The sequence below is a fragment of the Bidens hawaiensis genome, unplaced genomic scaffold (assembly GCF_021521415.1).
Source record: "Bidens hawaiensis isolate Kalapana, Puna unplaced genomic scaffold, B.hawaiensis_p1.1 tig00024254_1, whole genome shotgun sequence".
Taxonomy (NCBI): domain Eukaryota; kingdom Viridiplantae; phylum Streptophyta; class Magnoliopsida; order Asterales; family Asteraceae; genus Bidens; species Bidens hawaiensis.
Window position 1 is genome coordinate 127,381 of NW_027493821.1, and position 63,844 is coordinate 191,224.

A 63,844-nucleotide genomic window follows, 5' to 3' on the forward strand; every position below is an offset into this window, starting at 1 on the left:
TATTTTGAGTATTATTATTTATTGTAAAACTCATAAAAATGTATTTTTAATAATATCACAAAGAAAATAATTTTAAGTTATACCTGTATAGCAATATGATAAGCAAAATTATTGTTTACATCATCATTATGTTTTATTTAGCCAATAATAAAGACCCTTTATTCTTCCTATACTCTATTTAAGTAAGAGAAAATAAAATGAAATAATTTTTTTCATTTATTTTAAATATAAAAATATGATATTTAACCCTCAAACGATGAGAGGGGGCTAAATTAAATGGAAAATAGAAAAATAAGAGAAACAAAGAGAAGAGAATATGAGAGAAATGGAAGGAAAGGAAAATAAGTATTTAGTTTTCTCTTTTTTTTAAGTAAACTCGAAAACTGAGTGCTATATCTACATGATATGCCCATCAATCAACTTGATTCATCCTGAGTTGGATGAGAAAAAAGAATGCTTTGGATGCATGGTCTATTGATGATATAACTCCATAATTCAATATCTATGATTGTGAGAGCATTCTTAACATATACCTCATCCTCATCTTTATAATTACACTAAAAAACACTATATTGTTCAATTAAATAATACAGTAATTTTTTATATTTTTATCATTACAGTTTTCTCTCTCCTATACTAATAACCAATTCAACAAATATTAAAAAATAAACAGAGACAAACTTTGTTTTCCCAAATTTACAAAAAAATCATCACTTTTTATTTCTCCATCCTATAATTTATACTCACAATCACTTAAAATTATACCCTGTAATTTTTAAACTTCTCTCACATAATTTTGAGGAATAGCATGAGAATGCTCTAAAAAAATGCATCATCCATCTCTTCCACGTTAGGAAAATGCATACCACTCTTTATGGCTTAATGGTAGATATGTTATCAAAGTCTACATCTTTGATGATTGTTGTTAGAAAAACAAAATTTAAAGGAGACGGTTTGGAATTAAAGATCAATAAATCAACTATTTGATTATAAAAACAAAGTTTGAATCACACGTGCGCGGTGCAACAAGTTAATCACAAAAATTAGACTTAAACATTAACCAAAAATTCTGTAAAAGATGAAAAGTATTGTAAGCAAAGTTGAAAGTGGAAAAATTGTTGGAGTTAAAAATGAAAAATTTTGTGACAAACTTAGAAAAGACGAAAACTATATGGTTAAAGTAAAAGATGAAAACTGAAAAGTACATGTAAGGTTCAAACTTCAAAGTAAAAAATATACAAAGTACCGTTAGTGTTTAATTAAAGACATATTGGTCATAAACTTTCTTACTAAATGATGAATAAGTTGTTCTTCGTTAGAGAGGATACACACATAAAAGCATTAAGTACAAGTAACTATGTAAGATACTATATACATAGCATGTCATACAAGCAATGATGCACAACAAAGTTCCTAATTGTTTGTGTGTGTAGGGTTTGGATCAAATATAAATAAAACTAACGTGTTAATTGTGAGAATCAAGTAGAGTAATTATATTCCATTATATACTGTAATATAATTACTCTATTTGATTCTCACAATTAACATACTAATTTCATTTGTACGTTAACTCTTCCCTTTTATATATAAATGGTTGGGTTTTATGGTTATTAAGTTTAGTTGGAAATGTTTTTATATGTTTAATTGCATGTGCTTTGTTGTTTTATAGTTGTTAATTAGTTTATTATAGGTTTGTATAGTTATATTTGTTAAATTTAAAACTTTTAAGTACATATTTTTCAGTGATTGGTTAATTTTAATGGGACGGTTTCAAAATTTTAGTAGGATTGATATCAAAATATAGTTTTTTTTTTATTTTTAAAATGAGTCTTAGAAGTATATATTTTTTTGAACGACTAAATATTACATTTTAAAACAATTAAATCTCTGAAGTCCAATTTTACATCTTAATAACCTTACCATTTAAAATAACCTTACCATTTAAAATGCAAACAACATATTATACTTTTTTTAACTGCTTTAGAAATATACCTAAAATGTATTACTTAATTAATTTTAAATTAAATTTATTATGAAGATAATAATTTAATGCTAAAATGACAGGCATGTGAAGGGGAGAATCGACAGTGGTAAGCAAAATGGTAGAGATTTCAAGAATGTGACACATCCCATTATCTGTCTCTCTCATATTTAATCTCCTATCTCGATCCATTTCTCACCACCTAATTGTTTTCGACTTGACAACATATTCGTACGAATAAACATTCCACGGACAAAGAAATTTTGTCTTCTTTAGTTTGATAATCAGTCACTCTGATCGAAATGACTCACCAATTTATCGTTTTGTAAAGTTTTTAATAAGTAAAGAGTACATAACTGATTAGATATACGTATTGTAAACTGTTCAAAATCAACTTATTAACAATTTAACACTATGAATCGAACAAAGCTTACAAAAAATCAAACCTGAGTCATAACTTTATATTCCAGGCTTAATTAGACTAGTGAATCTTATCGAGCCGTTTATTATATAAATATAACTAGCTTTAGAAACCCGTGTTGTACGAGATAAATTAATGTATGAATTCTAATGAATAATTTGATACAAATAAGAGAAAATAATTAAGTCTCTTTATATTATATAAAAAAATGTATTACAAATATAGTCGTTTTATATCGTCAAATATATTTAAATTTTAAATTGAGAATGAGTTGTTTAACCATCGGTATACAATAATGTAGCAATGCCACTAGAAGCAAAATTTAAAACAATGAGACATTTCAATGTAAAAGATATAGCTACGCTCAATACCCGGTAATAGAAAAAAAACACAAGATTTTCCTTTTTGAACAGCTTTCATGTTATCCCAAACACATTGTTGTTCAACTATTACAATAGTTTTTTAATATATATATAAAAATAGTCAATTTGTCTATGATTTATAAGACTGAATATTTGTAAAAAAAAATTATTATAGTTTTCTTCAGTATGAAGATGTCTTAAAAAATTGAATGTTAATGTACTCTTTAAACAAAAACTCTTTTATATATACATTTCAATTTCAAAGAAAATATATATATGACACGTAATTATTTTATTAATATTTTTTAATATTAAGTATGTTTTGAATATAATTTATGGCATTAATACTTTAATCAATGGAGATTGACCAATTAATATGATATGCTGAATTAATAATCAATGTTATATTTAGAACTAATTTTTTTTTTCATCAATAGAAGAAAAGTGATTATGAAGGGAATTTGATAGTGAGAATTAACCTAATAATGCCATGTAAGGGTGTGCAAACGACAAAACCCGACCCGACCCGAGAGAAGCCCGACCCGACCCGAGGACCGACGTGTATGAATTATAAAGACCAATTGCTGGACCGGTTAGGGATAATCGGGTTCGGTTCTACCGGTGGTCGGTTCATCGGTTCTATAGAATAGAACCGAGACCGAAAAATTTCCATTTATGTAGTTCTAATTGCAGAAAAACATATGGTTTGGACCAAGGAAAATGATGCAGATGAGGTTGAAATGTATCGTTTGAAAGATTAACAGCGTAACACACAACCAAACGGGTAAATTTTCATATTTTCCTCATGATCGATTAGCATTCTTATTACGATTTTGAAGTATATGTTCAGTCAGGCCCATGAATCTTTTGATTTTATTGATTTGTATAATTTGATTGTTCAATTTCGGCGTTTAATTGATCGAGATGGGCTTAATTTACCTTTGGATTAAGTATGCCTTCCAAGTGTTTGATGAAACGTCTTACAAACTAGCAACAAATATATATACATACCAGTATTGGTTTGATAGAGTATAGAATCACATGAATCAAAGTATTTGTAGATCGGAAATAGCAGTTTGAAAGGTTGAGTTGGTTTTTTATTTACATTCAAACAAAAACAGAGCAACGCATATGTGTATTTTAGTAGGGCTAATGTGTATATTGTTGTGCATATATCGGTTATGCGGGTTTTTATCGGTCTTCAGGGGCAGATACCCGAACCCGACCCGAAACCGATTTTAATAGATATTAAGGACCGAAATCATTTATATAAAATTAGGGTTCGGTCCGGTTTCAGGTTTTTTTGGGTCGGCTCTTCAGGTTTTTTCGGTCCAACCCTAATTCTGCACGCCCCTAATGCCATGTGTCCAGAATTATTTTCTTTTATTAGTATAAATAGATAGATAATTTTTATTTGATGTAGTGTATATGTATATACACATTATAATCATAATAAAAAGATAAATAAGGTATTATATGTATAAACTATAAATACATATAAAAATAATACGTATATATTTATAAGTAAAATCATTAGTAATAGATGAGCCAAGATCTATTTTTAACACTTTCTTACAAGTTGAGCTCGGGGACTGATTTTCCCCAAGAGCTCACATCGACAGACAAGCCTAGAGTAGTGTCACAGCCTATTACGTTTTTAAGACCTTTTCTTTTATATTCTATTATTAAAGTGCTAGCACGTCTATTTATTCACGATACTCTGCTATCAGTTGAACCAATAGAATGAAAGGAAAAAAAACAAGGTTTTTTTTGTGTATATCAAGACTTGTAGTTTGATTCTTTGGAAATGTATTATTATGATATAAATGGACCAAATAATACTTTTAAGTTACAGAGCTTATAAAATATTGAGCTTGACTCGATTCATTAATATGTTGTTATGAGTTTTAGTAATATAAAAGTTAAACTTGATCATATAATTAATTACAATAAAGTTATTAAAATACCAAATTAGTCAAGTTATTTAATATTTATCTTAACAAAAAATAATCTCGTGAAGTTTCTAGCAATCTAATCATTTAGGTAAAGCTAATTTTTGGTATAAAAATAAATATATATACTCGGTCAATATCAAATAATGTAAAACTAATATAACAACTTTATGATATTATATTAATTTTTTACTTTTTCAATCATGAAATGAATAAACTTGTAACGTGGCCACTCGAATACGAGTCAAAATGTACACTGGAAAACAAAACACTCACCAGTCAGATAAAAGGTAGGCATCTTGTCTTGTTGTTGATGTCCTACAACAATTGCATGAGATAGATAAGTGAACCCACACCTCTATGAGAGAGACTTATGGTGCAACATTGCCGGTGTCACTATAAATTGCACCCACCAGATAATAATAATAATATTATCAACACTTAGCAGAAACAAATTAACACAAGAACCTGTTCTGGATCTCGTCTATTTGAATTGAAGCTTGGTGTTTCTAATTCATAAGGTAAACATCAATGACTTTGTTTTCTCTCTCTAGATTCATGTTTTTAGTACTTGTTTAAATTGATATAGTAGTTGTATATAGTTTCCACACGTGGTAATCGACGCGATTTGAGGCTTAATTGTGATTTGTTCGTGTTAGAAATGAGATCGGTACCGTTTCTGTAAAGCTGATACCGTACCAAACCGAAAACTAATGAAACCATATAGTGAATAACATACCGATTTTTTGTTGTTTGGTACATGTCGGTACCAGCAACATTGAGAATACCGAATGGTGCAAATACCGAAAACATGAAAATCGAGTACATGTACTGGTGACTGTACCGATTGTGTTCGGTCAATACCGGATACTGACAACATGAAAATCAATTACTTGTACTAGTACCAATTGTGTTTAGTCGGTACTAGTACAGTATGCCAATACCGAAAACATGAAAATCAAGTACCTTACTGTTACCAACAGTGTTCAGTCTTTACGGTAAAGTATACGGTACACGAATACTGAAAACATAAAAAATCAAGTACGTGTAGTGTTACCGATAGTGTTCGTTCGGTACCGGTAAATTACACAGTATATGAAAACCGAAAACATGAAAATCAAGTACCATAATATATCAGTATCGGTAGTCGGTACCATTATTAGGTAAAATATGGTAATTAATTAATGTGAATAGTAATTAAGAATTTCGGTTAAATAATATTCCCTCCGTCCCAATTTAAATGTCCTAATTTGACTTTTCAAGTGTTTCTTTTGCAACTTTGAGCGTAAATATTTTTGTTAATGTCGTATAATACTTGATGAAAATTATATCAATGTAAAATTAATTTAAAACCCAATCCATTCATATATTTTACATCAAGGATTATGTAACACAAACAAAAATATTATCGGTCAAAGTTAAACAAGAAAGACCGAAAAGGTCAAACTAGGTTGGGACGAGGGAGTACTGATAATTCGATTATGTTGATCCTTCCTTATATATCGGAGTCAATATTTGAATATATAATATCATCCTGATATATCGGTGTATCAGTTTCAACGTATTTTGCGTCTGCTATCAATGCATGTTTCCTTGTGTACTAGTGTTTTTGTACGGCTTAATTTACGTAATTACACACAATTGATTTAATTTAAAACTCGTTTTGGTGTAATTGTGAAGGTTTTGAGATAATATGAGGAATTCGGAGTCAGAACAAGCGTTTTACATTGAGAGTGATGAAGATGAAGATAATAATGATTCGATTGTGGGAGAAGATGATGGTAATGATTCAGAGTTTTCTAATTATTCGGATGATAATAATACTCAGCAGCAGAGTAAACCTAATTCATTAAACCCTTCATGGCCTCAAAGTTACAGGTATGGTTGGTCAACAATTGATTGATGAATTAGAATGTATCACTTTTAGGTTTAAGAATTGTTAATTTTTACATTAGGGGTGTAAACGAGCCGAGCCACTCCTTTTGACTTGTTTTTCAGCTGGTTATTATTTAATTATTAATTTAATATATTTATATACCTTTTTTAATTTATATCTATATATTTTGGGAAAAAACCTTAAAAGAATTACGAGTCTAAGCTAGGCTCAAGCTAAAGAGGTAAAATGCTCGTTAAAGCTCGGTAACCTCACTTTTAGGGTTTTTATTCATAACATAAACTAAAGTATCTAGTGATAGATTGGCAACAGGATTAGTGGTGTAAACGATCCGAGCTTGAGCATGAGCTCAACTAGACTCGAGCTTGGCTCGTTTTGACTCACGAGAACTCAAGCTCGGCGGGTGAGTTGTTTTTTCATGCTCTGACGCGGCTCGTTTATTATTTGTTACTTAATTTATATACTTTTTTTAACTGTATTTATATATATTGAGAAAAGCCTTAAACGAGTCTAAGTTCGGCTCGAGCTCGGATGTGTAGTGTGAAATTAATACATAATAGAAGTCCAAAAGAGGTAAACTTGAAAATACACAAGGCTCGTTAAAGCTCTACGAGCCTAGACGATCTTCCTGTACAAGGCTCGAGCTAAACGAGCTTTATTTGAGGCTCGGTCTTGGATTGAGCTAGAAAAAGCTTGTCTCGTTTCTAGCTTTTTATGAATCCGATATCGAGTAGCTCATGAGCAGTTCAGCTTGTTTGCACTCCGAAACAAGATGCTAATAAAATGTAGTTAAAGTGCTAATTGTACAGTTTTGATATGAAATTAAGTAGTTAAAGATTTTCATGTTTGATGTTTCAGGCAATCGATTGATATGTACAGTAGTGTACCGTCACCAACTTTGAACTTTTTGGGGACTCCTACGCTATCTCGATTAGGCAGTTCGTTCCTTTTATCATCGATAACGAAAAGACACACACCCGAGATACTACCAAGTTTGAGCAAACCTTTTTTGCCACAGAAGTCACAAGAAAGACTTAGTTCTCATTCCCTTCCTCCACGCGGATCATCCGCCAAGAGGTTGTCACAATATCAGAAATCTTCTAAGTCTGTACACGAGCTTCCTCTTTCGAGGCAGAGCTCGTTTGGTCAGTCCGTGATTAATGGTATGCAATATGAACATATGTTATTGTTTGCTGTTTTAGATATATTAAAAATTTTAAACCAATTAATATAAGAGTACCAATGTTTACACAACTTTGCATATAAAGTATGAGTTCTTGTAGCTCTAAAAACTCTAAAGATATTTGTGGAGTCAACTTTAATTTTCATGTGCTGTTACTTTTTCTGGTGTTGCATGCTTCAAGATTAGAGCTTGGAGTATGTGCATGCTTAAAAGTATGTCAGTTGTGTTTTAAGAGCCCAATTTCTGATTTTGCTACAATTTGTTTCCTTTACCATTTGACTAAAATTGGTATGATGGTCCCTTTAGTTTTGGTCCCCAGTAGAGCATTTAACCAAGGCAAGCTTGGCCATAATTTGGTCTACTCTCTCTCTCCTACCATACTTGTTGGCCTACACATTTAAATTCTCACAGCAAATAGGTCAAATGGTCAATGCAGCCATTACTCTGTTAGATTTGAATTTAGGGATGTAAACCAGTGGAGCCGAGCCCGGTCTTGTCTAGCCTCGACCTCGGCTCGTTTATCTTACGAGAACTCGAGCCCGAGCTCATCTCATTTCGAGATCTATTTTTAAAGCTCAAACTCAGACCGTGGGTAGTTTTTCAAGCTTGAGCTGGGCTCACTTATTTTTTTATTAAATAGATTATATACGTTTACGGTAATCTTTTACCTATATTTTAAATTTTTTATATATAACATAGTAAAATTACTTTTGTTATATTATCATATTTTTTTAGAAAATAATAGTTATTATAAATATATATATTTGATATATTATATAAAAATCATATAAATAATACGCTTATATTTACCTTATTTTGGTCACACACCATTATGGTACTTTCTTTTCATATATATATATATATATATATATATATATATATATATATATATATTATCATTTTTTACTACGTGCTACTATGAATTATACTATAGTTGAACTTCGATTTCCTTTTATATTGGCGCATACATATGTAGTCAACAGCAGAGGGTCTCTCTGAAAGCCACCTCTCTATCCCGTTGGATAGAGGTACGGTGTGCCTACATCCCACCCTCCCCATACCCTACTTATAGCTTTGCTATTGGTGGTACTTCACTGGGTATGATTGATTGATAAATAATACGCTTGTTTAGGCTCGGTAAGCGAAGCTTGGGCTCGTTTATTAAACAATATTATATTCAAGCTCAGGCTCGTTTATTGAACAATGTTATATTGAAGCTCGAGCTCGTATAAGCTTGGCTTGGTTTGAGCTTTTAGTGATCCGTTTTGGTTAAAAAAGAGTTTATAGTTACAGATGTATCTTTCATTTTAGTAAAGAATATGATTTCTTAAACTTAACTATCTTTACTCATAAATGTTTACTCATGTGGCATTGCGTGTAGTGTTTATAATCTTTCACGTGATAATTTTGTGCAGGCATAAATGTTCTTTGTGGAGTTGGAATTCTTTCCACTCCATATGCAGTCAAAGAAGGAGGATGGATTGGATTAATATTATTGTTTGTCTTTGGTGCTCTTTCATTCTACACGGGTATCCTCCTTCGAAACTGTTTGGATAGTCAACCGGGCCTCGAGACTTATCCAGATATTGGCCAGGCTGCCTTTGGCACCAGAGGCCGATTAATCATTTCTGTAAGTTCTGTTAATTGACTACTTGAGAAGAACATATACATACATATGAATGTAATGTTTGTATGTTTATCACCGCCATACATTTTGACTAGTTGCTTGTTTCTGTTTTGATGCAGATAATTTTGTATGTGGAGTTATATGTAAGTATAATCGTCTTACACTACTTTTGTATCTTTTAAACATTATGAATTAGTCATATTTCATTTATGTGATCTAAAAGTTTTATATGTTAAGTTAATTTTATTTGCTGCAGGCATGTTGCATTGAGTATGTAATCTTGGAGAGTGATAATCTATCGTCTCTATTTCCAAACGCACATATAAACTTTGGAGGATCTGTACTTTCTGCACATTATTTATTTGCTATACTCATCACTATTGTCGTGCTTCCTACAGTTTGGCTTCGTGACATGAGTGTTCTCAGTTACATATCTGGTAAGTAATATAAACTAATTAATAATCAAATATCTTTAAAGTGTTTAATTTGTTTTAATGATTTAACCTTTGTATACAGTCGGCGGAGTTATTGCGTCGCTTCTAGTAGCCATGTGCTTGTTTTGGGTCGGTTTGGTTGATAAAGTTGGCTTTCAAGTTGAAACCACAAAGGCATTCAACCTCTCGGGTTTCCCTGTGGCTTTAGGGCTTTATGGCTACTGTTATTCAGGGCATGCTATTTTTCCTAATATTTATACTTCAATGGCAGATAGGAAGCAATTTCCTATGGTCCTTTTTGCCAGGTAAAGTAGTAAAGTACCCTTGTTGACCATAAAAAAGTCAACATACGCGTGTCTAGAGTCGTCGTTGAATATGTTATTTGTTTTGTATGCAGTTTTGGAATATGTGCTGTTCTTTATGCTACCGTTGCGGTAATGGGATACTTGATGTTTGGTGAATTAACAGAATCACAGTTTACTCTTAACCTGCCAACTGATTTAATTGCCTCCAAAGTTGCTGTCTGGACAACAGTAAGTTAACTGCATATTACGCATCTCTTAGTTAAAACTTCAGTGTACTCATATCCGTCTTTTACTCTTTTTGCAGGTAGTCAACCCGTTTACCAAATATGCTTTAACCATATCTCCGGTGGCTATGAGTCTCGAGGAATTGATACCATCAAAGCGTATGAATCGCGCATATTCCATCCTCATTAGAACGGGCTTGGTGATCTCTATTTTGGTTGTAGCACTCACCATTCCCTTCTTTGGTAAGTCTCTCCTCCCTGCGCGCACGAACTGATGCATTTTATTTTCTTGTTTAAACCAAAGATTTTGATTTCTTTTTTTATAGGTCTTGTGATGTCGCTCGTGGGATCGTTATTGACCATGCTAGTGGTATACTCTCCTTCACAGTTCACAGTACTAGGGGTGCTAAACTGGTCATGTTTGGTTAAACACGACATGAACCCAAAAACCGTGTCAGATGCATAATATGACCTTTACAAACTTGGAAATATCATATATACCCATGCACAACTATCATCATCATCATCATCGTACTCAGTATATCCCACCAATAGCAATGCTATGGTAGGGTCTGAGGAGGGTAAGATGTAGACAGTCTTACCTCTATCCCATAGGGATAGAGATGCTGCTTCCGGTGAGACCCCCGGCTCGATAGTAGTTTTGCATCAAGCCTTGGACATAAGACACATAGCACTCAATCATTGGGACACCGGCTGATTGGTGCATGTGCCCTTGTCTTTCGGCTATCAACGCCACCACATGATGCCTGATTAACCTTCCGCCACTTTTAACGTTATTTTTATGAGATTAGTAAAATAACGTCAAAATTAGTGCAATTTTACTTTTGCCCACCGAGGGTTCACACATATATACATTATATGCGCGCACCGCAAGCAGGGCGTATACACAACTATAAAGATAATATATACTTTTACAAAGTAGTTAAAATATCAAATATACCCAATTCATTAGAAATAGTTTAACAAATGATCGTTTTACCCATTCTTTTTTTTTACCCATTTTTAGCTTTAAATTATTAGCTATTCAACTGTTCGCTTGCTTATCGTCGATGTCAATCAAAATCCAAATAAAGTAGGGTATAATGGAAAGGGGTAGAACGATCATTTAGTAAAAGTTGGGTATATATGATATTTTTAGTTTTGGTTGGGAATATATAAAAAATTTCAAGTTTGAAAGGGTAATATGAAACTAATCCTGATTGTAAAGGTATAAAAATATCCACCAGTTTAAATTTTGATATAAAATACCGGCCTATTTATGTCATAAATTAAAATAAACTTTAAAAATATTAGAAAGCAAACGGGACCCAACCTGACCCGTTTAGCTAAACGTGTTTGTGGGTTCAACCTACCTCTCTTTATTTTACAGAATGCGGTGATTGACTAATGACTATATATTATTGTTTCAGACGTTGATACTTCCTTGTGTTTGCTTTTTGAGCATCCTAAAGGGAAAGATAACCCGGTTTCAGGTATAAAATAACACTAGTGATTAATAAGCACAGCGTGATATTTTAATTTATATGTTAATTAGTACTTTGCTTAATTTGTTGGTAGGGATCACTCTGTGCATTGATCATCGTGGTTGGAATCATGTCGTCGATTATTGGGACATATACATCCGTAATGGAGATTATTCAACAGTTGTTTTGATCATGTTAATGTTAATTTTACTTTGTACCTTTATTTGTTTATTGAAGCTTCATTGTTGCTCTCCGCCTATTATTAGAACAACTATTTTATATATACTTTGTAATAGTTGTTGGTATGGTAATGGTATCAAGTATCAACCTTATTTTAGATGTGATGAGAAGTCAGATATATTTTAGTAAAATACGTCCAATTTATCACATTAACAACTATGTTAATATGTTATACAAAAATGATATTAAGTTATTTTTTTTGTCCTTTAACTAAATAACTTACAGAAAATATCATTTAAGTTTCCAAAAGCTTGCACATTTCATCTTAGTCTTCAAATGCATGGTTGCAGGGTCATTCAGAAGGTGATTATTTTCCCACAAAAATATTTTCTTTAATAAAGACCATATCTTGATAACATTTTTGGAGGCCGGTTTGGTTGTTAACCCGTGATTTATTCGTAAAAGATCATTAAATTGAGTTCTTTTTGGGATTTTTTAAATAATTTGTCCATAACATTTTATCTAATCAGGCATTGGAGGGGGTTGATGTTGACCAACAGAACCAAACTGTTGACAGTCAAATGTCCACAATACCCATCAATAGTTTGGAATTTTTTATTTTTATTTTTATTTTTTTGCTTAATTAGCATATACTAATTACTACAACACTGTAAACCGTACACAATGGCGGAACTTTAACGTTTATATTGAGGGGTCCGAAAACATATGTTAAATTTAAGCTTTTGGATTAGAAGCGAGCCAACCATGTAAAACTAACATTGTTTAACCCTAATGGGCTAAAACTAAATGCGAAACAAGAAATTTTTAGTTGGATGGTCATTATATATGCTTTGATTTTCATATATAATTTTTTTTCTAAATTAAAAATAAAAATAAAATAAATAAATTTGTAAATATATAATAAGTTTGAAATTGTTTACGTCGCTAATAATATTAAATATAATATATAATACATCAAATTTGAATTAATATAAATAAAAATTGAAATGACATAAATTAAACAGTAAAACATGTCTAGACTTAATTAACATAGAAAAAAATACATCTTTTTTCTTAAAATCTTCCTCCCCACACTTATTCAAAATTTTCTTAATATTTACGGCTCTACTAATACTTATACCCTTCTAAAAAAGAAAATAGGGGGGCCAAGACCCCTCCCCGCCCTATATAAGGTCCGCCCTTGACCGTACAAGCGATCTGCTATTATCAGCAAGCTTTCAAGACAAATAGAAATGACGAGTTCGTAAAATCTTGCTTCTAATGTTGTTGAGAAATCTTCGACTTATGAAAATGAGCCATTACAAGCGAGAAAATTGTTTCGTTTTGTTTCCCATGTTGATCTATGGTAATTTCTTTAGATCGTTTTGTAAACTTGTTTCTCATTAAAAAACAAACAACGATGAAAGACCCTTTTGGGAATTATGCCGTGCCGATGGTTCTAGACACGCGTGATGACCCGAGCCGCGAATCCTCTTGCACATAAAGGTTCACTTGGCTGCTTGTAAATATATTGTTTCGCGTGTGGAGAAACTCGTCACTTCTGGAGGTGAGAAACAAGTTCTAAACACAATATCCACAATATCAAATCAAGATTTTTTCATTTTAGTTCTCTCATGAAATCTCAAATCAATAATACACATTACCTCGCACGGTTTTCATCATCATTATTATTATTATTATTATTATATATATATAACAGTCATATACTGAGTACGATGATGATATATAACAGTCATATAATAGTCAAATAATAAATACCCAAACTTCTTAATTATTAATCATTTCAACTACTTGTTGCTTCTTTTCATTATCAACTTCATCCACTTGTTGCTTCTTTTCATTTTCTTTTGCAGCCTCCTCTGCTTCTTCTTTTAACCTTTGCATGGCCTCAATTTCCTTCTTTTTTACATCAAAAAACTCAATGAGGCCGCCGAGAGCAATGTCAGGGTCATCGTCTTTGAGAAGTTGTTCGGCTACTTCAGCAGGGGTGACCTCCACATTGCATATCAAATTCTCAATTTCTTCAAAATGATTGTGTTCGGTTATACTAAGGTAGTTGGAGGCTAACAGTCGAAAGCTGCTCGGGGTGCAATATGACATGTGGATGTGAACGTCCATACGCCCCGGACGAATAAGGGCGGGATCAAGTTTGTCCTTTCGGTTTGTTGTGAATATTATGATTCGCTCATCGCCACAACTTGACCATAGGCCGTCTATGAAGTTCAGAAAACCAGACAACGTTACCTTAACAAAATAATTGTATTGTTAGTGTATAACACATTAACACATTTGTTAAACGTGTTAATTTTTCGTTAACTACCCATGTAGTACACACGTCTAAAAATATAAAACATAGATAGTTTAAAGTTCAAACACTTAGGAGAGATGAATTGAATGACACAGAAACTTCGTTATCATTTCAATTTGTTTAATGCCTAAATTAAAAGTTTCTTGATTGTTTATGTTAACTTTCATTTTTATATCCTTTATGTTAATTATACCATTGTCAAGCAAAAAGTTACATGATTGATTGATTATTTAATTTATTTATATTAATATAAACTATGCAAATACGAAAGATAAAATACATGTACTTTATTTTTGTTTTCCTTGTAGAGAATACTTAACAAATTTATAATGATTTGTATAAATTTAATAATTTTTAAAAAAAATTATGAAGAAATATTTTTAGGCTTATTGTTGTAGGCTGCAAAAGGGACTTCATAAACTAATGTGACATGACTTTAAAGCCCGACATACCGCGCGAGAGCGGTAAGGAAAGGGCTTCAGCATGCATGTTACCAGGCGACAGACATATTTTCAACACATGATAGGTCCCAAATGCTAAAGGAGTGGAACTTTAAAGTGGTAAAGGGACGTTAAACCAAAACACAGTGTTAAAAGGGTGAAATTTTAACGTGCTGTGACTTTTTAATTTAGGTTTTAAAGCCCGTATACAACAACCAGCTATAGTAATTTTAAAATAATTTATCAAGTAATGTTTGCAATATTCAATTCAATCATAATTAAGTGATATATATTTTTAAATCAAACATTTTAAAAAACTTTTATGATAAAAAGGAAAAAAAAACATGTTAAGTTTTTATGTGAAAAATATTGTTAAGGACTTTTATAAAAAAAAAACAGAAAAAATATGTTTGTTTTTTATGTACAAAAAGTTATTAAGGGGATTTTACAAGAAAATAAAAATAGAAACATGTTGATTTTTTATGATATTTTCCATAGAAATTGTTTGATTCTTAAATAGGTGTTTTTATACGTACGTTGAAATCATCATACGAGCTATATGACCGATGAAAAATAGTTAAACAAATCGTATGACGTTGTCAGTTGTGAGCATCGTCAAATCAGTCAGTTATGTGTTAGTCTAACACATAATATGACATGTGTACACGTTATTATCAATATGGTATGTTAATTGCCCCGTGTGACATGTCAGTGGTGTTTTCTCTAGTTCAGTGTCAATTAAAATAGTTGTATGCTAACCTTGGATTCTTCATCGTAACCACCTCGTTGTGGATTTTTACGAACTGCAGCTTTCTCTGCTTCCGCATTCACCCGATCATGCAACTCCTTCGAACAGTCAATGTCCTCCACCACCAGTATCGAACGGTTTGCCGTCGCCACCAACAACCTACGCAACTCCGAGTTTGACTTAATGTCAGTCAACTCCAAGTCATATATGTCAAAGTTCAAATAATTCGCCATGGCCGCAATCAAACTTGACTTCCCAGTCCCAGGAGGACCATACAACAAGTACCCTCTCTTCCACGCCTTTCCAACTTTCCGATAATACTCTCTCCTCTCCAAAAACCTATCCAAATCCTTCATCACCGTCTCCTTAATCCCATCATCCAACGCCACCGTCTCAAACGTCGCAGGATGATCAAGACTCACCGAGGTCCACGTCGATGGATACCTAGTGTAATTCGTCTTTTTCTCAACCGTGAACAACTTCAATGTCTTCACGACTTGCTTCTTCGAATTTGCATAGTTAACAATAAACGGAAGATACTCATTCAACGCGCGATCTTTGTGTTTCCAATGAAACGTGAGCTCCAACGATCGAAGATCAGATCGTGTCGACTGACCATTCTCATCGTGAATGAAATATTCTCTAGTTGGCCTCCTCTTGGAAACCAAAGACCAAGTGAATTTAACTCCTTCATATACATCTACATACTCCTCGTCTATTTCCATTGCAACATTAATATGTTGTTCACTAGGGTTTTTCGTGACCTTCAAACGATGGATGTGCGAGGATATTCGATCGGCTAGGTAAATTTGTGTCGCGGTGTAGATTTCGTTGTCGGTAAACCCTTCGAATTCATATATAACCATGGTCAAGTGTGTGGAGAACTTGTTGAGGAAGTTACGAAAGTTGAGATAAACATAGTCTCGGAGTTCAAGGGGTAAGAGATCACGGGAGACGCTGCGGACTACCATTGCGGTCGCTGCGATGGAACCGACGGTGGAGATCAGTGTTTTGGCTGAGCCAAATCGGGATTTAGTTGACGGAGGCATATTGAAAATGAAGGTGTTGGTTAGGCAACGGGGAATACTAATGTTATTATTATTATTAGTTGTTATAATTTATAAATCAATTTTTGCCTCTTGCATGTTGCGAAAGTGGGTGGTGAGTAAGTTCAAAACTACACTAATTTAGTAAATAATTTTACCAATTACACTAGTTTTGTAAAAAATTCAGGAAAAGTAACTATGGCTTAAGATTTTGTTTATAGGATTTTCTTCTTTTTTTTCATCTTTTTTATGTTCGATACTCGAATGTCTCTTAACTCGACAAGTATGTGTTCGGTTTGAGTTGGGTTGAAGTTTTAACTATCAAACCTTAGATCTATAATTTTAGGGAATATTGAATTTTAATAATCCCTATTCATTTTATTGTCACTGGCGGTCCCAAATTCAAAAAAGTTGGCCCCCAATGGTCTCCCATTAAAAATGACTTAACGACGTTATACTTTTTTCCGAATTTTAAATTAACTTTTTAGGGCTATTAATCGGAAGAAGGATACGAGTCGAATGCTATAAAACTTAGCTCCAAACAATGATCCAAACGACTTGATTTTGGTTAATTGTAAGTTCAAACACCCAAATTGAAGCATTGTTTCGTTATTTTGAAGCACTGTTTCGAACTAAGTTTTACACCAATCGAATCACATCCTCCTAACGATCAAAAGCCCTAAAATATTGGTTGGAAATTCAGAAAAACTATAACGCCGTTAAGTCATATTTAACGGGGACCATTGGGGGACAACTTTTTTGAATTTGGGACCGCCAGTGGCGATAAAATAAATATGGATTATTATCGGTCAATACCATCTAATAGGGATTATTAAAATCAATATTCCTAATTTTAGGTAATCATATAGAAATTAAATAGAGTTCTTCAGACTTCAATATTCTTTTTTATTTACTTCGTTTTTTCAAAGAAAATATGTTTAGAAAAAACTTTTCTCTCTGAGTTTCGAAAATCTTGAGGGATAATAACTTGTCGTTATATATTACGCAACCACTCTATAAAACAACTACAACTGCAACTACGAGATCCACATAACACAAATTTTACGTGATGACTACTGCCTTTTTTTTAACGAAACAAACACTTTTTTTTATTATATTACTTTGCTCAGCTTTGAACTTGGGTCTTTACCTGTAAAGTTCTACCATTTAGGCTCTTACCACTAGACTACAACTCAAATGACTTTGTGGTTCTTTAATTACTATTCGTTTGCATAATAATTATACTTAATGTGTATTTTTTATATAACTAAAATACAAGATTAGGTTAAGATTATAAAATTTAATGACAGACGACATCATGTCAACTAATGAAAATTCAATATTTTAGTTAAGTTAACGATAAAAATCTTCAAGTTTAGGAGGATTCAAAAGTCAATAGTCAATACCAAAGTCACCTATGAGGCTATGAGTGAGTTGGGGCCCGCCAGCTAGACCCAAATTATATAGAATATTTTGGCATTTCAAATGATAAAATGAAGTCGTTCTCAACTTTATTGACGTAGTATAGAATGATAGATTAGTTTTTTATTTTGGTTTTTCTTGTAACAGTAAACTCACACTTTATAAAATATTTAAAGAAACTATATAAACTAGTTTTATACCCGTTCGGTGGACGGGTAGTTTAATATCACAATGACAAGACTATCTTTCTTTGCATTTTAAATCAAAATAGAATATGTTTAATAAAAATACTATATGCTTAAGAAAAAAAACTCAACTCATTTAACTTAAAGAGAAAACAAATGAGCAACTTCACTAAAAAAACACAAAGCAATGTAAGTCATTCATGTAATCGAACTGGCAACTACATTCCATGATATATTATATGCACTTATGTTCTTTAACATTCCATTTTGATTCTACTTTTCCCTAACTCACCGGCTGAGAAGGAGCGACGTGATGAGAAGTTGAAGAAAATAAACAACTGCTGCTAACTTCCTTTCTAGAAGCTTTTCTTAGACTTATTACGGCCATGATTTCATCTCACCATCATCCGACGATTCACGCCATCTCCACTTTGGTGGGATGGTAAAGGCTTAGGCCTTTGGGTGAGAGGTCCAGGGTTCGATCCCTGGCAATGGCGGTTTATTGTAAATAGTAGGAGGCAAGCTTAAACATTCAAAAAAAAAAAATCATCCGACAATTCACATACACCCACATAACAGTTACTTGTATCGGAACAATAATATATATAATTTGATGAAAAAAGCAATTAACATCTTCACTAACCAATAGACATCAAATATTCATATATTAAAAAGATTACTTCATTGGTTTCACATACTATAACTCTTCTTGAGTGAGCAATAACGACAAACAATTCTGCACTGCCATTACAAAAAAAAATATCAATTAGAGTTATTAAATAAATTTTGAAAATGAATAAAGATTCATGATGTGTGAAAAGTGTGTATAATATTAAAAACCAAGTTTTACCGAATTCACCTAAAAAACCACACACAATCAGCAAGTGTACCGGACGCAATGTAGCTAGCAAGTAAGAACGGATATCGAACCTTGGACACTATGGGTAAACTCTAATTATTAAACTTAAATGATTACTAACCTCGACTTTTTTTTGATTTTTTTATAATTTTTTTATATTAATTAAACTAATAAAACTTAACTAATTATAAATTAAACTGAAAATAAAACTTTATAAAAATCGGGTTTTAAACAAATATGAGAAACGACTACCTAGGTAATGGAATCTCACTAGTTAAATTAATAGTTAACGAACTTGACTTGGTTGAAAAACAATATCTTAAAAATATGACATTAAAGACCACTAAAATACGCTAGATCGCCTTCCGGCCTCACCAACGACACCCTATAACTCTAATGACATGTGAAGCTCAATTGTTAAAGGTTTGGATCACCTCCCGGTCTCACCTTGCCTAATAATATTATGGTACCCCAAAACCCGAATCACCTCCCGGTCTCTTCGAATACAATATATATTAATATAAATAGGGTATTTTTAATTAACTTGAACACAACTTGTATCACAATAATCTTAGGGACCTAGGATAACTAACTCCCGTGCAATTATCACCCAAACCCGCAAAAGACAAAGATGGCACAACACTAAATCACCTCCCGGTCTCTCTAGTGAAAGAACAATAAAAATCTAATAAACTTTTATAAATTAATCCTACGGTTATTTCGACCATAAACCGCAAACAAGTTGAAAACACAAAGTAAACAACCTAATCATGTGTCTAACAATCACCAAAAATTATTAAACACAAATAGAATAAATATTATAATAATAAACTAGATTTAATTACTCAACAATACCATGAACAAACCAATTAAAAACTTTACCATAATATTAAATCAACCAACAATCAATAGTAGTTCGCCAAACAATTAATATAACATAGTACTCAACCAAAACCTAGGTAGTGCAAAAGTATTTAGCTATTCGTATAAAAGTATGAATCAAAAATAAAAGAGTTCTCATAAAAATAATTCATAATAAAAATTAAGTAAAACAAACCAAACTTTCTTGATCTGACTTTTCGTTGACTTCACTTTGCTCCACAGCCACACAAACCAAAATAAATAAATTATTGTATGAATGCTTTCTTTTTGGTTTAACCTACTCGACCAAAAGTAATCCCACTGAGCCGCCAATCACTTTCGAATATTATATATTTTTTTCCTTCTGCTTCGTATGACTTCTCCCTCCCCCTTGGTTGCGTCCCTTTTCTAGTTTATATATATTAATCATATTGTAGGGTTTCTATAATATTTGGGCATATTCTTTCTTTCTCTTAGCCCTGCTTGCGGTGCGCACATATGATGTATATATATGTAAACCCTCGGGTGGGCAAAAGTGAAATTGCACTAATTTTGACGTTATTTTACTAATCTCGTGAAAATAACGTTAAAAGTGACGGACGGTTAATCAGGCATCATGTAGTGGCGTTGATAGCTGAAAGATAAGGGTACATGCACCGATCAGCCGGTGTCCCGATGATTGAGTGCTATGTGCCTTATGTCCAAGGCTTGATGCAAAACTACTATCGAGCCGAGGGTCTCACCGGAAGCAGCCTCTCTATCCCTATGGGGTAGAGGTAAGGCTGCCTACATCTTACCCTCCTCAGACCCTACCATAGCTTTGCTATTGGTGAGATATACTGAGTACGATGATGATGATGATGATTTCTTTCTCTCCACGTAAAAAAACTCCAGCCCATTATTTTGTGAGAGAGCCCAACTTCGTCAAATAATTCTCGTGATGTCACTCATAAAAAATACATAATATGAAGTTTTTAAATTTAATATAATAATCAAACTTAAATGCAATTCTATCATTAATTCAAATTTCTATTACACGACATTAATAAATGAGGTGTGACTATTTTACCAACTGATCTCAAGTTTAACATAAATATTTTAATTTAGCTCGTTTAAAAATTTAAATTTTAAAATCTAATTATGAGCCAAATAAAAATATATTCAATAAAAAACTGGCTCAAAATACTTGAAACTGTAAGAAATATTTATATAATAACATATATATTTTAAACCATATCAATTCATTTAAACATACTCTGACCAGTGAATTGTAATACCGTGAAAATTTCGAGTTCAAAGTATCCACTTTCCAAAGTCTAGGGACTAAAATTGCCAAATTCCAAACTTGAGGGTTAAAAATAAAAATTCTGTTTTCCTGACCCATCGCGCTACGCGATGAGTCAGAAGAGACTCCCATCGCGTACCGCGATGGGGTGTCTGACAACGTGTGCCACGTGGAGCGGCGCCTGCCACGTGTCAACACGTGGCAGGTCTACGATCTGCGTCAGCAGACCTATATCGTGGTACGCGATAGGTCTCCTGAAGCACCCATCGCGTACCGCGATGGGACCCGATTTGAAGTCTATAAATAGCGGCCATGGGATCTCACTCCAGGCATCCCAAACGCAGCTCTCACTTCTCTCTAACCTCTCTCTAGAAACGATAAACGATTTGCCTCGATAAGCGTGCCACGATCCTTCATTTGTGTATAACGTTTCCTCGAAGTACTTGCCAACCCTCTACCTACACTCAATCAAGAAGGTGTTGTTATAATGGCGAGGAATCTCAAGAGTCGTGTCCTCGAGTGTTGAAGATTTGGCGTTCCTCGATTAGCGTGTCGAGCAAAGTAAGGCGGCATCGGAATGCTGCTCGAGTCCCTAGCATTTCTAAACGCCAACGAGGTTAGGCGTAATAATGAATTCAATATAATTGAATATTATATTCAAGGCTTAAGCCTTAAGTCGAGGTTATACTCGATACCTCGATAAAAGAAAAGAAAACATAACAAAGAAATGAATAAAAGTATGATTATTGAATATTGTGAATTCATATATATGTGTGTAAGTATATGTGATTATATTCTTTGTTATGAAATTATTATTTAATGAATAAAGAGTATTCTTAAATAATAAAAGAAAAGATTATGTTTCTTAGAGAAGAAGAAACGTCGGGTTTTGAATATAAACTAAAAGTTTATAATTTACTTTTAAACAAGAGGTTTTCAAGTAAATAAGAATTGAACTAAAGGTTCAATCGAGGATTGAGATATAAGACTAAAGGTCTTAAGCCGGATCGTGTATCCGACTAACAAATATTTATACTCGTACTATAGGTGCGAGATAAAGAAAGGAAAGACCCTTGGACGGTGAGTGAAGCCGATCCTAAAGAGATAAGGTGAATACGCCCCCAAACTTTTAAACTTGTTTTCGAAAGAGTCAACTTGTTATATGAAATGTTTACAAGGAACTATGTGTTCCTAAAACCGTTATAACTATGGGTATAAACCTAGCCTTCAGGCTGTGGTATACATATGTCTGGATCCTTACATAGGTGGTACTATGTGATGTATGGGCATGATCGCACCACCCTTGGTCGTAGGACACTCTCCTGCAGGGAGTACGACCGTATGTGTATATTTACGGGTACTTAATAAAGTCGAACTCTGCGGTGTTTGTGAGGTGACCTAGTGTAGAGGCTCTAGTTTATAATGTGTTATTTGACTTTGTTATTCCTAAGCCACGTTGGGCCGAGACAGGCATAGTCTCGAGGGGTAATAAAGTAAAAGAGTTATTTTTGCGTCAGCGTGTTCACCAGCATTCGTTGCTGACGTATTTTCTTACATTTTGCATGTGAACAAGTTTAGCACTTGGAGTGTCGAAGTGCTACTAATATCGATGGCTCGGATTATTTTGTAATAACTTAATATGGTGGTTTGTAATCATAAACACATAAATATTTTGTAATAACTTAAACGGGTATTTTATAATCCCGTCTTTTGATTATATATATAAAGTTACACTTTCGATCCTTAAAGTTTTATAAGTCTTTCGCAACTAAATGCAACTCTGATTTATTTACAAACACGATACCAACTATTGAGTCACGCTCCTAGGCCCTAGACGAGGGTGTGACAGGTTGGTATCAGAGCCATCGATCTTAGCGAATTAGGTATCATAAAACAATACCTAAGCTTCGATCCAAGTTTAGGAAATAATTGCTTATGTGTTTAGGGATAAGATAGGCTGGTAACCTTTCTTTCCCCCTCTACAATCTAAACCACCCATAAAATGTAGATGTCATTTAAAGCTCACATCGAAAACTTTATACATAAGGCAAAGGAAGCCAGAATAGCCGAACCATATCCCGAAGACAACATGAGCGATGAATACTACGAGGCATATTTTGACCAAGACGTAGAAAGAGACTTGTCCAAGCCCTTATACTATCCTAATATAATATTCTCTCGTTGGCCTCTTGGAAACCAAAGACCAAGTGAACTTGACACCATTATAAACATCCACATACTCCTCATTGATCTCCATAGCAACATTCATGTGTTGTTCTCTAGGGTTTTTTGTGACCTTCAAACGATGAATATCGGATGATATTCGATCGGCTAAATAGATTTGTGTCGCGGTGTAGATTTCGTTGTCCGTAAACCCATCGTATTCGTAAATAATCATTGTTAATTCAGTGGAGAACTTGTTTAACAAGTTACAAACGTTTAGATAAAAGTAGTCTCGGAGGTCACGAGGTAAGAGATCGCGGGAGACGCTTTGGATAAGCATTGCGGTCCCTGCGATGGTGCCGATCGTCAAGAGGAATGTTTTGGCCGTGCCATATCGGGGTTTAGTTGACGGTAGAGGCATGTTGTAAGAAAGTATGTTGTGGGTTAGTGAATGACGAACGATATATTACATATGTGTATTTATATTGTAGTTTGTAAGTTAGGGTTAAGGTTTTGGGTTATAAATCCCTTTTAAGGTTTTTTAACGGTTTATGTTTTGTAAGACCGAAATATACAAACACTTTATTACACAAAAAAGTTAAAATTACACTATATATATATGTATATATCACTACCTAATATATTAATTTCGGCCTTACATTTGACAAGTTACATGACCGGCTTTAGGGTTAGGCAGCTCAAGCTAAGGCCTGAGGCCTCCGCTTGAAAAAAAAACGATTAATTTCTAAATATCCTTTTTAGCATGGTTGATATGTGCTTGAAAGTCGGGAGAGGTTTTAAAGAGGCACTGATTAATAAAAAGGGGCGATTCACTGGGGGATAACTTAATTGTTTAAGTATTTTGAAAAGTCTCTTAAATTGTTAGGCAGTATGTGCTTCTAAGACCGAGCGTAGTGGTGGTGGGGAATTAAACACCCGCCATCATGTTCCTCATTGGTTGGAAGAAAGTGATGGCCCCATCTCCTTCCACCTTCAGCGTTTTCTCCACAACGTTGGGAGACTTTTCATGCCCGAAAACGTCGAGAGGGGTGGTGTTCCAGGCCTTTTGAGGCCGAAACGCCGCCACAATGTTGCCTTTACGAATGGTCTAACTGTAGGTTGATTTTTTTTTCAACCACAAGGGCTCCAATTTTCTATATTGTTTTAGGCCTCTAAAATGGTAGTTGAACCGACACTGACAAGTTAATTAATGAAACTACGAGCTTACTAATCACATTTTAGTTGATGAAAATCTGATCTACAATCTCACAAACAACAAAAGAATATAAGAATGATATCATTGTTTGAACTATATGCCCATGTAAAATATAACAACGTTGCTGTTGATACACAATCTCAAAAGTGAGATCACTACATGATTCTTTATGTATATTTTATAATTAACATAAAATTATATACACTTGTAATTTTATAAATATATAAATGGTCATTTTGGTTGGACTATGAAAGGATTTCACGTGGGTACTTGCCAACCAGACCTGAGAAAGTTTTTACATCAAAATAGGATGAGCATTGGAACAAGAGAAAATAATAACATTCTATTTTGGGAAAATATTGATAATCGACAAAAGTGAGATCAGAAACCATGAACGGGACATACGCTGGGAATGTGGAGACCACCAAAAAGTTTGTTCTGTTTTTCTACAAGGTTTTAAAACAAAGTGTGAACACACAACATTATAAGGAAAATAGATTTGAAAAGAAATGTTTTCAGTCTTGCATATATGTTGGTATGAAATCATGAGCTTCTACAAAATAAAATAAAATAAAAATAAGAAAAAATGAAATAAACAAAACCGAGGTCTACTTATGTTTTGTGATGTGTATACTATGAAGTTTCAATGACGGATAAAATCGGTTTACAAAGGGTGAGGAACACAAGAAACACTCACGTTGTACTTTGCTTTACAAATAGATTGTACGTGTTTGATTCATAGTGTTTATAACTTTCATAGATTCCAGTGCTAAAGAAAGTTTTCCTTTTGTTCTTGACATTTAATTCCGCCCGAACAAGTATACGTACTAAACAGGTTGAACGATTTATTTTACATAAGTCAACTCGATCTGTAAATAAAAGAATGATAAATAAAGTTGCAGATTACATTATACGCAGGGGGGGGGCTTGTTTAGTGGTCGTTAAAAATAATTTCCATTAGATCATCATCATCATCATACTCAGTAAATCCCACCAATAGCAAAGCTATGGTAGGGTCTGAGTAGGGTAAGATGTAGACAGCCTTACCTCTACCCCGTAGGAATAGAGAGACTACTTCCAGTGAAACCCCCGACTCGATAGTAGTTTTGCATCAAGCATTGGACATAAAGCACATAACACTCAACCATCAGTCAATTAGTGCATGCACCCTTGTCTTTCGGCTATCAACACCACCACATGATGCCTGATTAACCTTCCGCCACTTTTAACGTTATTTTCACGAGATTAGTAAAATAACGTCAAAATTAGTGCAATTTCACTTTTGCCCCCCCCTGAGAGCCCACACATATATACATTATATGCGCACACTGCAAACAGAATGTAATTTATAATTAGTAAAATAACGTCAAAATCAGTGCAATTTCCATTAGATCATAATTTATAATTTAATTTGCATTTTTCATACAAATATTTGTTTTCTAGTCTTACTTGCATGTCCGACCTGTTCGGTTGCTGGATCATTAATAATGCAAGCATAAGCTTCCCCATCCTACTGATGTAACAAATGCACACTCTTAGCTAATTAATGAAACCTACCTTGAGATCAGATGATAAATTTTTGTTTTTGCATGGCAGATGATAAATTTGTATCAGTTTTCTTGTAAAAGTTCATCCATTTTAAAGGGGCTTTTTCGGGTGCTAATTAATTAGCTCCTCGACATCCCCCACATCATTTATATCATCAATAGGTTGTATAAGTCCACCTATTCCATAGGTCGGGGACTTTCAAAGGTTGAGTTCGGTCAAAAGTTGAATCCCTCGAAATCACATATATAAGACAAAGAGGTTAACCGAATAGAGATAAAAGTAATAAACATTTATAACTTGAAAAATTAAGCTAAAAAACCAGTTGAGGCTGAAAGATCAACATGACTAAAATATAAATTTTGAAATTACTAACATCACCAGCCAATTGCTTTGAAATAGCTGCACAAAAACTAGGAAAATGACATGTGAATTTACAATTAACTTGAGGTTGGTTTTACTCAATTAATTATTTGAAAATGACATTCTATGAACCACGCCATTTATTTTTCTTGGAGACTGTACGTTTCAAGCTTTCATTTCACCAGCATCTAGTTGAAGATGACTACTGGGAGTCTGAGATGCCAATATAAACATCAGATTCGTGTACTTCACTCACAATCTTAAAACATTTTAAACATTTACGTGAAAAATAAACGTTGGCTACATCACTACAAAATATAAAAACTTTTAGCTGCATTTCATAGCCAATATTATATTAACACAACAATCATAATAACCTGAAATCTGAATTGGCAAAATAGGCAAGAGGTGGGCAAAGGTCGGTTAACGGGTCAAGACACGTTTGGATCAAAACAATTAAAACTGGTAGAGAGTTGTGGTATGGGTTAATACGGGCCAGCCCATCATATCGCTTGTTGACCTGGACCACCACTTAACCCCGTTTTCTTAAATTATTATAAAAAGTGTTAATACATGCATAAAGAATCGCCTTCGAGAACTGTTAAAATTTTTTGGGCTGCATGTGAAAAAAAAATTAGGTCTTAAGTAAAAGGTATTTTTCTGGGGGATTTAAACAATTAAGTTTTTAAATAAGCTTACTTGATTATGATTTGGATTGTGTAAAAAAATTTTGTTTATAAATATAAGTTTAAATGAGTTGAATAATTAGATTTAAACATTAAAAATATATATTTTTTTCATAGAAATATATAACTTTTCTTTAAAATTTTGGGTTTAGCAGGGTGTCAGGCCGGTGTCGCTCAACCACGTACTTGCCCTCCTCGAAAATCAGCATTGTACATGTACGAAAATTACATTAGTGATAATGTGATGTTTTAACTAAAATGAACTCTATCCGAACACACTTACACATATTCACTACATATACGCTATACCTCTTTCTCTCATTTCAGTTTCAACTCTCTCTCTCTCTCTCTCTCTAGCGTTGGGTCATGATCATTATTATACAACATATGTTTTATCTTATATAACTAAAATAGAAGATTATGTTAAAATTATAAAATTCAATAACAGACAAGTCACGTCATTGAATGAAAATCCTAGATTTAATATAAGAATATTGACAAAAAAAATAAATTATAAATTTAGAATTATTCAAAAGTCAATACCAAAGCCACCTATAAGTGAGTCTGGGCCAGCCAGTTGGGCCAAATCACAATAGAATTGTTGGGGATTTCGAAAGACAAAAGAAGTTCTCAAATTTATAGGTGTAGAATAGAATCATAGATAAGAGTTTTATTATTTGATATGGATGATTATTAATAAATAGATGTTAGTAATTTGTTTAAAAAAGATTGTCATTTGATATAACACGTAGCTAATCACTTGTCGCGTAGTAGTGTTATCTATACAATGGTATACACTATACAATTGTATAGAGGTAGATTTAAAGGTACGATAAAAAAGGTGTGGTTATCGTTCTAAATTCTTTTTGATATAACATGTCTTTATAAAGTTTCTACAAATTTTGAAAATCAGATCATTGACTGAACTCGTATTTCTAATTTTTAGAGAATATAGAAAAACAAAAAAAGAAAATCCAAAGAATTAGAAAATTTTAACACTAGTCATTAAACATCATGTTATCCCTAACAAACATAACCCAAATTCAAAATTCAGTTACACAAACACTAAATAGTCCGAAATTAATTATTGATTTAAATAAAAAAAACTTCAAGGTACGTTGTGAGGCCAAACACGACATAATTCAAAACCTAAAAATCTGCAACAGTTTGAAATCTAGTTAAAATCAGGCTTCTCTGGGTAAGTGCACCCTGATCTTTGGATAATCACATTGGAAGCATAGCACCCGGCTCTCACACATTCTGCGATCGGCTTTTCAAGAACCATTTGAGACAAAAACCACCCAACAAATGCATCACCTAAATACACCCATTGGTATCAACAAGTTTCATATGTGAACATGTAAAACATATGATAAAAGATTTTCAAACCTGCTCCATTGGTATCAACAAGTTTCTCCTTTGGCAAGAAGACTACGGGATATTTTGTAACTTTTCCGTCTTGTGCAACTACAACAGGATCAGCACCTTGAGTGAATACGGTGATCCGCTTGTGGGCCCCGGATGCTTTTGGTAATTGAGATATCTTGAGTGCAATATCCTCCACATTATCGGTCTGAAAAACGTGCAGTTATATTTCTATATTCACGTTTAATCAACTAGTGTCGTGTTGGACCACAAATGGTTCTTACCTCCCAACCATGAACCTTTGAATATGTTCTTGCTTCGGTTTCATTTCCAAAAACATAATCCACATACCTGCATTACTATTTAATAGAAAAAAATTAAAAAGAAATTTTCTAATGTGGACTGATAACTAGGTGAGTAAACTAGTCAAGCTGCCTGTGAGCTAATCAATGTGGTCTTGCTAAAAGCTTAAATTGAGCTCGAGCCAGAGCAGAACCTGAGCTAACTTATTAACCTCGAGCTGGCCCGCGAGCCTAAAGAGCCTACTATTTAATATTTATATGAACTTCAATAAAAATAATAAATATATACTTATACAATAATTCTTATTATATATAAATTATGATAAAAAAACTATATAATACATATTATGGTATAAATAAAAAGTCTAATTTATATATGTATACGTATATATAAAATAGTTTTAGATATACATATTAATTAATAAACGAGCCAAGCTCTTGCTTGTAAGCTACTCACGAGCCAAGTTCAAGCTCGAGCTCAAGTTAAACGAGCAGAACTCGAGCTTGGGCTTGGCTTGGCTCGGTAAGTTTTGCACCCCTAGTAATAACTTGATAGAGCAACAGATGAAACTCACTGTAAGGCTTTATCTTGAGCATCCTTAAAGAATTCACAGATGAACGGTGCAGATAAGTTCATTATGAAAACCTATAAGTTAAAAAAAACAAAAACAATATAAGATACTTAGGGGTGTTTCTTATTTGGTTTGATGGTTTGAAAGCATTATTATTGCTACCTTGTTGGCTGCAGCCACATGCTGACCTACAAGTTGAATTGATTCGGGAGACACCGTAAGGAAAAAGCCCGCAATAATAATGTACTTAGCCTTCTCAACTATCCAACAGTTGATCTTAGTTAGCAATCTTAAACATATGCATGAAATAATTTAAGAAAAAAAAACTGAAGTGCAGAATCAGTACCGAGAGCCCAATTTTCTGGACGCTTTAAGTGATCAGGCTTGTAGCAGTTGGCAGCAGAGAGGTTGGCAATAAGTGACCTCTCGCCACCAACGACACAAACAGCACATGTACCCGTTGGTGCGGTTTCATGCTCATAATATTGAACCTAAAAAATATCAATCATTAGAAAAACATGTAACTTATTTAAATTTGAACAAGATTACTAAGCACATACATTAACACCAGCACTTTTGGAGTTCTTTTTCATCTCTTCTCCATACTTGTCCTTCCCAATACAACCAATAAAACTTGTTGCGCCCGGTTTTTGAAGTAACCACTACAAAAAGGGTAAACCAAGATTCTTTATTTATATAAACCTATAAGAAAGTATGAAACAGATGTTCAACTACTTACCTGCGCAACTCGGATTGAATTCTGAGTAGCACCTGCAATAAAGTACTGATAATTAGAGCCCGGTACCACAATCTAGGGGTGTTGATCGGGTTTATTACTTGGGTTTCGGGTCTGGTTATTCGGGTTTTTTGTGTATGATATTGTATACGATAACTGACCCGTATCTCATTCGGGTTCGTCGGCTCGGGTAGTCAAGGTTTGTACACATTTGTAAATTACTAAATTATAAAGAATTTTGGTTTGCATACTACACTTTTGGCCCAAAATATTCAGGTTGTCTTCTCTACTAAAACCATAGTTAGTAGTTCGGCCCAAAATTTTTGTCAAAACCAGGCAAATTAACCAGACCATGAACATCCATACCGAAAATGGTTTGGATTTTAAAAACAAGTGTGTAAGCTTCAAATGATAAGAATATATATATAAAGTCACCTCCAGCAATGTACTCTACTTTGTATTTGGAAGACATTTCATCATACCTTAAACCAAAATAAGACCATCAAAATCAATAATAATAATAATAATAATAATAATAATAATAATACTATAACAAACATGCAGCATGTGATCATTAACCTTAGGTGTGATGTTACAAAAAGGCTTTGATTAGAAATGTCATAAATCTAAATCAAGGTGATTATTATTATTATATATTATTATCCCTAGATAATTATGTGATAATTAATTAAGATGAATTAAGGCACTTACATGGGCAAATGCTTGTCTTCAGCAAGGATAGCATTGTTCACCTTGACATCATACCTAATGATCGATATTAAACTTTTTTATAATATATTTAGGCATGCATAATTAATCTGAACATATTAATTATTTATAGATCAAAATGAACGGTAATTATGGTTATGCATTAAAAAGAAAATATTAATACTTAGCGAGGAAGTGTTGGTCGACTACTGCTGAGATGTCAAGAAGAGGGTTTCCCATACCCAAAAGTATTCCTTTGTAATCTGCAACCATTTTCTTTTCAGGGTTTACGTCACGATCTGATGAAATAGCCAGACGATGATGACTTGAAGAAACACCTTAAAATTGTCACCGCTTAAGAGTATTAACAAATATATTTATGTCATTTTATTTTAGGTATCAAAAGTCAAAAACAATTCGGTTGATATCGATTATATTTGTTATTGTAGTGACACTAAATCAAAAAAATAAATTATTAAAAGCTGAGAATAGTACTGGTATTCATATAATTTATGAAAATATATATAAAAACAAAAAAATAATAAAAAACATATTAAAAGTTAAAACAACATGTTTTCGGTAAAGCATGCATGTGGTCGCGAATTCGGTCGGTGTCAGTTACGTTTCATTAATTTAATCCAAAGTGGGAAAAGTAATCTTTTTAACAAACAATTTTATTATTTAAATTCTAAAATGAAAAACTTAAAATAACATGAAGTGAAAATGAAGAGTAAACTGTGGTTTTCGTCTACGTGATTTGTTTAAATTTGCAGTTTTATTCCAACAGTTTTAAATTTGTGATTTTCGTCCATGTGGTTTCATTTCACCTGCGATTAAACCCGAACTCATTAACTTCGTTAAGTCTGGTCGTTTTTGTCCTTTTTCCCAAAAATACGCCCCAGCCTCTCACGTGAGGGGGCTTGCGAATTACGGCTGGGATTTATTTGGGTAGAAAAAGGATAAAAATACCCCTCACGTGAGGGGCACGTTGATTAGTTTTTAACGATCAAACTTAACGAGGTTAATGAATTTGGGTTTAGTTGTAAGTGAAATGAACCACATAGACGACAATCGCAAAGTTAAACATATTAAACTAAAACCTTAAATTTGGAAAAAAAAAAGAGACAAAAATTGTAGTCCACTTGAAAATGAATGAATAGGTTTTCAAAGTTGTATTGGGCTAAATCGGTTATTGTATAAACATATTACATGGGCTTAAATAAATCTTGGTAAAGAGATTGACTTTGGGCCATAAATCCGAATGTAGTAATTAAATATCTACAATAATAAGTATAGATTTACTAGTTTATAGAGTAAAATTTATTTATTTGTTTATTTATTTTAAATTTGGACCTTAACAATGGTCATATAACCATTCAAGCATTGTGATGTTAGGCATCGCAATCTCACTTGGGATTTACTTTCAGTATTATCGAGGCTCAAGGGCAGTGTTCTCGTCAATACTGCGATGGCACCGCAACCCTCCGATAAACACTATGTCCCCCCTTATTTCATTATAGTTGACAAACATTATAAATTTACTTTTTCAATTCTAAACTAATTGTGTGGGTTGTTACTCACTAGCGTGCCAGATCAACCAAAGTCTCAAAAGAAACTTTAACAACCTACTAATTTTGACGCTATAGACCTGACTTACCCAAAAACACTATGAAGAAAAAACTTACTACTGTGGAAAAAAAATTCCATTGATTAAATTTCGAACCTAAGGCCTATCCCCGCACATTGAAGTATTGAACCATTAGACAAATTACACCCAAACCTCTAAGGGGGTGTTTGGTAGAGAGATTTGAGGGTGGAGAATTAGGTTTCTCTTGTTTGGGAGAATTAGGCGGAGAATTGGGCGGAGAATTGGTTTTCTCTGAGAATTGGGTGTAGGCAAAAAGTAGAGAAATCCAATTCTCTCCATTTGGAAGAGAAATGGAATTCTCTCTGCTTCTAAATCGCGTCTCTGCTCTACTCCGTTCGCGTATGATGATGATGATGCTCCGACCGGCGATGGTGATGATGATGCCGACGTCCGGCACGGCGGCCGACGCCGCAGCCACGTCCGTTCGCGTCTCTGAGCCAAAACGAAACCCTAAATCGCGAGGCGGTGTTGCGAGGCGGAACCCTAAATCGCGGTGTTGATGTTGCGCGGCGATGATGATGACGCTCTACTCCGTTCGCGGTGTTGCGACGCGTCTCTGAGCCACCATTTCTCCACCATGATGATGCCGAGGCGGAACCCTAATCACGTCTCTGCTCCCGTTTCTCCACCCATTTCTCTATTGTACCAAACAAAGGAAATGATTGTCAATTCTCCACCCATTTCTATTTCTCTCCTATTCCATTTCTCTCCCATTTCTATTTCCATTTCTTCCCATTCTTTTTCTCTGTACCAAACACCCCCTAAGTGATGTTTAAGGAAATAGGAACCCACAATGCTTCATAATGGGCATGAATGCATGGATTATGGTTTGACTTTGTTTGAGTGGCTTCATAATCATTAAATGTGACATCCACTACAAGAAAATAGACCTTTAATGACACGCCAATCATGACACACAGTAATTTATGACGTATAAAAACCGCGTGTCACTAAATATTGTCATCTTTTATTAAAATTTGAAGAAATGAAGACACGCATTTGCTTGTCATTCTTTTATTGTCATAAATGGTTAAAAAAAAGCACGGGCTACACTTTTAAGTGTGTGTCATTTTAAAGTGTCACTTTTTAATATTGATTAAAAGAAAAACAAAGTAAAAATCCCTCTCTCATCTCATCGACCACTTAAGAGCATTCTCATTCCATTCTCCATCTTCATCTCTATAATTACACTAAAAAACACCATCTTTTATCTTTCACTTTCATTAAATAATACTTTTTTATACTTTTATCATTACATTTTATCTCTCCTTCACTCAAACCACTTTCAAAAGATTAAAAATTTATAGAGGTGAACAGTGTGTTTTTCCAAATTTAATCATGATTTCACAACCACTTTAAATCATATCTGAAAAATAGAAACTCCCCTCACAAAATATGGAGAATGGAATGGGAATGCGCTAATTTCTAGGGCTTAACTCTTATGTTAAATAATCTATTATTTATCTCTCATGGCAGTAACCTAATTCCATCTCTCTCATCATCGATCGCTCAATCTGATTCACGGCTCTGGCTCTGGATTTAAGGATTTGCATACCTGTTAGGAAGAATCGAATACCTGTCATCAATCCTGCAACCGAACAAATCGTAGGTATAATATATTATAATATATATACACACTCTCTTTAATTACTTGCCTGTGTTATTTGTAGTTATTTGCCCTGATTTTATACACTAATGAGTTTCGATTGAGTTATGAGTTGGACACGTGTACTGATTAACCGACTTTTGTGTAACGGATTCATTTTGTTAGGTTAAGTTGTTGATCATTAAGTCTCTAGTTTAAGATTTGCATTTGTTTATTATTTTTTGTGATGGACTGATGACACTGATCGATCGATGTTAATTTGTGTAGTTTACTGTTATGTTTATTATGTATATGAATTTTGAAGTGATTTTAGAAGGTGGTATGTTTATGTAATCTAACATCTAGGGTTTGAAAATTTTGGCATCTACAGTTCGACTACAACACCAATGGCTGAAGTGATAGTCATGCCGGTGGACACCGTGACCGGTGACCATAAAGCCGACGTCAATGTCAATGAAACTACATCACCACCACCGCCGCCTCCTTCGCGACGTTACGACCGTGATTATAGAAGAACCGATAACAGAGACATTGATCGAATACCTACATGTCGTTCCGATTACTACGAACATCGTAATCGTTTGCCTCACAAGCAGCGTGGTGGACACTCTCCGCCTCCGTTTAAGCGGTATCGAAGGGACGATGGGCGCCGTGGTAGTCCTCCTGATAGAAGGTTTGTTAATAGCTTTTTATTATTTTTATTTTATTGTTTGACATGATACATGAAGCGGACTTCGTAATAATTGATTTGTGTTTATGACAGTTAATTAGGGTTATGCATTGTTAGGATCGGTTATTAGCCTAAACCGAAACCGAAAGTCATCTGTTAGTCTATTTTATTAACCATTCGGTTTTCAGTTAAAATGTTCGGGTTAGTCGGTTAGTTTCGGTTGATAACTAAAATTAAACTTGGCTTAAAATGTTTGTTTAGAAATACATGAAATGAAGGTATGGATAGATATAGATACCTAACTATACCAAAAAATTGATTGTGTTTGTGAAGCTGATTTACGAAACCGAAGTCATCGATTAGTCTTCGGTTACAGTTAAATGGTGATACCTGCCGGTCTACTTCACTGATTTGAAGTTAAGCTGTGTTTCTTCTAGAGACTACTTAAGATACGGATCATGAAGCACCTTACACTAAGTTTTGCTTTGCATTTTGATATTTATAACTTTAATATTACATGCACTATCTGCTGCAAAGTGCATACACACTTCTACTGTTTGTGTGAAACTGTGACCGATGATATGTGGTGCAGGTTTTTTAAAGAGTAGTATCTATGTGCCACTATTTGTTATGACAATGTTTTTAATCTTGGTAGTTTGAATCATATAATTCAAAGAATGATATTTTTTTTTTATTTTTTTAGGGGTCATTAATTTCGTAACTGTTTGATGCTACAACACAAATGATCAATTGCTTTACAGCGTAGGTACTTGGTGTTTTGGGAACAAGTTAGTGACTATAGGTACAACTGTACAAGTGAAAGGTGTAAATTAGCAAGTGATAATAATATGTCAAATTCGGATTTTGAACCATCCAAATCGAAATCGAAATCGAAATCCAAGTTTTATTATTTGTTTGACTAAATTTGGTTTTTGATCGTTTTTAGAAATCATTGGGTGCTGGGCGTACTACACATGAAAACAATGACTTGCTATTACCTTGATTCTAGGAATTGTTAATTTGTAGTTGCAGCAAATTATTGATGGGTAAGTTATACAAATTATGGAAACATTATGCTTTAGTATTTGATATATTTCTTAACATTTTTGTAGTGCAATGAACTTGTACGGTACACAAAGTGGTGGATCTAGGGTAAAACTCAATTGGGTCAATGGTAGGGTGAGCATTTAATTCCTTATTGAGATAGTAGTTTTAACCTCATTATATGAATCTATGTTACGATGACTATTTGTTATGTATTTATGTAGTGTCCATGTCAGCAGGGAAGCACCGAATGTGGCTACTTTATGTTAAAGTTCATGAAAGAGATACTTGATGAAGGAATTGAAATACTAGTCAATGACAATGTAAGTATAGCAGCTTTTTGTATTTTCATTATTGTATCAGTTTAGTAAATTTATGACCCGTAGGTTTAAGTTATATTGTTAAGGTTGACTTTTTATGGTCAAGCTGATGATTAATGCTGATCAAAATCCCATTTAGTTAGGAACTTTTTTCCCTAAACCTAGATAAATAAGTCTCCATAACCAGTTAGGAACTTAGGATATGAAGTTATTATGTTATGTGATTAATAAAACTTAGTATTTCTGTTGTAATTAGACTCAATTCGCTTATGCTATTGATCTTGTACAGTTGTCGTATTGTATATGCTAGATCAGGTTATCAAGATGCTTAATGGAATCCGTGATTGACCACTTTTTTTGACATATCATTTGAACTTTATGTTTAACTAATCTAAATTTTTTCTCAGGTTGGGGGATGGAATAATGAATACACGGATACTGATATTGATGGAATTCGTGAAGAATGGTCGAATCTTGTGGCATCCTTTATTTACCAATGAATGTTCATATCGATGTTAATGAAATGTTAACTTTGAAATATTTTTAATTTTGAATGTTTGTTAGTATGTTATGAAATATTATATGGAATGGATTATTTTGTTATATATGAATTTTAGTTTTATTATTAGACGTTAATTGTCATTATTTAATGTGGAAATTATGAATCTGCCAAAAAAAATCTTTTTTATAATACTTAAAACCATGACACGCAAACGAGTGTAAAAAAAAAAGATGTCAATAGTTCGTGTCATAAAAAGATGACATACAAATTTACGTCATCTTTTCTTTATGACATGGCCTTTCTTGACACGTGATGTCGTGTCATCTACCCCTTTAATGACGCGCATAACGTGTCATTAAAGGTCTATTTTCTAGTAGTGATCATAAGTAACACTAGGAAATTAGGGGTAAAGTCTCACTTATATACAATAATACCTAACATTATACTTTTCGCCTAACCATGCTTTCATTTTGGAGTTTCTAAAAATATGATTTAACGAACGAGAAGGTGTCATGTGAAATCAGTAAAAACATAATTAGTGAATGTTTTTTTGATAAGTATGATAACAAAGGACATGTAATTATCAAATATTTCTAAAAAGTGATACTGGTTAGTCATTATATTTCCTTTTTAATTTTAAACGACTAAATGTTCACCGTTCATCTCATATTTTACACCCTAACCATCTTATCACTTCACAAAAGTCTAAGTTATTATCCTTTTAGATCAAGAAAACTACATATTTTTGTAGAGGTGTAAACCCCAAGATCTTGAGATAGTATTTGGGCCTTTGGGGATTCCAAACCATGGTCAAAACTATGAAATTTCATCGGAAAATTATAAAAACTTGTTATTTTGATTATCATTAAATATTGTTATTTGTGTTATAGAATGATGGGTATATACTATAAAATGTACCCTAGCAAAAAGCTAGAAACAAATAACAGAATAAGACATCATAGGAAAACGTTATTAAAATTCAAATGATACCAACCGCACAACTCCAAAGAAAAAAAGTTTCGCTCTATTTCACACCCGAAGAAAATTACAGGGCTTAACATCTTCTAAGATTTGCCGAAGAATACCTCATATTGAAAACCTTGTATTTTCCCCGCATGCAAGGATACTAACATGGTATTACCAAAATCGCTTTAAGAAGCTTCATTTTCTTTTTCTCGAGAAGGGCCACCCATTTGGACAATTATGAACATTCACCAAATGACTTGATTTTAGAAACTAGAATTTCAAACACCCAAATTGAATCATTGTTTTGTCGATTCTATCACCATTTCGAGAAAAAAAAATTAAATCAGTTGACTCGTATTCTTCTTACGATCAAAAGACTTAAAACTTCGCTTTAAAATTCGGGGAAAAAAAGTTTACGACGTCAAGTATTTTTTAACGAGGTTCACTGAAACAAAAATAGTTAAAAAATTAGATCGTTCATAATAATTTTTTAAATACAGAATTATTATCGAAAAATACAAAAAATAGAAGATTATTTATTTCCAAAATTTGTTGATATTTTTATTTTTAACTTTGATTCATTAACGATTAAACGGAGTATATATAAACACCTCACAAACAAAAAAAGTCAAACCACAAACTCTTCCACCCTCCCTCCATTAATGGCCGCCATTACCAACCTCCATTGTCTCTCTCTCTAAAAACCCACCTCGGTTTCCGTGCCACCATTCACTCTCTTCAATTATTCACAATACCCACTTCAAGATCTGGTTCCAATGGGAACTAAATGGAGGAAATTGAAGTCCACATTGGCTTCTAACTTGTGCGTGTATGTACCCACGGTTGAAACAGAAGATTCTCCGCCGCATTCCGATGGGTTTTCCGGCGCCGCCTTGTTGTCTCCGTCGCCGTCGCCGGCGCCGGCGTCTCTTCGGTTACGACTGTCCAGAAGCTTTAACAGATCTTCAAAGGTATATTTTTATTAGTTTAGATCAAATACAAATGAAATTAACATGTTAATTGTAAGAATTAAATAAAGTAATTATATATACATAATTACTCTATCTGTATATATAATTTCTATCTGTAAATATAATTGCTCTGCTTAATTTTTTATACGTTAACTTTTCACATATTTTTATTGTATTTTTTTAATTTATTTATGTAGTTATTAACTTTACTATGTATAAAATTTTAAGATAATTAAACTGAAACATAAATAGAAGGTTTGGTTTTATGTTTTCGTAGTGTCCGAATTTTTCAAATGTATAATAATTAATTAGCTATTAAGTAACAAAAAGAATTAAATTAGGCCTAACTTCATTTTTCTTTTGTGTAAATGTATAATAATTAATTAGTTGTCACTCTTGTCAGAGTGAGACAACATGTCTTTCTAAATTATAGAGTGAGACAACATGACACAAAAGTAAGTCGTTGTTAGAATTAGGTCCAAATTTGTTATTTGGCCCATTATCTTATTTTTTTAATTTTGCCGGCCCAACTGCAATACCGAGAACGCCAAATCAAACCGTTTTTAAAAACTCAAAAACCAACATTTCAGTTTTGGTTTGGTTTTTGGATAAAACCGAACCGACACATCCCGACTCGTCACCGTGTACACCCCGAGAACGGAATCTTGGATTTGTTTATTTTGTTTCAGAAAATCAATTATTTTATCGATTATTATTATATTATCTCTTTTTAAGAAAAAGTGAAGATTTAGAGTTGATAGTGGCTCATTTGTTGACTAACCACATCTTGGGGTTGTAAACTTCATAATTATAATAATGATGAATTAAGAAAATAAAAAGATAAAAGAAGATACAAAAACAACCCAACATTTGTCTTAACTGAAGAAATTTCTCTTGGTTTAAGGTTTTGATTCTTGTTGTTTTCAATGTTGTTGTCTTGCACAGTTGCACATTGTCTTATTCTACTGTTCTTATTGTAATTTCTTTTTTTTTTTTTTTGAATGTTCAAGCTTTCCTCATACTATTTACATTATACCGTCAATGCCAGGAATCGAACCCTAGACCTCTCACCCAAAGGCCAAAGCCTTTACCATCCCACCAAAGTGGTGATGGCTTCTTATTGTAAATGATGTCTTATTTTGGCTTTTGAAAGTCAAACTAAATACTTTTTGACTTTGAAATTGATTTGAATTTGTTTAATTATTGAAAAAACTGATAGCTGCTTTAAATTATTGGAAATGTATTTGTAAAAACCAAAAGAAAACATGTTTTTGATTTTAGTGAAAAATGTTGTTAATCTTATTTTAATTAACAAAAGCACATGGCTTTGACTTTTAAAAGTCAAAAGGGTAAGATTTCTTGCTGCATATTAAGCAGTTTACAATTCAAATTCTTAATGTGTTGCCTTGTTCTACTTTTGTTTGTGTAAAAGTTGTCTTGTTTGACTTTTGAAAGTCAAAAAATATACTTTGAAATTGAAATTGTATTAAATTTGTTTAATTTTGTAAAACTGATAATTGCTTTAAATTATTGGAAAACTATTTAATAAACCAAAAAATAACATGGTTTTGATTTTAGTGAAAAATGCTAATCTGATTTTAGTTAACAAGTACATGCTTTTGACTTTGACTTTTAGAAGTCAAAAGGCTAAGACTTCTTGCTGCATTTTAAGCATCTTTACAATTCAAATTCTTCATCTTTTTGTACATTTTGTCATTTTTGTTATGATTTTGTTCACGAACACCATAAATCTTGAAAAAATTGGTTGCATTTTCTAACAAAAAGAAAATCTTGTTATTACAGAAAACGTGCACAATATGTTTAGCTTCAATGAAACGAGGAGAGGGTCAAGCCATTTTCACAGCCGAGTGTTCACATTCGTTCCATTTCCATTGTATCACATCAAACATGAAACGCGGTAATCAAATATGCCCGGTTTGTAGATCAAAATGGAAAGAAGTTCCATTACAGGGTCCCACCAATCCGGGCCAACCACTAGGTCGAACCCGAATAAACCCTGTAAATTGGTCACACGACAACTCGGTTATGACTTTGCTCCGCCCAATACCGCCCCGCCACGCTGCTGCCCCAATTCGCCCAACGCCGGAACCAACCGTCTTCAATGATGACGAGCCGCTAGATGTTAAACTGACAAACAAAACCTCTTCAGAAAACGCTAATTTGAAACGGGTATTGGTTAAAACGTACACCGAGGTTCAAGCAGTCCCACGTTTCAGTTCTGTCAATGATTTCACAGTTTTGATTCACCTCAAAGCTCCAGCTTCGGTTTCAGGCGTGGGTCCCACTTTTAACCTTAACCGGACCCCACGAGCCCCGGTTGATCTTGTCACGGTTCTTGATATCAGTGGTAGCATGGCGGGTACAAAACTCGCTCTTTTAAAGCGAGCCATGGGTTTTGTGATACAGAATCTTGGATCCGCTGATCGGCTGGCAGTGATCGCCTTTTCCTCCACCGCCCGCCGCCTGTTTCCGCTTCGGAAAATGACGGATATGGGAAAGCATTGGGCCCTACAAGCAGTTAACTCGGTGGTGGCTAGTGGCGGGACTAATATTGCTGAAGGTTTAAGAAAAGGTGCTAAGGTTATGGAAGACCGAAGGGAGAGTAACCCGGTTGGGAGTATTATTTTGTTATCGGATGGACAAGATACTTATACCGCGAATGGAAACGGAAAAAATGAGTTAAAGCATGAGTTACTCCTCCCTCAGTCAACTCGGTCAAAGCAGTGTGATGACGGGAATTCGGGAGTCAACGTTCCGGTACACGCTTTTGGGTTTGGGGCGGATCATGATGCGTGTTCGTTGCACTCAGTTTCGGAAATTTCGGGTGGGACGTTTTCATTTATTGAAACCGAAAGCGTGATTCAAGATGCGTTTGCTCAGTGTATAGGTGGGCTTTTGAGCGTTGTCGTTAAAGATGCCCGGGTGGTTATCGAGAGTGTAAACACTAATGTTGTTATTGAAAGTTTAAAGGCGGGTAGTTACAAGAATCAGTTGGCGGCGGATGGGAAATCGGGGTCCATTGACGTGGGAGATTTGTATGCGGATGAGGAGCGGGATTTTCTTGTGTCGCTCAACGTCCCGAAAGAGTTGACTTTTAACGAGACTCGTTTGTTGCAAGTGAAATGTCGTTACGCCGATGTATTGACGGAAGAGATGGTCAACTTAGAGTGCGTAAATATTGGGGTTAAAAGACCCGAAAATGTTAGTGAAGAAGTTGTTTCAGTTGAAGTTGATAGACAGAAGAACAGGGTACAAGCAGCAGAAGCCATGGTACAAGTGAGGGCTGCAGCGGAAGAAGGTGATCTGGCACGAGCCGTGTCTACCCTCGAGAAGTGCCGACGGGTCCTCTCCGGTTCAGTCTCAGCTAAGTCGGGTGACCGGTTATGTTTGGCACTCGATGCCGAGCTCAAGGAAATGCAAGAAAGAATGGCTAGTAGACAAATGTACGAAGCATCGGGTCGGGCTTACATATTATCCGGGCTAAGCTCACACTCATGGCAACGAGCCACGGCTCGTGGAGACTCGACCGATAGTTCAAGCTTGGTGCAAGCCTACCAAACCCCGTCAATGGTCGAACTATTGACTCGGTCTCAAGCTTCTCTTTTGGGTGGTCCTTCGGGTCAACGCCCGGTTCGACCTATTTGGCCGTTCGCTTCACCAAAACCGAGGTGAAGTTTACATAATTTTTGGGGATAGGAAGAGCGATTTTGGGTGTTGATAGTTTTGTGCTTTAAATGTGTAAAGCAATAAATAAAAGGGGTAAAAGTGTAAGATTGGGGGTGAGGGTATAAATGGTAAAATGGGGAAAAATGAGGGGTTATTATTATTATTATTTTTGGGTTAAAATGTTCTTCCTTGTGTAATTTTTTGGGGTGACGTACATAAGGAGAATGGTAATTTTTTGGGTATATTGGTTTAAAAGGGGTAAAAGTGTAAGATTGGGGGTGAGGGTATAAACGGTAAAATGGGGAAAAATGAGGGGTTATTATTATTATTATTTTTGGGTTAAAATGTTCTTCCTTGTGTAATTTTTTGGGGTGACGTACATAAGGAGAATGGTAATTTTTTGGGTATATTGGTTTGGTGGTTACTTTTCTAATGTAAGGTACAACTTGCAATGCATAAGTTACAAGTGTAGTGTTTTTTAATATTTTTAGATTTACAATAAAGGGTTTACCTTGCATGAAAGTAAGGTTGATTAGTTTTGAAGATGAGGTAAAGGGGTCTTTTTCACCTTTGGTGGTCATACTCATACATGGGTGGCCCATGCTATGTCAAATTGTGTGCCATCATATTCATGACCACCTTTTGATGGTGGTATTGTGGATTTTACACTCTGATTTGCACATTAGTACAATTTCATATCACATTTTACTTAAAGCATGAACAATAGGTACATGCATTTATAAATGTGCATTGTTTGATCTAGTAAAATAATATTAACCAACTCACTCAAAAGTAATTGAAGGGAAAATCACAATGGTCTTAGAACATGACTGAACAATAAACTGGTCGCCTTACTAACCTAGTTTGCCACGAACTGAATCAATCATGTGTCTAGTTCTCGAACGGTTGGTCCGGACCCATTACAGCGGATTTAATTAGTGAGTCCAAAATTTCTGTTTTTATAAGTTATTGAGCTGTCTTTCAGTGTGCAAGAGTGAATTTTTGTTTTTTATCTCAATAATTTGTAAAGTTAAGTAATAAAACAAAATAGTGTGACAGGCCAATCAAAGTGGACAGGACCCATTTGACTGTGCATTAAAGTCAACCCCACACTAAACTTGTCCGGTTCGTTTGGCCACATCCAAAACAAATATAGTTATATTTTTTATAATATCACACACCAATGCAAGTATATAATATTGGCAGTTTCATATCTCCATCACTCTTTACATCGTACAGTTTGTATAATTGTAAGAGGGGACCAAGAACATTGTGTTTTTATTTTTTAACACAAAAGCTTCCAAATACGTTAAGGCTGAGATAACTTAGTTTCAAGACACAACAAAGAACTATAGTTGGATGGGAACATTTGCTCAAAAAATGTATTTTAATTTAATAATGTTCTAAAAGCAATAACTAACATGTTTTTTATGATTAAGAAACTGATATTACTATAATGTTTGATAGTCTGAATTATTTTAAGAAAATTGAACTACTATAAAATTGATTTAGGAGGTTAACACGTAAAAATAAACTTTCTGTTATAACTGGATTCTTTTATTTAATAATGAAGAAAAGTTGGAATAAATAAAAAAAAAATTTTGACAACTTAGTGAAGATAAATGTTTGAAGACTTCAAAACAATATCGTTATTTTACTTCAAAGTTTTGAACTATAACTGAATTACCAGGGGCGGACCCACATAGTGTGGATCGGGGTCCCGGGACACCAATGTTTTTTAAAAATTTATTAGAAGCGGTATATTAAATTTTTTGAGGACCCCATAAGATTTAATACTTGGAACCCATACTATTAATGTTGATGTGGTCTGGTGGAAAGTCCCTTCTTTTATCTTTGAAAGGTCATGGGTTCAAGTCTTACAAGGCTCAGTTTTTGGTTTTTTGTGTTAATTTTTAGTGTTAATCAATCATTTGATTGCTAATGTTGCAATGATAACTTTGGAAACATTCAAACACCTCTAAAATACATATCATGGTTTTCAACTTTATGCATGGTTTTCTTTAGAAACATTCAAACACTTTAAAATATCAGTTTTATTTTTCACTAGTTTAAGTTAATGGTTTTCAACACATGCTTATGAAAGGGTGGATCTAGGTTCTATCTCAAAAATGTTTAAGAAAGGGAAAACAAAGTGTTTATGTGTCAACCCGACCCATTTTGACCCGTTCAGGTAGTGATGATTGAAAAGAAAGTTTTATTATGATATTGTTTTTTATTATGTTCTTCGCCTCGACCCGACCTGAACAACGACCGACCCGAAAAATTTGAACACCGAAAATATGGGACCCCATTGGCAAAAAATCCTGGGTCCGCCACTAAATGTATAAGACTACAAAATGAACAAAAAGTTCAAAATAGTTTTTTAAAAACATCAAATAAACATAACACTGTTAAAAAAGGGTATCATGGGCATCCTTCCGATAGGCAGTCGGGTTCATTTGGGTTGTTGGGGGTACATCTCCTAATAGCTTGGGTGGTACAATCCAGGTTATGCTACCCAAACCTTCACGTATGAGTGTGTATTGATTCAAGAGGTGGGTTTGTATTCGGGTACTTGGAACCCCAACTCACTCCATTTGGCTTACTTTTGGGTAGTTTGGCGAAAAATATGTATATTAATGTGTGTAAATTTGATTGGATGATATGAATCAGGTTGCTTGGGTACTTGTTCTTGCGACATTTTACTCAAGATGATGTTTAGCATATTAAAAAGATGTGGTTTCATGGGAGGCTAAAGATTTAATCAAGAAGATTTATTTATTGATATCACATTACTTTATTTATAGAACTAGGAGTTCTGTGAGAAGAAATTATACAAACCGAAAACCATACGCTAGTCAATATACTTATCTAAATATAATATAAGCTTAATTCGTTTTTAAAATGCCTAAATTGCATTAAGAATAATATTAACAATCATTATCATATTGCTTCAACAGATATATGTTTTTAAAACTAAAAATATAGAAAACTGATTTAAGAACACGGTATCAACAGGTCACAATTTCAGTCCTTGTATTTTGCAAAGCCTGGCATAGGTGATTATCTAATGTGCAAGTCACCAGCAACAGTATATGCATAGTATATGGTTATAGACTTGAAGGGGCGTGCAATGTCTTTCATCCCGTGCTAACATGAACAATCAAACCCAGTTATATGTCATTACTAACAAGTCTATTAGTAGGGTCCGGAAGACTGTTGGGTAGCTTGAAGTGACTGATCTAGAACTCGCATTACTGTTAAATAAAATTTCAGGTGAATAAATTTGACTCGGCTGTTATATATAAACTAACCCCTGAGAACCCCTGAGAAACAAATATAAAAACCATATATCACAAAACAATGAGCGGGTGTCAAGCCCACAACATAAGCCTAGCATACACTTTCGTGGGTCGAGCCCGGCCCATAACTTATGTGAGTTTACCTATCACCATCAGCATTATCTTTTCCGCTCTTAATACTAGAGCTGCTTAACGAACAAATCGAGCCAAGCAGCTTCAGCACAGCTCGAAGTTTAACGAGCCAGTTTGGCTCGGCTTGTTTATTTTACAAGCTAAAACTTGAGCTTGGGCTCGGCCAGTAAAAGACTACGCTTGTGGCACGACAAACCACCTTGTTTATTTTTTTTTCAAATTTTAACAAAAAACTATTATACCCTTTACATATAGGAGAACGTATAAACAGATCTAATGCACGCCAAGTAGCTAGCCAACAGGCTTAAATTGGTATAAGCCTGGGACTAGAATAAAGATAGGAATACCATCTAGGTTATTTATTACAAACTAAACTTTACACACAACTTAAACGATGCAAATGAGCGAGCTAAGCTTAGCTCGAATTCAACTCGTTTTTACAAACCATGTCAGCTCATTTGGAATATATAAATTAGCCAATTTCCTTAATATGTTATGCCTAAAAATATGCTCTTTATGACAAATGACAGCAAGTTAGTCTTATTAGTGATAACATATTTACAGTGTTTAGTTGCATTTGTAATTCACAAAACAAAATCATACACCAACCCTACATCAAGATTTTGAAACATTTAATATGAGCAAAGTTCATCCTAACTTCCTAGTTCCTAATAAGTACACCAATGTATCTTTACATTCACAAGTAACCACCAGTCCACCACCATCTTCCGCCACTCTAATAACCTACTCATCTGTACTTTCAATAGAAAACCGAGATTTGAATGTCCTTTCCCTGCAACCGACCGTGGCGCGACACGTTCAAAACTACACTACCTCCATCCCATTCAGCTCTACCAGAAGCCAACCACTGATTGTTGCTATCCCAACGACCCACTACTCCGGCGACACAATCTCCTCCAGCCACCGACACTAGAAGCAAAAGCATCAGTGCCTAATGGAGTGCGTATCGCCACAGTGGCGGATCGTCAAACATTGCAACAACCCGTGGATGGCACCTGGAAAGGCAAAATTATTGAAGATAATGAACTATAAACCAACGTGTAACACCGCCGTGAGTCACACAAAAAAACCACACCCAAATCTCTATTTCCTCACAAAAATCTTGCCAAAAAATACCAGATCTGTAGGTTACCTACAAGATATGTTCAAAAAACTAACATCCTTACATCCAATCAACATATAATATGCAACTACTTAACAAACAAATACAAAAATACATGTTAAATAAACACAATAAGAAATTCTTAAAACAAATTCTATTGCAACCTATAAGAATTTATCACACAACATTTTACTTTAAACTAGGGGTGTAAGCAAGCTGAGCCTGAACTTGTCTACGCTAAAGCTCGGCTCGTTTCAAGCACTATTTTTAAAGCTCAAGTTGAAGTTAGACACTTAGACTCATGAGTGCCCTTTCACGCTCGAGCTCAACTAGTTTATAATTCATTAATTATTTTACTTCTATCTATACTTACTTTTTGCATATATTTTAAGTATATGTTTCACATATAAAACATAAAATACATTATTACTTACATTTTTTTATTAATTTTGTATAAACAATAGGTTCGCGAGATTAGCTTGAGACAGCTAAGCAAAGCTTGGCTCAATTAAAGCTTTTATCGAGATCAAGCTCACATCCCAAAATTAAACACCAAACAAATATGCATATTTCATATTTTCACAGAAAGCGTTAAAACTCAGCAACCAAAGTATTCAACACCAAATTCAAATCACATGCATAGTTTCATTCTTCCATGCTTATACTATTACAGTATTACACAATTCAACACTTTAAAACACACAATTTATTCAAACAGAATATTATTATTATCAAAATAATAATACCTGCAAGCAATCAGTCATATTATCTCAGTTGTAATAGAGTTCAAGGCCCATGCCATCATGAATCTCGTAGTCCTTGAGAGTAATATGATCCTTGTAGATGTTGTACCATTTCTGGATCCTGATTTTGTCAGCTCGGGTTCCGGTATGAGCCGCCACCAGCTTCTTCAGGTCGCCGATGGTGTCGTCGTCGTTGCACTTCACCCGGACCTTCTTTCCCAATCGATCGTTCAACACCACCTCGATCATCTTCGCTGTTGATTTTCGCCTGCAATTCGATTGGTAGCGTGGACTTGTAATTTGAAACCCTAATTCCCAAATTGATGACACTTGTGTTGTATTTGTATGCCTTGTGTGAATAAATCCAAGGCGGTGGATAAGTTTTGGTTTTGAGGAGTTACATTTTACCCCCTCAACTTTCAAGCACGTAATATTATTGGAGAAAGTTGTAAAATTTTGCTTTGGGACCGGGTAGGGATAAGCAAATGGAATCGGGTATCGGTACCCATTTAGTAGTGACTTTTTGAGGTTTCGGGATCGGTATGGTATGTTGGAATTAATCTTGACTTATGGTTTGATTATTAAGTTTATTAATTGCTACTTTAGTTTATTTTATTTAGCAGTCAAATAAAGAAAAGGGTGAGTAAAAGGCTGACCTATTCATGTGGAGGAATACGTTGGAAAGTGAATTATGCAGGAAGAATAGGTCTTTTGTACCGGTTCTTTAGGGACTTTAGGAGACTTAGTATTTTGTTTTTCACGTGCATGTAAAAGACTATTTACAGTCATCCATTATTGAATAAAGTACGCCATTTTGTTTGCTTTCATCTTCTCTGCACATTCACACATATGTATTTCGTTCTTCAATCACAGTTGAAAGCTTTATCAACAACCCTTCTTATTAAAATTTTGAATCTGATTACCAACATAGTATAGGTATTTTCCCAAATTTTTGTCTTTGGTTACCGTACCGAATCGAGTATTTTGGTACCAAAACCCCTTTTTGGGGATTTTCAACCGAGCCAATCCCTGATTTGGGGTGTGTAATTTTGGTTTCAAGTAGAATAAAAAAATGAAGTTTCGGTTTTAGAAAACTGTTCGGTTTTGATATTTTGGTAAAATTTTTGTTAACAACCTATTAATGTAATTGTTATGAAACTTTTGGGTAAAAATAGTAAATTTTGACTATAAATCTATTAATGAACATTCAAAGTTCAAACAAGTTCGTTGTTGTTTGGTTTGATGACTTGGATCCGTTTTGGTGACATGCATACCCGAAATACAATCGAAACCTTTTGTTTTTAAAGAAAAATAGAAAGAAAATCAAACCGTCGGGTTCGTTGCTTTGGTCGGCTATTTCGGTTTCGGTAAACCAGAGCTTTGTACCAAATGTTTTTACAATTGAAAACTTATATTTAGTACCCACCGAATGCAAGCAAGCTATTGAAGGTTCTGTGTTCTTTTCGAACTAAATATGCTATTTGGCTGCAATCAGAAACTTATCAATATAGTAGAGTGTAAGTGTGTTTTCATGCCATTTGTCTTGATGAAGTCTATGAGATGTTCCATTGTTCCAAGTTCTTGTTAGTACAGAATCAGCGTTCGAAAAACTGACATTACTATCATTTTCATGACGTCAAATAATATTTGTAGGTTAAAGTTGATGCGTCAGTTATAAAGAATCAGATCACATATAAAGATGATTATTCTACTTCATTACGTTTGTTCAAACAACCGTCTTTCAAACTCTCAATCACTCATTTATGTCTCACGCCCAATATATCTAATAGCCTGATATACAAACACGGAAAACACAAAATGGCACAGCTATGCAACTTGCTAAGGTTAATTAAAACATGTTTTATTTCTGTTAAGAGGTTTCAGATGTTGAAAAGATGTCCCAAGTGGATTTCATAGCGGTTAAGATGTATGCCTCATGACCAAAAGGTTTGACGGTTTGAAGTCTGCATACTGCATTTTATGATGTATTTTGCCTAGAAGATTTAGGATTTGCTGTTAAAAAATGTAGAAATGATGAATCTGTAGATAACAGATATGCACAAATCCAAAACACGTATCAAAATCAGATCAGAATGTGCCATACAGATATATTCAAAATCCCCTTCAATTATTAATTACTGATGCTGTTGCATGGCAGGTAACTTACGCAACAAGATTATGACTCGGAATCTCAACGACCATTCATCATATAATAGATGTCGGATTCTATTTACTTTAATGGTGTCTCATTAATGTACCAGACTGCTACTTTGTGATCTCAACTCACCGTCACACCATTTTATGGCACAATGATGATGGTCAATCTCACACACAAGGGGCCAGTGCAGATGATAACCCGAAGAATTGTTTTCTGCAATCGCCTGTTCTAACTTTAACCATCCAAATTGATATCAACTGCAACCAAGATTTTAAGACCCTTTACACCAACTGCAATCATAAGTTTAGGTCGCAGATGACAGTTGTAGCGAAGAGGGTTACAGCTCAAAATCCAAGCACCATACCCAGGCTCCTGAGTCTTTGCAAAAAACCAGCAATTTGAGATCTTCCACCATCAATCATAATAACGAAAACAATAATAGAAAACAACTTAAATTTGTGCCATAGCCAGTCATAAAATTATACAACAATTTTGGTTTTCAGACACTACCTACACCCACGTTTACACCAGTGCAAAACCCACTTGTTCTATCTTCCTCATACAATCAAACTTTACCCAAAAATACAACAAGCCGCCAACTCGTATCTGGTCTCGTCTCTTCCCACCGACAACATATTATATATTTATATATAAACCAACAGTAGCCCAACACCTACATATTTAATTTTTCCATCTTTTTTCTTAGTCATTTCTCAACTCATATCAAATTTGCAACTCTTTAACCTTCTCTTCCAATTTAGCCTCATCTTCTTTTGGTATTCCTGACAACCCCTCAATTGTGCTGGCGGCAGTTGCTGGCAACTTCATAGCAGATTCTGAATCTTTTCCTTTATCTTCTACTAGCGGCTTCGTAGCAGATTCTGAATATTTTCCTTTATCTTCTACCGGTGGCTTCGTAGCAGATTCTGAATCTAATCCTTTATCATCTACTGGCAGCATTGAGGCGGGCATCGACAGCTTCACAGGTGCGTTAGGTTTAGAAATATTGGGAGCGGAATACACCGGCACCGCTTGTCTCACAGCGACTGGCGGCGCTACACCGCACATGGGAGGCGGCATGGCCCTGAACTGTGGCGGTGGTATGCCCATATGTGGAACGGGAAGAGGTGGAGCAGCATAAACGGGGACTGCGTTGCGTATGGTGACTGGTGGTGCAATCCCGTGATGAGCCCGGAAGTGGCTGACCGGGATGTAGGGAGCGGCTCCAACTGCAGGGAACTTGTGGGGTTGGGTGGTTGTCGAGGTTTCGAATTTGAATTGTGTTTGTGGTGTTTTGTTGGATGTTGTTTCGGTATCTGATGACGTGGCTTCATGAGGTCGGTTTCTGGGGTTTGTTTTGGGGCATATTAATGGAAGTATTTTTGATGTTGTGGAGGGTGTTGACTGTGCAGTATGTGGCTTTGGGTTCGGTGGCGGGAGTGGGATTGGGAAGGGTATATTGGACATCCGTGCCTTTAATCTGAACTTCTGTAGTGCACGAGCTACAATCACATGCTCCTGTTCTTCAAGAATTCCTTTTTGTAACGATGAGCTTTTGGTTTGTTGAACAGAACAAAAGTGTGTCATTTGTGTCTTTTAAGTTCAAAAATTATAAAATGAAATGGCTTACAAAGTTTCAATGATTACCAAGCTGACATGGCAGCATTCTTTTCAGCTAGCTTCTTGTTCTTGGCTGGTTCACCCGTGAATGTGCAACCAGCTAACTCAACTGTGCAAGTGAAGATGGGTAAATGTCCAAGGCCTGACCTGAAAGTTGTGTATGTTGGTAAAGATGCACCGACCCGTTGAGAAACCTCCTGCAGTAGGTTCTTGTACACCGCTGTTTCATCCTGACCGTACCAAAATTGAAAAAAAATTATCAATATCATGAAGCAACAACGAGCATAAATAACAAAGAAACATCAAACTTGCTCATTTCATGAGTATCTAGTTTTCCATCAAACACCATATTCAAACTAAATCAAGATTATCATATGTATTTCTTAATTAAGTTGTATGTCCTCATTTATTCCTAAAAACAAAGCAAATTCTGGTTCCACATTCCCAACTATGGTGCGTGCAAACTAGCCGAGCTGCTCAAAGCTCGAAACGAGCCGAACCTGAGCCTCAAATAAAGCTCGTTTAATTATCGTGCCCAAGCTCAAGCCTTGTGTATTGATAAGTGTTACCTCTTTTGTACTTGTGTGTATTAACTTCACACTGCATGGCCGGGCTTAGGCTCGTTTAAGGTTTTTCTCAAAATATAGAAAAACAATTAAACACGTTTATAAATTAATTAATAAATAATAAAACGAGCCAGACCCTAGCTTGAAAAACGACTCATGATCTGAGCTCGAGCTTTAGAAAAAGAGCTTGAAACAAGCCGAGCTCAAACTATCGTAAATCCCAAAGAGCCAAGCTCGGTACGTTTACACCATCCCTGACTCATCAGCCCCAATCAGGAACTTGTCTTCAATCATAGACTCAAAACTTTTGAAATATATGCACTAAAGAACAAAAGTGTGGTTCTCTCTGAATCTCACTGCAAACAAAATACCTGCCATGACATTTCTGTCTTTTCTCACAACTGCCAAATTTCCTAAACCTAATGATACATCAACAACTATCATCCATCTAAATCTGTGTCTAAAGTCTACAAATCAAAATCATCCCAAAACAACAATACTAAACTAAGCGGTTAATGCGGAAAAATATCGGATATCGGTCAAGAACCGATATATGAGAAATCGGTAATTTTAGTATCATGTAAAATACATATATATAGCAATTTAACATTAATTAACAAATTAAACTTTTGCAACTTGGAAAACACTAATAATCGTAGCAAGTAGTAACTGATTAAGACTTAAAACGCTAACACTGAACACTAAAAATTGATAACTGATTTAAGACTTAAAACACTAATATATTGGGAATATCAATGATATATCGGTCAATATCGCCAATATTATCAGTACTGATATTCTTACCGACATTTTACCAAGAGACTGATAACCGATATCGACTGCATAAATAATAAATACACTTCCTACAATTTTTTCAGCTCAAAACAGCAATTGAACTAAAAAGCATTAATCAACAAAACAACTTACAAACCCTAGAAAAAATAGCTCACCAATATCCTTGCAGCCAACGAATTCGACGGCCCGCGGCTCGCGAGAGCATTCAGCGCCACCTCAGCCGCCGAATGCTCAGCCTGCCGCAGCGTAGTGCAGTAATTAGGACTCTCATGCGTCTCGCCGTTAAAATTAACCGTAGCTTTGAACCGTGGCGCGTGATCTGGACCTTCTCGTATGCTGACATACGAAGGCAAATTAATGCAACTCCTCTGTGCCAGCTCCTGCAGCTGGTTCTTATACATCTCAAAATTTGAAAACAATTATTATTTATCAAAACAAATCTGCTGCAACTCAAACTCCAATTAAACTAAGCTACCGATCGGTAATGCAGATCACATTTAAATGTTGTTTCTAGGGTTTTGATTTGGTATGTATATATACGTATACAAATATATAGATATAGATATAGAGAGAGAGAGAGAGAGAGAGGTTAGATAACAACGAAGTAATGAGAGAGAGTAGTATATGTATTGGGGGTATGTTTGGGTACGGGTCGCCCTCATGATAAGACATGTACCTGACTGATTCCCAGACGTTGGATGGATTTGTATTAGGCTGAGGGGTGTGGGGGGCGCGAGTGGGGGCGCCAGCCAATAATATTGTGACGTGTGGCAGAGAGAGAAACTTGATAAGATGGGTGTTGGTTGTGGTGCTCGCGCCCCGGGCCATGGTGTGGAGGGGCGCGAGAGGGGGCGCGAGCGGTTTATTTTTTTATTTTTTTATAAATGTATTAAAAAAACGTATTATTAAAAAAACAAGAAATTATTTAAAAAAACACACATTAAAATAAAAAAAACATTAATATCTAAAAAAAAATTAAAGTACTAAAAAAAACATTATTCTTATTCTTCGGCTTGGTCTTCTTCGATCAACCTCTTCCGGATACGTTCCTTTTGTTTTTCCATCAGCATTTGGTCGACCGGATTTAGGTTACTGAAGTCTCTTGTAAGGAAGTCCAAATCTCTCATTCTTTTTTTTTCCTTTTTGTCATTAGAGACCACCTCCATGGTTTTGTTGAATTTATTGAGGGATTCAACAAGATCGGTGATGTTTACGGCTTCCCCCTCAGCCGGTTTTTTCCCCCTGGCGTCCCTTCCCAATGGCCGCCTCCTCGGCGGTGAAGACGTTTCCTCCCCAGCAACGTTTAGGTCGAATCCAACCCGGCAATCCGACCCGGCGGAAGTGCTGTACGCTCCAGACGAACTAGTTTTAGTCCGTTTCGGCCCTACTTCCGCATCAACGTCCGGCGCCACCAGCTCAACCCACTTAGAACACCTTCTCAACCTCTCCCACACCTTTACATCGTCCCACGTCTTCACCGTCCCATACCTCCGCAGGCACTCCTGCTTCCACTCTTCGACAGTGAAATTATAAACCGCCAAATCGTCACTGCCACTTGGTCTCATACGACCGGCGTTCCTGTTGAACAGATTAGTAAACAAGCCGACAAATTTTCTGATTTCGGTCCACCGACCCGAAATCATATCGGCGTTCCGCTCTGTACTCCCAACGAGCGAATAGAACGTCTCCCTAACCTTTGTCCAAAAGACCTTGCTCTTTTGGTAGTCCGCTGCAAAATGCATAAATAAATTTGTAAGTCATTTAACTTTTTTATTTAACTTTTTTATTAAAAATCATTTTTAAAAACGTTAAAACAATTACCGCAACGCCGATCCTCAGAAGTGACTATCCAAGCCCGACACAGGGCTTCCTTCTCATCCGATGACCACGGAGTGATTTTCCGTTTCGTCCTTCCGGTCGAAGCCGAACCCGACCCGTCCGTTGCAACTTGTTTTTTCCGGTGGACGCGTCTTCTTTGTCCCGCAGCTTCACCTTCTGGTTCTTGTGTCTCCGGAACTACAAAGTTAGGAGACGGTTGTATGTTGGATGGTTGAAAGCCGGATGATTGTTGCGACCCCGAATAAAACATCGCTTGGTCCGGTGCCGACCATAAATCGTCGTAACTGTAATCTGAATCTAGGTTTGGGTACCAATTTCCAGCCATGTTTTTAAAAAAAGGTTTCGAAGATAGGGTGATTTTGGGTTTTGGGTGTGGTATGTGATATTGGTATGTGATATTGGTTTTGGGTGTGGTATGTGAGAATGGTTTTGGGTGCGGTATGTATTGGTTTATATAGAGGAATATATATGTGATATATAGAGGAATATATATAGAGGAAAAAAAATTTTTTTTTTTTAATACAAATTAATATGAGCCGACGGCTCTATTCACGCATCCCAAGCCTCCTTCACGCTCCCCCCAGCCGCTACCCCTCGTGCGCCTGCCTCTTTTTCCGCGCTCGCGCCCCTCTCGCGCCCCTCTCGCGCCTCGGTGGTGTGGTGCTCGCGCCCCGGGGCGCGAGCGGCTGGCCTCTTGCGCCCTTTCTAGCGCTCCACACCCCTCAGCCTTAGAAGTAGTTAAATTACTTAATTATGACTCTTTTGTATTTTGGTTGTTCTTAAGAAAAATCCAAGTGGTGTTCTTTTCTTGTTTTTGTTATTCTTAAAAAATCAAAATTTGGAAATCTACTTTGGTTTTTTCTTTTAATTAGTTTATGGTTATTGGGATTATATGATTAAGTTAAGTGTTTGAAATAAAGTATGTTTATAGTAATTTGAAACATACGTTATTGGAACTCAAATGTAAATTATTACATTTCACAAATATTTTTTTTATGTAAACATGAAAAGTGGCCATTGGGTGGCATAGTAGTATCAGGTCAACATCAAATGTAAGTAAAGAAAAAATGGGAAAGGAAAAACAAAAGAGCATCGTTAATCTTTTATATGTGATTAAGAAGATAAATGTGAGTTGACATTTGTATTGTTTAATATTAGGGAAAATGGAGTAGATTTTGGATAGTGATTGAACATACTAAACGAGCAAATTCGGTTCAACGGCACTGATACAGTACCAATCTTATTCTTAGAATATACTAAATATTACAAATGATATTTTGCATCTTCATAACTGCTTATTAGTTAATTGGATGTTAATTCTTTTATCCCTTGATATTACTTGATATTATAGTGCGTAAAATAATGTCTCTTGTATGAAGTTGAGTATCCGAGTCCGATGATATATAATAGTGTAATTTAGGAGTAGAATTGAAGAATATGATAGTTAGAAGAAGAAACGTAGTGATTAATTTTTTAAGTAATATAAATTTAAGTTGTTAAAGTTTTTAATTACTTAATAAATTGTAAAACCACATTTTCTTGAAATGTCCTGATTATTTTATTTTCTCAATTTGTTCATATAGTGTAGGGGTATGATACTAAAACCCGGTTCTACGACCCTAAATCTATTATGTTTGGCTTATTTCATTACATGGACTAATACGATGTTATTGGGCCGAGGGGGTTTTGTGGAGGTAACCCTAACTGGGCTAGGCCCATTAGGGTACCATGATAGTGGCCATGAGACTCTATATAAGGAGGTCTCCACCTCCTTATCATGGGACATGCTCAGTAAGAGCCATCACCACTTTTTGTGTCTGTGAACAAGAGATCCTCCGGATATCTTAGCAGTCGCCTCCACAACCCCGAAACCATCGCAGGTCTCACAGTTGCAGGTCACGGCATTGCAGGTCTCAGGCGCAGCCGAGGAAGAAGAAGATCAAGGCGTGGTTCGTTCATCTCGAAAATCCGTGGAAGCATCGTCATGGATCAGGTTAGATTCGTTTCGTGTTTCGACATTTGGCGCCATCCGTGGGACCGCAACGAACTGCCCTTCGATCTTCATCTCGGCTGTCAGATCTCTCCCAAGAAAAACGCAGATCTGGAAGTTTACAGAAAAAGGCTTCAAAGCTTGTTCTATTTAAAGCTCAAAATGATCCATAGATCTAAAAAGAGGCTTCCAGATCTGGGCAAGAATGAAAATCCGTGATTCGAATGATCAGATTTCCTAATCTGTGAATCTGTGATTCAGGATCTCCGAATCTGTGATGGTTTTAAATCTGCTCCGAATCTTCAGATCTGTCCAGATCTGATTTACAGATCTAGGTCTAGATTACAGACCTGGATTTTAGGTCTAAAGTTGCAGATCTGACTCTTAAATTGCAGATCCAGAAGTTACTAGACTACCGCCGCCATGTACGCACGCCCGGGGGTTCTCACTCCGCAGCAGTGCATGTGCCGCCGCGGAAACCACCATCTGGGTTTTGCGCAAGAGACCTCCGCCATGCACACACACTTGCGAGTCACCACTCTATCGCCGTGCATGCGCGCATCAGACTACGCGCCAAAACTTTAAGGTTGGGAATCCTCCTAATATCCCATATGGCTACGCGCCAAGGTTGGGAATCCTCCTAATATCCCATATGGCTACGCGCCAAACTTAAGGTTGGGAATCCTCCTAATATCCCACATGGCTACACGCCAAACTTCAAGGTTGGGAATCCTCCTAATATCCCATATGGCTACGCGCCAAACTTCAAGGTTGGGAATCCTCCTAATATCCCACATGGCTACGCGCCAAACTTCAAGGTTAGGAATCCTCCTAATATCCCACATGGCTACGCGCCAAAACTTCAAGGTTGGGAATCCTCCTAATATCCCACATGGCTACGCGCCAAAACTTCAAGGTTGGGAATCCTCCTAATATCCCATATGGCTACGCGCCAAGGTTGGGAATCCTCCTAATATCCCATATGGCTACGCGCCAAGGTTGGGAATCCTCCTAATATCCCACATGGCTACACGCCAAACTTCAAGGTTGGGAATCCTCCTAATATCCCATATGGCTACGCGCCAAACTTCAAGGTTGGGAATCCTCCTAATATCCCACATGGCTACGCGCCAAAACTTCAAGGTTGGGAAACCTCCTAATATCCCACATGGCTACGCGCCAAAACTTCAAGGTTGGGAATCCTCCTAATATCCCATATGGCTACGCGCCAAGGTTGGGAATCCTCCTAATATCCCATATGGCTACGCGCCAAGGTTGGGAATCCTCCTAATATCCCACATGGCTACACGCCAAACTTCAAGGTTGGGAATCCTCCTAATATCCCATATGGCTACGCGCCAAACTTCAAGGTTGGGAATCCTCCTAATATCCCATATGGCTACGCGCCAAACTTCAAGGTTGGAAATCCTCCTAATATCCCATATGGATACGCGCCAAGGTTGGGAATCCTCCTAATATCCCATATGGCTACGCGCCAAGGTTGGGAATCCTCCTAATATCCCATATGGCTACGCGCCAAACTCCAAGGTTGGGAATCCTCCTAATATCCCACGTGGCTACACGCCAAACTTCAAGGTTGGGAATCCTCCTAATATCCCATATGGCTACGCGCCAAACTTCAAGGTTGGGAATCCTCCTAATATCCCACATGGCTACACGCCAAACTTCAAGGTTGGGAATCCCCCTAATATCCCATATGGCTACGCGCCAAACTGCAAGGTTGGGAATCCTCATACCATATGTTCACGCATCACATATGCTCACGCATATTACACATGCTTACGCATCACATGCTTACGCATCACATGCTTACGCATCACATGCTCGCACAGGTTACAGTCTACACGCACGCGCAAGCAACATCTGCGCGTGGCGCATAACACAAAACCAAAGTCTACGCGCACGTGCATGCAACATCTGCACGTGGCGCGTGACATAAAGTAGCCCGTAAGTCGCCTCACGCGCTGGCTTTATTATTCACACAGCTCATAAGACGCCTCGCGCGCAAGCTGTTATTATTCTTACAGCCCGTAAGTCGCCTCGCGTGCAGGCATTATTATTCTCAAAGCTCGTAAGACGCCTCTCGCGCGCAGGCTTTTATTATTCTCAAAGCACGTAAGACGCCTCTCGCGCGTAGGCTTTTATTATTCTTAGCCCGTAAGTCGCCTCGCGCGCAGGCATTATTATTCTCAAAGCTCGTAAGACGCCTCTCGCGCGCAGGCTTTTATTATTCTCAAAGCACGTAAGACGCCTCTCGCGCGTAGGCTTTTATTATTCTTAGCCCGTAAGTCGCCTCGCGCGCAGGCATTATTATTCTCAAAGCTCGTAAGACGCCTCTCGCGCGCAGGCTTTTATTATTCTCAAAGCTCGTAAGACGCCTCTCGCGCGCAGGCTTTTATTATTCTTAGCCCGTAAGTCGCCTCGCGCGCAGGCATTATTATTCTCAAAGCTCGTAAGACGCCTCTCGCGCGCAGGCTTTTATTATTCTCAAAGCACGTAAGACGCCTCTCGCGCGTAGGCTTTTATTATTCTTAGCCCGTAAGTCGCCTCGCGCGCAGGCATTGTTATTCTCAAAGCTCGTAAGACGCCTCTCGCGCGCAGGCTTTTATTATTCTCAAAGCTCGTAAGACGCCTCTCGCGCGCAGGCTTTTATTATTCTTAGCCCGTAAGTCGCCTAGCGCGCAGGCATTATTATTCTCAAAGCTCGTAAGACGCCTCTCGCGCGCAGGCTTTTATTCTCAAAGCTCGTAAGACGCCTCTCGCGCGCAGGCTTTTATTATTCTTAGCCCGTAAGTCGCCTAGCGCGCAGACATTATTATTCTCAAAGCTCGTAAGACGCCTCTCGCGCGCAGGCTTTTATTATTCTCAAAGCTCGTAAGACGCCTCTCGCGCGCAGGCTTTTATTATTCTTAGCCCGTAAGTCGCCTCGCGCGCAGGCATTATTATTCTCAAAGCTCGTAAGACGCCTCTCGCGCGCAGGCTTTTATTATTCTTAGCTCGTAACACGCCTCATGCGCAGGCTTTATTATGCTACAGCTTGTAAGACGCCCCTCGCGCGCAGGCTTTTATTATTCTCAGCTCGTAAGACGCCTCTCGCGCGCCAGCTCAATTATTATACTCAAAGCTTGTAAGACGCCCCTCGCGCGCAGGCTTTTATTATTCTCAGCTCGTAAGACGCCTCTCGCGCGCCAGCTCAATTATTATACTCAAAGCTCATAAGACGCCTCTCGCGCGCAGGCTTTTATTATTCTCAGCTCGTAAGATGCCTCTCGCGCGCCAGCTCAATTATTATACTCAAAGCTCATAAGACGCCTCTCGCGCGCAGGCTTTTATTATTCTAAGCTCGTAAGACGCCTCTCGCGCGCAGGCATTATTATTATTTTTGCTCGTAAGTCGCTTCTCGCGCCAGCTCCATTATTATTATAACTCGTAAGTCGCTTCTCGCGCCAGCTCCACTATTATTATAGCTCGTAAGTCGCCTCACGCGCGAGCTTCATTATTATTATAGCTTGTAAGTCGCCTCGCGCGCAGGCTTTTATTACAACATGTCACCATCATGAAAAAAGCTTCTCAAAACTCAGACAATAAAGACAAGGCCAAAGAAAAGGGAAAAAACCGCCTCACACCTTATAAAGTCCAGCGCTCCACCTAGACGCTTGCGCGCCCAGGAGCAACACTGGACTTGGGGGGGCTTGTAGGGGTATGATACTAAAACCCGGTTCTACGACCCTAAATCTATTATGTTTGGCTTATTTCATTACATGGACTAATACGATGTTATTGGGCCGAGGGGGTTTTGTGGAGGTAACCCTAACTGGGCTAGGCCCATTAGGGTACCATGATGGTGGCCATGAGACTCTATATAAGGAGGTCTCCACCTCCTTATCATGGGGCATGCTCAGTAAGAGCCATCACCACTTTTTGTGTCTGTGAACAAGAGATCCTCCGGATATCTTAGCAGTCGCCTCCACAACCCCGAAACCATCGCAGGTCTCACAGTTGCAGGTCACGGCATTGCAGGTCTTAGGCGCAGCCGAGGAAGAAGAAGATCAAGGCGTGGTTCGTTCATCTCGAAAATCCGTGGAAGCATCGTCATGGATCAGGTTAGATTCGTTTCGTGTTTCGACATATAGTTTTCTACTTTCAAAAATGTCCCGCCAACACAATCGATGAGGAGTCGGCGACACCAATATCAGATGACCGAACGAATGTGTCCGAAGAGATGTATAACACAGTGGTTTGCCAGTGAATAATGGCATAAACACGTCGGATACACGTTAGAATAAGCATAAACACAAGTATTTTTGCCCATGTTGGAGTTTTTTTTTATCAAAATGGGTGAAAAGGAAAAGGTATTTACCAATATAGGTTATTTTAAAATTATTTATCAAAATAGGGATTTTTTTTCTTTTCCCTCTCCTTGTTATTTAATGCTTTTACCTCTATGGTTAGAAATAAAAAGAAAGAGTAAATAAACACTAAGAAAATGATTTTTTGCACCTAAAGCATGTTTTCGAGGAACTAAAAGGAGTTTTAATTTTTATTTTTTTAATTAACTTATTATAATTAAATTGTTTTTAGTTTTTCTTCAATTAGACCATGTTAGCTATAACTTAAAATTATCTAAATAAACTTCAAAGTAAGATAAGAAACGTAAAAAAAACAAGCATTCTAAACTAAAAGGTCTCAATATCAAAGGCAAATAAAAATAAGAATGTCAAATAAAGTCAACTTGATAATATTAAGTACAGATTAAAATAAAAATGTGAAAACAACCTAGACATCCATTCTTCTAGGCTTGGAGGGACATGTTGACCGATTATGACCACATTCTCCACAAATTCCCCAACGGTTAATGATGACCAAGTAGCACAATAATCCACAATTGAGTAACACTTGTTAATGTATTGCCAATTGTTCAAAGAAAGTTTGACGTTCTTATTTTTGTTTGTCTTTGATATTAAAACCGTTTAGTTTGAAATGCTTGTTTAGTGTGTTTTTACGTTACTTATCTTATTTTAAAGTTTATTTAGATTATTTTTAAGTTGTAGCTAACATGGCTTGATTGAAGATAAAATAAAAGAAAATAATTATAATTAGTTAATTAAAAAAATAAAAATTAAAACTCCTTTTATTTCCTCAAAGACCAAAATTCTTTTTTTTTTTTGTTTATTTACTTTTTATTTCTATTTTCTAAGCATAGAGGTAAAAAATTATATAACAAGGAGAGAGAAAAAGAAAAAATCTCTATTTTAATAAATAATTTTAAAATAACCTATATTGATAAATATTTTTTCCTATCCATCCATTTTAGTAAATAACTCACCCATGTTGGAACACGTGGCAAAATGTAATTGATTTAGAGCAACGTCGCCAGCACAGCTAATTTTGAAGGGGACTTTACTGGAAGAAGTAAAAGTCAAAGAAACCTATTGAGAAAGATTGGTTAGAATGATATTTTGAGGATTTTACATGTATCAAATTCTCTCACCATTGGTGTGTTTAAGTTTGTGAGAAATTTTAAAGAAAATAAAGTCTGTCAACTTAAACTGAAATAAAAAAAAATTAAATTTGTAATTATATTTTATTAAAAAAAATAAAAATTGTTATGTATTTCAAAGGGAAAAACAGTTTCGAAGAAATTTGTATCTTTTACAGATGACAGACACCACCTACCACTCGCTACCGTCAGTACCACTTATTGATCTCCATTGTCATTGTCATTGGTGCCTTCATCGCCACCACCACGTCAGCACGATAGTAACAACCAATCTCGCATCTCCACGATCTCATTTGTCGTTGTTGCCACCCAACCGTAGTCCCCTTGTCATATTCACTTATTGTATCGTCACCGCTAGCTACACGTTCCAAACCCCATGTTGACACAATCGTGACATTGGTGATGGAGGTTGTAATGATGAGGGATGACTATATTGTTGGTGAAATTGGTGACGGTTAAGGTGGTTGCACTGATGGTAATAATTTCTGTTGGACTTAACTGGATCGATTAGCATGAATAACACTCATAATTTTGTGGTAACTCACCACAACACTTTCAATATTATTAAGAACAAAATCCACACACAATACAATAGCCATACACCTCTATTTAATCTAATCTTTACTTGTTTCATACTATCAACTCTAGTTCCTAATAATACTTAAACACAATATAAAGTAAACTTTATACTATATCACTCTTAACAATTATCTCCTAAGCATAAATTAACTATTTAATTTATTTCTAATATTTATCTCTTTTATCCTTAAACTCTTTATTGGATTCACCCTTGTACTTCTCTGTTTTTATATTAACCCCCCTTTCATATGTGAAATCAAGATTTTATCATTCATTCTTGTTAGATTATGAAACCTAACTCTACCAAGTACCAACAAGTTCTAAATATCATTTGCACTAATATATAAACAACCTATGTAACAAATTTAGGTTTAGTATCATTTTCATAATTTTATATATAAGCATGGTCTACTGTAATCTTATGAAAAAAAACATTTATCATGTTTTGATACTTCCATATACTTTGATTCACGCATAGATGATATTTAAACAGCCACACTAGCTCAAATTTGCTTAGAATTTTCATTTCTCGCTCTAGAACTCTAATGGAACTCCATGAAAAAGCTCAATAGAGTTCGTGTGTCACATGATACCTTTGACAAAGTAAACCTCTCCCTTTATATACATTTCTGAATTTCAACTTTATAAAATGACAAGTTTGTTTGAATTTAACAAGGTTCTAAGCTAATTCACATGATCATGTGTTTAATTAATAAAGTATGTTACAGAATTTATAGCACAAACACATGACTATGTAAATGAAATCACATGACTATGCACTTGTTGTTTCCATAAATTCTCAATTTTTGAAATATTAATAGGCAAGGTTATGCACACAAAAACAACATAATTTTGCTCTACATATTATCAATTTTTTTATTATCTTTAACTCACATCATATGACTATGTGCAACAACATCACATAGTAGGGTCCAAAATATTTTTGGAATGTTACGTATACAAAGTCATGTGTAATAGCCACTGTTATGTGATTGACCCTTTGATTACCCATCTGGGCCATTCGGGCTTCTTTTGATCATGCCATTATATTAACAAAACTAAATGTTAGATTTGTTGTGGTTAAATTGATTGTCACGTAGAATTCGGGTAGTATGCTTCAAAGTTGAAAGCAAATCACCAAATACATCCTTTGGATTCCATAAAAGCTATCAAATACATGGAAT

The 63,844-nt window shown here is 35.5% G+C and overlaps 5 protein-coding genes and 2 pseudogenes across 6 annotated transcripts; 3 read left to right on the forward strand and 4 right to left on the reverse strand.

The window, feature by feature from the left end:
• Positions 1 to 6,392: 6,392 nt before the first annotated feature.
• On the forward strand, positions 6,393 to 12,218 carry LOC143568933 (amino acid transporter AVT1C-like). Its single transcript, XM_077054965.1, has 11 exons — positions 6,393 to 6,594; positions 7,469 to 7,773; positions 9,209 to 9,423; positions 9,540 to 9,563; positions 9,677 to 9,857; positions 9,937 to 10,159; positions 10,252 to 10,387; positions 10,464 to 10,626; positions 10,710 to 10,753; positions 11,814 to 11,876; positions 11,962 to 12,218. The coding sequence occupies exons 1-11, from the start codon at positions 6,410 to 6,412 to the stop codon at positions 12,055 to 12,057; spliced, it is 1,635 nt and encodes a 544-aa protein (XP_076911080.1). The 5' UTR covers positions 6,393 to 6,409; the 3' UTR covers positions 12,058 to 12,218.
• A 1,600-nt stretch (positions 12,219 to 13,818) lies between these two features.
• Positions 13,819 to 16,628, reverse strand: LOC143568940 (AAA-ATPase At3g50940-like). Its single transcript, XM_077054969.1, has 2 exons — positions 15,576 to 16,628; positions 13,819 to 14,312 (listed from the first exon to the last, which is right to left on the reverse strand). The coding sequence occupies exons 1-2, from the start codon at positions 16,611 to 16,613 to the stop codon at positions 13,836 to 13,838; spliced, it is 1,515 nt and encodes a 504-aa protein (XP_076911084.1). The 5' UTR covers positions 16,614 to 16,628; the 3' UTR covers positions 13,819 to 13,835.
• An 11,425-nt stretch (positions 16,629 to 28,053) lies between these two features.
• On the reverse strand, positions 28,054 to 31,151 carry LOC143568935 (adenosine kinase 2-like). Its single transcript, XM_077054966.1, has 11 exons — positions 31,063 to 31,151; positions 30,882 to 30,935; positions 30,606 to 30,652; positions 30,174 to 30,205; positions 29,995 to 30,096; positions 29,781 to 29,925; positions 29,597 to 29,694; positions 29,438 to 29,508; positions 28,845 to 28,911; positions 28,585 to 28,768; positions 28,054 to 28,512 (listed from the first exon to the last, which is right to left on the reverse strand). The coding sequence occupies exons 1-11, from the start codon at positions 31,149 to 31,151 to the stop codon at positions 28,370 to 28,372; spliced, it is 1,032 nt and encodes a 343-aa protein (XP_076911081.1). The 3' UTR covers positions 28,054 to 28,369.
• A 2,828-nt stretch (positions 31,152 to 33,979) lies between these two features.
• Positions 33,980 to 35,906, forward strand: LOC143568936 (uncharacterized). The gene is made up of 3 exons (XM_077054967.1): positions 33,980 to 34,135; positions 34,503 to 34,805; positions 35,749 to 35,906. The coding sequence occupies exons 2-3, from the start codon at positions 34,519 to 34,521 to the stop codon at positions 35,819 to 35,821; spliced, it is 360 nt and encodes a 119-aa protein (XP_076911082.1). The 5' UTR covers positions 33,980 to 34,135; positions 34,503 to 34,518; the 3' UTR covers positions 35,822 to 35,906.
• A 2,357-nt stretch (positions 35,907 to 38,263) lies between these two features.
• LOC143568941 (E3 ubiquitin-protein ligase WAV3-like) lies at positions 38,264 to 42,429 on the forward strand. The gene is made up of 2 exons (XM_077054970.1): positions 38,264 to 38,605; positions 40,409 to 42,429. Exons 1-2 carry the CDS (start codon positions 38,411 to 38,413, stop codon positions 42,296 to 42,298), a joined length of 2,085 nt encoding a protein of 694 aa, XP_076911085.1. The 5' UTR covers positions 38,264 to 38,410; the 3' UTR covers positions 42,299 to 42,429.
• A 4,998-nt stretch (positions 42,430 to 47,427) lies between these two features.
• On the reverse strand, positions 47,428 to 47,967 carry LOC143568937 (ubiquitin-like protein 5 pseudogene; annotated as a pseudogene).
• A 2,231-nt stretch (positions 47,968 to 50,198) lies between these two features.
• LOC143568942 (double-stranded RNA-binding protein 2-like) lies at positions 50,199 to 53,301 on the reverse strand (annotated as a pseudogene). Its single transcript, XR_013141652.1, has 3 exons — positions 52,887 to 53,301; positions 51,380 to 51,600; positions 50,199 to 51,320 (listed from the first exon to the last, which is right to left on the reverse strand). The product of XR_013141652.1 is annotated as a double-stranded RNA-binding protein 2-like (transcript).
• Between the last annotated feature and the right edge of the window lie 10,543 nt (positions 53,302 to 63,844).

Excerpts from the sequence above, each read along its gene's own strand:
- LOC143568935 (XM_077054966.1), bottom strand. The coding sequence starts at position 31,151 with ATGGTTGCAGATTACAAAGGAATACTTTTGGGTATGGGAAACCCTCTT. Across the intron at positions 29,509-29,596 it reads ATGTGGCTGCAGCCAACAAG|GTTTTCATAATGAACTTATC; the intron begins GTAGCAATAATA and ends TTTAACTTATAG. Across the intron at positions 28,513-28,584 it reads TGTTGATACCAATGGAGCAG|GTGATGCATTTGTTGGGTGG; the intron begins GTTTGAAAATCT and ends GGGTGTATTTAG.
- LOC143568941 (XM_077054970.1), top strand. The coding sequence starts at position 38,411 with ATGGGAACTAAATGGAGGAAATTGAAGTCCACATTGGCTTCTAACTTG. Across the intron at positions 38,606-40,408 it reads GCTTTAACAGATCTTCAAAG|AAAACGTGCACAATATGTTT; the intron begins GTATATTTTTAT and ends TTGTTATTACAG.
- LOC143568936 (XM_077054967.1), top strand. The coding sequence starts at position 34,519 with ATGGCTGAAGTGATAGTCATGCCGGTGGACACCGTGACCGGTGACCAT. Across the intron at positions 34,806-35,748 it reads GGTAGTCCTCCTGATAGAAG|AAATCATTGGGTGCTGGGCG; the intron begins GTTTGTTAATAG and ends GATCGTTTTTAG.
- LOC143568933 (XM_077054965.1), top strand. The coding sequence starts at position 6,410 with ATGAGGAATTCGGAGTCAGAACAAGCGTTTTACATTGAGAGTGATGAA. Across the intron at positions 9,858-9,936 it reads TGTTCTCAGTTACATATCTG|TCGGCGGAGTTATTGCGTCG; the intron begins GTAAGTAATATA and ends CTTTGTATACAG. Across the intron at positions 11,877-11,961 it reads GAAAGATAACCCGGTTTCAG|GGATCACTCTGTGCATTGAT; the intron begins GTATAAAATAAC and ends ATTTGTTGGTAG.
- LOC143568940 (XM_077054969.1), bottom strand. The coding sequence starts at position 16,613 with ATGCCTCCGTCAACTAAATCCCGATTTGGCTCAGCCAAAACACTGATC. Across the intron at positions 14,313-15,575 it reads GTTACGATGAAGAATCCAAG|GTAACGTTGTCTGGTTTTCT; the intron begins GTTAGCATACAA and ends TATTTTGTTAAG.